Below are 72,089 nucleotides of genomic sequence, written 5' to 3'. Positions count from 1 at the left end.
CGCCGCCCTATGAAACTCCCATTCACGGCCGGTTGTGATACAGTCTGGAATCGAACCAGGGTCTGTAGTGATGCCTCTAGCCCTGAGATGCAGTTCCTTAGACTCCTACACCACTCAGGAGCCCTATATATATATCATAGCTTGGTTGAAAGTAACTGAAAAACATTGAAATAGATTTTTAGCAATTAAAGGCTGTCCCGTAAGGAATTGTGCCTCTCTCTCTCCTCCCTCTCTATGTGGTGAGGTACAGAGATGAGAGGAGTGGAGAGAGTTTGACAGAAGAAACAAGGGGATTTCCCCTTCAATCAACACTGGAATAAATGTGTGTTGTTATTAGAGGGCACCCCCTGGGTATGTCATGTTCCTGCTCTCAGCCAGGCAATGCGCACGTTCTTTAAAAAATGTAGGTATGTGTGTGTTTGTGTGTGTGTGCGTGTGTTTGTGTGCGTGTGTGGGTGTGCGTGTGTGTGTGTGGGTGGGTGGGTGTGTGCGTGGGTGTGCGTGGGTGGGTGTGTGCGTGGGTGTGCGTGGGTGTGTGCGTGCGTGAGCGTGTGTGTGCCTGTGTGTGTGTACGTGTGAATAGTTGTGTTTCTCTGTCTGCTCTAGGTTTGGGTTCCTGTTCTTAACCACAGCAGTGACAATGAAGATTCATTTAGCCTCTGATGCAAAGGGGGAAAAACATCACGACAAGTCAGCACACAACATATATATGTTTGGAACAGAGATGGAGTGTTCCAACAAGGTAAAGATTTGTCATTGGCTGTCTCAGTATTCACATTCCTTAGACTCCCTAGTAGGCTCACCTTTATGTGTATCAGGTTGTGTTTCTACAGTATATTTATCATTTTATTTCAAAAGAGATAGGAAATCACCTTTAAAGGTCAACTCACACACGCACAGATGCACACACACACACACAATAACTGATTAGAATTACCTTACGCTAACACAATCTTCCGCTAGAACGACCAACACACACACGTATGCACGCATGCAGCCACACACACACACACATTCACAAACACACACACACACACTCCTAAACACACACACACATGCACACAGACATTGTATACTAAAATGACTCCTATTGGCTAAGATCTAACTCGCCCACATACTGAAACCTGATAAGAAATTCCATGTGAAAGTGAAAGTTAAGAGGATTGTTCTGGAAAGGCTTTCTAGCTTCTGCTCCTTTTACTACCAGCAATGAAAAAATAACAAGCAGTACTTTTCATCAGACCAACTGGTAGAAATAGAGTCCATGTCATTGTCTGGCCAGCCGAAAGTACAAGAACCAGGACCATATTACACACAGTACCAGTCAAACGTCTGGACACACCTACTCATTCCAGGGGTTTTTCTTTATTTTAACTAGTTTCTACATTGTAGAATAATAGTGTCACAACGTCCACAGAAGGTGGCGCCTCTCCCCGGTCGGGCGGTGCTCGGCGGTCATTGTCGCCGGCCTACTAGCTGCCACCGATCCATGTTTCTGTGTCTTTTGGTTATGTCTGTTTAGTTCTGCACCTGTTCCTTGTTAGTCATTAGTGGGGGGTATTTAATTTGTCTGTTTCGTTTGGGGATTCGTGCGGGATTGTTGCTTGTCATGTTTTATGTGGTAGTCAGGATTTTCTTATGTTCTGCTACGCCGCGTATTTTGTTAGGCATTAGGGTTGCCGGGCTGCGCCCCGTCTGTTTGGATTTTGGAGCTGTCCTCCTGTCTATTTTGACTGTGCACCCTGCCTTGTTGCGGCATATTTCTCTGTGGATTCTTAAACGTCTGTTCAACGGACCTCAGTCTCCTGCGCTTGACTCTACCCCTTTCCTGCTATCTAAGGATATCGTGACAGAATCCCGCACCCGTACCAGATGGAGTCAGCAGGAGCAGAAACGCCGTCCATGGCGGAACAGGTGTCTCAACATGCCAGCCTCCTCCACCGCCTGGGCACGGCCATGGATCAGATGCTAGCCCGTTTGGAGAGCTGGGAGAGAGGTGCTCCCCCACCACATCAGCACCGGTTCACCACCTTGCGTCCCTACCGGCACCCACAGAACCCAGCTCGAGTGGGATCAGGATCACGCCTCCCAGGGAGTTCGATGGGGCGGCCGCTGGGTGCAAGGGGTTTCTACTCCAGTTAGATCTGTACCTGGCGACCGTCCGCCCCTCTCCCTCTGATGAGGAGAGGGTGAGCGTCCTCGTCTCGTGTCTCACGGGTAGAGCCCTAGAATGGGCCAACGCAGTCTGGGAGGGCCCAGACTCGGCTAGGGGCGACTACCCGGAGTTCACCCGCCGCTTCCAGGCGGTATTCGATCATCCCCCGGAGGGCAAGGCGGCGGGTGAGCGATTATTCCACCTGAGACAGGAGACGAGGAGCGCTCAGGACTTTGCCGTGGAATTCCGGACTCTCGCCGCAGGATCGGGGTGGAATGAGCGGGCCCTGATTGACCACTACAGATGTAGTCTTCGAGAGGACGTCCGCCGGGAGCTGGCTTGTCGGGACAATACCACCAACCTGGACCAGCTCATAGATTTGTCCATCAGGCTGGACAACCTGCTGGCTGCCCTGGTGCGTTCCAGTCGGGGCCTGTTTGTTCCACCTCCCAGCCCTCCTGCTCCAACCAACGCCCATGGAGATAGGAGGGACTGCAGCTAGGTGGACCGGAGGGGGGGGGCCTCTCCTGCACCCACTGTGGTCGTAGAGGACACACTGCGGACCGGTGCTGGAGAGGTCCACCCGGGAGTTCAGATGGCAGACAGAGCACCAGGTCGACCCCCCAGGTGAGTCAGCACCAGCCACACCCAGAGCCCCCTGTCGACCACATGTACACCTCAGTTTGTTTTCCTGAGTTTTCCCCTCACCTCCAGCATAAGGCACTAGTCGATTCAGGTGCAGCTGGGAGTTTTATGGACCGTTGGGTCACCAAAAGTTAGGGATTCCCCTGGTTCAGCTGGACCACCCCTTCCCCGTGCATGCCCTAGATAGTCGACCACTAGGATCCGGCCAAGTGAGGGAGGTCACAGTACCACTGGTCATGGTGACGCGGGGGGGGGGGGGGCATGAGGAACATATCAGCCTGTTCCTCATTGATTCCCTGGCGTTTCCTGTGGTACTGGGAATTCCCTGGCTAGCCACTCACAACCCTAAGATTTCGTGGAGGCAGAGGGCTCTTAAGGGGTGATCGAGGGAGTGCTCAGGCAGGTGTATAGGAGTTTCCATCAGTGCGACCACGGTGGAAAGTCCAGACCCGGTCTCCACCGTGCACATTCCCTCAGAATATGCCGATTTGGCTATCGCCTTCAGTAAAACGAAGGCGACTCAATTACCCCCTCATCGATGAGGGGATTGTGCGATAAACCTCCAGGCTGACGCGGCCCTTCCTAGGAGTCACGTGTATCCTCTGTCTCAGGAGGAGACAGCGGCTATGGAGACACACGTCACTGAGTCCTTGAGACAGGGATACATTCGGCCATCCAAGTCACCCGTCTCCTCGAGCTTCTTTTTTGTGAAGAAGAAGGAGGGAGGTCTGCGCTCGTGCATTGACTATAGAGGTCTAAATTCCATCACGGTGGGTTTCAGTTACCCGCTACCTCTCATCGCTACGGCAGTGGAGTCATTTCACGGGGCGCGCTTCTTCACAAAACTAGATCTCAGGAGCGCGTATAACCTGGTGCGTATCCGAGCTGGAGGTGAGTGGAAAACCGCATTTAGTACCACATCTGGCCATTATGAGTACCTCGTCATGCCGTATGGGTTAAGAATGCTCCCGCCGTCTTCCAATCCTTTGTGGACGAGGTTCTCAGAGACCTGCTCGGTCAGGGTGTGGTGGTGTACATCGATGACATTTTGATCTACTCCGCCACACGCACTGCGCATGTGTCTCTGGTGCGTAAAGTGCTTGGGCGGCTGCTGGAGCATGACCTGTACGTCAAGGCTGAGAAATATGAGTTCTCCAAACGAGCCGTCTCTTTTCTGGGGTATCGAATTTCCACCATAGGGATGGTGATGGAATGTGACCGCATTACGGCCGTGCGTAATTGGCCGACTCCAACCACGGTGAAGGAGGTGCAGCGGTTCTTGGGGTTTGCCAATTACTACAGGAGGTTTATCCGGGGCTTTGGTCAGGTGGCGGCTCCCATCACCTCACTGATGAAGGGGGGTCCGGTGCAGCTGCGGTGGTCGGCAGAAGCGGACAGAGCCTTTCGTCATCTGAAGGCTCTGTTTACCGACGCCCCGGTGCTGGCGCATCCGGATCCCTCTTTGCCATTCATAGTGGAGGTGGACACGTCCGAAGCTGGGGTAGGAGCGGTGCTGTCGCAGCGTTCGGGCGCACCTCCGAAGCTTCGCCCCGGTGCGTTCTTTTCTAAGAAGCTGAGTCCGGCAGAGCGCAACTATGATGTGGGGGACAGGGAGTTGTTAGCCGTGGTCAAGGCCCTGAAGGTGTGGAGACATTGGCTTGAGGGGGCACGACACCCTTTCCTCATCTGGACTGATCACCGTAACCTGGAGTACATCCAGGCAGCGAGGAGACTTAACCCTCGTCAAGCCAGGTGGGCCATGTTTTTTACGAGGTTTCAATTCACCCTGTCGTACATTCCAGGTTCCTGGAACCTGAAGGCCGACGCACTGTCGCGTCTCCACGACACCGAGGAGCGGACCATTGATCCTACTCCCATACTCCCTGCCTCCTGTCTGATGGCACCAGTGGTCTGGGAGGTGAATGCGGACATCGAGCGGGCGGGGCAGTCAGAACCCACTCCACCTCAGTGTCCCGCGGGTCAGAAGTACGTCCCGCTCGGTGTTCGCGATCGTCTGATCCGGTGGTCGCACACTCTACCCTCCTCGGGTCATCCTGGTGTGGAACGGACGGTGCTAGGCCTGAAGGGGAAGTACTGGTGGCCCACTTTGGTTAAGGATGTTAGGCGCTATGTCTCTTCCTGTTCGGTGTGCGCCCAGTGTAAGGCTCCTTGGCACCTGCCTCAAGGGAAACTACAGCCCCTCCCCGTTCCACAGCGACCGTGGTTCCACCTGTCGGTGGATTTCCTCACGGATCTCCCGCCGTCTCAGGGGAACACCACGATCCTGGTCATTGTGGATCGGTTCTCGAAGTCCTGCCGTCTACTCCCTTTGCCCGGTCTTCCGACAGCCATACAGACCGCGGAGGCCCTGTTTACGCATGTCTTCCGGCACTACGGGGTGCCTGAGGACATCGTCTCTGATCGAGGTCCCCAGTTCACGTCCAGGGTGTGGAGGTCGTTTATGGAGAGGCTGGGGTCTCGGTCAGTTTGACCTCGGGTTTTCACCCCGAGAGTAATGGGCAGGTGGAACGTATTAACCAGGATGTGGGCAGGTTTCTGCGGTCCTATTGCCAGGACCGGCCAGGGGAGTGGGCGAGGTTCGTGCCATGGGCAGAACTCTCTGCGCCACTCCTCTACTAACCTGTCGCCCTTCCAGGTGGTGTTAGGTTACCAGCCGGTCCTGGTGCCATGGCATCAGAGCCAGACGGAGGCTCCTGCGGTGGAGGAATGGGTACAGCGCTCGAAGGAGACCTGGAGTGCCGTCCAGGAGTGCTTTAAACGAGCAGTAGGACGGCACAAGGAGAGCGCTGACCGCCGCCGCACTGAGGCCCCCGTGTTTAACCCGGGGGACAAAGTCTGGCTCTCGACCCGGAACCTGTCCCTCCGCCTGCCCTGCCGGAAGCTGGGTCCGCGATTTGTGGGGCCGTTCAAAGTCCTGAGGAGAATAAACAAGGTGTATTATAGGTTACAACTTCCTTCATATTACCGTATTAACCCCTCGTTTCATGTGTCTCTCCTCAGGCCGGTGGTAGCTGGTCCGCTGCAGGACGCTGAGGTGCGGGAGGTCCCTCCGCCCCCCCTGGACATCGGGGGGGTTCCGGCGTTCACAGTCCGGTCCATCTTGGGCTCCCGACGTCGGGTGGGGGGCCTGCAGTACCTTGTGGACTGGGAGGCGTACGGCCTGGAGGAGAGGTGCTGGGTCCCAGTGGGGGACATTCTGGATCCAGCCCTGCTGCAGGAATTCCACAGCCTCCATCCGGATCGCCCTGCGCCACGCCCTCCGGGTCGTCCCCGAGGCCGGCAAGTTTCTTCAAGTGCAGTTGCAAAATAAAGGGCTCCCTATTGGCGTTGGGGTCTAAGGCACTTCATCTCAGTGCTTGAGGCTTCACTAAAGACACCCTGGTTCAAATCCAGGCTGTACCACAACCGGTCATGTTTGGGAGTCCCATAGGGCGGTGTGAAATTGGCCCAGCATCGTCTGGGTTTGGCCGATGTAGGCCGTCATTGTAAATAAGAATTTGTTCCTAACTGACTTGGCTAGTTAAATAAAGGTTCAATAAAAAAAAAAATATATGATGAAATTGACTCTCATGAGCACCGCCACAAGAAAGGAAGACCCAGAGTTACCTCTGCTGAAGAGGATAAGTTCATTAGAGTTGCACCTCAGATTGCAGCCCAAATAAATGCTTCACAGAGTTCAAGTAACAGACACATCTCAACCTCAACTGTTCAGAGGAGACTGCGTGAATTAGGTCTTCATGGTCGAATTGCTGCAAAGAAACTACTACTAAAGGACACCAATAAGAAAAAGAGACTTGCTTCGATCAAGAAACACAAGAAATTGACATTTGACCAGTGAAAATCTGTCCTTTGGTCTGATGAGTCCAAATTTGAGATTTTTGGTTCCAACCGCCATGTCTTTGTGAGACACAGAGTAGGTGAATGGATGATCTCTGCATAAGTAGTTCCCACCGTGAAGCCTGGAGGAGGAGTTGTGATGGTGCTTTGCTGGTGACACTGTCAGTGATTTATTTAGAATTCAAGGCACACTTAACCAGCATGGCTACCACAGCATTCTGCAGCGATACGCCATCTTATCTGGTTTGCACTCAGTGGGACTATCATTTGTTTTTCAAAGGACAATGACCCAAAACACACTTCCGGGCTGTGCAAGGGCTATTTGACCAAGAAGGAGAGTGATGGAGTGCTGCATCAGATGACCTGGCCACCACAATCACCCGACCTCAACCCAATTGAGATGGTTTGAGATGAGTTGGACCGCAGAGTGAAGGAAAAGGATCCAACAAGTGCTCAGCATATGTGGGAACTCCTTCAAGACTGTTCGAAAAGCATTCCTCGTGAAGCTGGTTCAGAGAATGCCAAGAGTGAGCAAAGTTGTCATCAAGGCATAGGGTGGCTACTTTGAAGAATCTCAAATATAAAATATATTTTGATTTGTTTAACACTTTTTTTGGTTACTACATGATTATTTTCCTCATGACTTGTTTTGATGTCTTCACTATTATTCTACAATGTAGAAAATAGTAAAAATCTGGAAAAATCCTTGAATGAGCAGGTGTGTCCAAACTTTTGACTGGTACTGCACATATACAGTTGAAGTTGGAAGTTTACATACACCTTAGCCAAATACATTTAAACTCAGTCAGTTAGGATTACCACTTTATTTTAAGAATGTGAAATAATAATAATAGTAGAGGGAAGGATTTATTTCAGCTTTATTTCTTTCATCACATTCCCAGTGGGTCAGAAGTTTATATACATTCAATTAGTATCTGGTAGCATTGCCTTTAAATTGTTTAACCTGGGTCAAACTTTTCGGGTAGCCTTCCACAAGCTTCCCACAATAAGTTGGGTGAATTTTGGCCAATTCCTCCTGACAGAGCTGCTGTAACTGAGTCAGGTTTGTAGGCCTCCTTGCTCGCACACGCTTTTTCAGTTCTGCCCACACATTTTCTATAGGATTGAGGTCAGGGCTTTGTGATGGCCACCACAATACCTTGACTTTGATGTCCTTAAGCCATTTTGCCACAACTTTGGAAGTATGCTTGGGGTCATTGTCCATTTGGAAGACCCATTTGCAACCAAGCTTTAACTTCCTGATTGATGTCTTGAGATGTTGCTTCAATATATCCACATAAATTTCCTTCCTCATGATGCCATCCATTTTGTGAAGTGCACCAGTCCCTCCACAGCAAAGCTCCCCCACAACATGATGCTGCCACCCCATGCTTCACGGTTGGGATGGTGTTCTTCGGCTTGCAAGCATCCCTTTTTTTCCTCCAAACATAACAATGGTCATTATGACCAAACAGTTCTATTTTTGTTTCATCAGACCAGAGGACATTTCTCCAAAAAGTACGATCTTTGTCCCCATGTGCAGTTGCAAACTGTAGTCTGGCTTTTTTATGGAGGTTTTGGAGCAGTAGCTTCTTCCTTGCTGAGCGGCCTTTCAGGTTATGTCGATATAGGACTCGTTTTTTTGTGGATATAGATACTTTTGTATCTGTTTCCTCCAGCATCTTCACAAGGTCCTTTGCTGTTGTTCTGGGATTGATTTGCACTTTTCGCACCAAAGTACGTTAATCTCTACGAGACAGAACGCATCTCCTTCCTGAGCAGTATGATGGCTGCGTGGTCCCATGGTGTTTATACTTGCGTACTATTGTTTGTACAGATGAACGTGGTACCTTCAGGCGTTTGGAAATTGCTCCCAAGCATGAACCAGACTTGTGGAGGTCTACAATTTGTCTTGGCTGACGTCTTGGCTGATTTCTTTTGATTTTCCCATGATGTCAAGCAAAGATGCACTGAGTTTGAAGGTAGGCCTCGAAAAACATCCACAGCTCACCTCCAATTGACTCAAATTATGTCAATTAGCCTATCAGAAGCTTCTAAAGCCATGACATCATTTGCTGGAATTTGCCAAGCTGTTTAAAGGCACAGTCAACTTAGTGTATGTAAACTTCTGACCCACTGGAATTGTGATACAGTGAATTATAAGTGAAATAATCTGTCTGTAAACATTTGTTGGAAAAATGACTTTTGTCATGCAGAAAGTAGATGTCCTAACCGACTTGCCAAAACTATAGTTTGTTAACAAGAAATAGGTGGAGTGGTTGAAAAACTAGTTTTAATGACTCCAACCTAAGTGTATGTGAACTTCCGACTTCAACTGTATATAGTGTAGTGGACACGTGTGGGCATGTGTCCACTACATTTACAGTACCAGTCAAAAGTTTGGACACCTACTCTATTCAAGGGTTTTTCTTGATTTTTACTATTTTCCAAACTATGAAATAACACATATGGAATCATGTAGTAACCCAAATAGTTTAAAAAAAATCTTCAACTGCATTCTCTGAGTGGTTTGGAGGGGGAAAGTGCATGTGTGTGTGTGTGTGTGTGTGTGTGTGTGTGTGTGTGTGTGTGTGTGTGTGTGTGTGTGTGTGTGTGTGTGTGTGTGTGTGTGTGTGTGTGTGTGTGTGTGTGTGTGTGTTGGGGTGTGTGTGTGTGTGTGTGTGTGTATGGGGTTGTCAAGTGTCAGTCTCTGGGGGAAGCAAATAAACAGAACTGTTCATTCTCTTCATCAGTGTGATGAGGTAATATTGGAGCCTGTGGGGACATATAACAACGTGACACCAGGAGGAAGTCAGAGGGAGAGGTGGTGATGGATGGGTGGGCCATAGATATCCCTCATTCATTACTATAGGGGGTTGGTGCTTGGCTGTATTGCTGGGGGTCAGGTCTGGAGGGTTGATGAGGGCTGAAGACAGGCAGTGTTTGGGGTCAAGTTTGGGGGCAGGGAGCAGGGGGGCAGTAGGGGAATAAAGCTTCTGGGTGCAGAGAATTGAGGGCCACATTACCACTCTATTGACCCCTGACACCTGTTGTCTGAGGAATGGGGCTGAAGTACACCAGAGCTGAAATGGAAATGGTCCATTTCATTTAGTCCTTTTCTCCAGGTTGCTACAGGTTACTACGTGTAAATATTTTGACCTAGTGGAGGCTGAAACACTGAAACACTGTCCTGTTCTCCAGCCTCTTGGTATGAAACCGTGTTGCCCACACACATACGCTGAGTTTAGGAAGTCTGCGGGTGGCGAGGAGCACTAATCCCAGCCAGGCCATGTAATAAACAGGATGGGGAGAGGAGAGAGGGACGAGGCATGCGGAAAGAGAAGAGGGGGAGATGAGATGAGAAAGGGGTGAAGAGTGAGAGAGGAGGGGAGATGGGAGGGAAGATAAGAAGTGGTAGAGGAGAGAGGGAAGTGGCAAGGGGAAAGAGGATAGAGGGAAGAGGAGAGAGGAAAGAGAAGAGAGGGGCAGGCCCGACTCCAGGATGACATTTTAAATCCATCCTGGGGCACAACTAGTATTGCTTTAGAGCCCTAATAAAACAAGGTAGATTGGTCCTACTACTATTTACAAATGTCTCTGATATGTAGCCGTACACATTAACAACCGTCGTTTTATCGAATAACACAAAAAAGATATGCACCTCAATACCACATACCACAAGTGTATCTGAAATGCAGCCGTAGTTGCCGTAGGCCTACACATTTGCACCTACTGTACCAACACGCACAGATTAGCTCGGCAGAATGAGCACCACTAGTCTATTAAAGATTCTTCATAGCTTAAACTTCAGTAATTACAACTATAGGCTACATTCCTGTCAAATATGTGACACTACGCAACGAGTGTAACCAAGACCGCTTCTACAGGTTTGAAATATTTCATGTTGGGGAGAGTTTCACACACACACACACACACACACACACACACACACACACACACACACACACACACACACACACACACACACACACACACACACACACACACACACACACACACACACACACACAATAGCAAGAGAGCAGGGAGGGGGTGTTTTCATAGTATTGACATCACTTTTACAGTAGCCTATCACACAACTAATGTGTAATGCAAATGAATGATACAGAGTGAATGTTTCTACTTCTTTTAGTAGGCTACACACGGTATTGGTCCTACTACTGCGACATACAAAATGTACTCAAATGTAGGCCTATCTGAAATGCATCCATATACAGAACAACTGTCATTTTGCAAACAAGAAAGCATGTTGAGGAGAAGCCCCATGAAGACTGGACCATGGACAGAAGGCTACCGCCAGTCAGCGCAATGAAAGGATAACGTTAGATGCGCTGCCATTTTCAGCACCACCAGAGTGGACAGCCAGGACACCGCGAGCACTGCACTAGGGCTCACAACCATTAGGCTACATTGGTCATTGTCCCTAAACCCATCAAATAACTCAAAGCTGTATATCTATCAAGAGCAAAAAGACCGGCAAAAAGAAGAAGCCTAATAGCATTAAGAATCATAGATACATCTAAAAGATGCATTGAAGTAAAATGGCCTAAACTATACATTCAAAAATGAGCCAAACAACCAGTAGGTTTACATGAGGGAAAACATGAGGGAAAACATAAGGGAAAACCAATGAATAAATCATTCTGGAACGGCAGCCAGGGCCATAAAGGTTGTAGATTACCGTTTAGAGGAGTTGCAGCCTCCTCCATGCTGTTGAACCTCATGAGACGTTTCTGATTCCAAAATGTACTTGTCAGGTCCCTCTCAAATGCCATCTGGACAAGCTGGGCTTTTCATTGATGTAACATACTCTGTGTTCAAAGTCTGTGTTCACTGAATAGGTTCTTCAGGGTTTTTTTTGCACATTGCAGTAGATGCCCCAAAAATGTTAATCATGTTTCAGTGCCAACAGCACAGTCGTCATTGCTAACAAAGGCCCGCCGTGTCTTTGAAGAACACAGATGGGGTACATTTGTTGCTGCTGGCTGTGATTGGGATTTTATTTTGCAAGAATGTGCGAGCCACAATCAACTCTGCTTCCACTGGTTCAGGTGGTCAGGTGCTAGTGGCTGGGGTAATGGAGGTGCAGGTGCTTGTTGTAATGTTACCCTGGTTCTGCTGGTGCTAGGCCCTCTTCTCGATCATGTTGGTCAGCAGGCGGCGTGGGGGATGGGCGGGTATTACATTTGATGCTAGGCTCCTCAACCTCGGTGGTCAGGCCTGCAGACTGCTCGGTGAGCTTGGCATCGCTCTCAAAATGGTGCCCAGCCATTTTCGGATATTCATGCTGATCAAAGCTTAGCCAACTAGCTATAATTATTCAGTGGTCCGCTACCAAAACATAACAAAGCTAGTAGCTAATAGCTAGCATGTTATTAGCTGTAGCTGTCTGCAAAAGTGAACAACATTTTCCCCTCTCTGTGAGAACCCGACCTGGGATCCAATGAGCTTCCTAAACAAGGTAATGAAGGTGGTACCTTATGACATTGCATGGCCAAGTGCCCAATCAGAATACATTTTGGGATTTTAACTACTAAATTGTACATTATTACATCCCCTCTCACTCACCCCTCCTCAGATCATGAGCGTAAACCCAGCATACAGCCTCTTTCCCGGTCTACATTGGCAAAACCGGGCAGGGTAATTCATACACCATTTGTTATGTTTATGGAGAAACAAAACTGGAAGGGCACAAATTCTATCTGGGGGGTTCATGCCACCCCGTAGAGCATGCAATGGAGAGGGGGGGAGGAGATGAGAGGGGGGTAGAGAGGGGGGAGGAGAGGGGGGAGAGGAGAGAAGAAAGAGAAGAGAGGGGTGAGGAAATGAGAGGGGAGAGGAGAGGGGGGAGAGGAGAGAGGAAAGAGAAGAGAGGGGAGAGCAGTGAGAGAGGTGAGGAAAGACGAGAAAGGGTAGAACGCAAAGAGGGGAAAGAAAAGAGGAGAGATGAGAGGAAAGTGTGCTGTTGGTTAGGGAAAAGAAACCCGACACCAGAAAGTCAGTGATGCTTCCTCCCATTTTATTGAACCAGTTCTGCAGTAAAACAAAGACTTTTGTAAGTTAATAAGATTTAGCGTTGGTAGAGAATACCAGCCTTCTCGCCTCTCAATAAATAGTCCTCTTAAATAGACAGACCATCCTAAAATGGCCTGGCACACAAGTACACATATCTATCTCTCTCAATCCCCCTTCTTTCTCTTACGTCTGTTTTTCTGAAACCCTCTGTATTATTGCTTCTCAATGACTTGTGTGACACGTTTTTAAGCCTAGCTTATAAACAGAGCTATATTAATGCAAATGTTGTCGTTTTTTCTGAAGAGAACTATCCACTTTTTTCTATATCTGAGTCAATACACTATGACATCAGAGTAACATTAAGACAATGTTTGGGATATGGAGAGGAAAGGGCAGAGTTGTTTCCCATGACAAGACTGTAATGATAGGTCCACACTGATGATAGATTTAACACTGTTACTCTGCAGGGCAAACAACTGAGCAAGCATGGTGTAAAACAGAGAGGGAGAGAACAAGAGATAGAAAGAGAGAGAGAGCGAGAGAGAGAGAGAGAGAGAGAGAGAGAGAGAGAGAGAGAGAGAGAGCGAGAGAGAGAGAGAGAGAGAGAGAGAGAGAGAGAGAGGAGAGAGAGAGAGAGAGAGAGAGAGAGAGAGAGAGAGAGCGGAAGAGCGAGAAAGAGAGAGAGAGAGGTGTGTTTGTACTATACTGTATGATGAGTGGGACGCAATGTAAAGAGTTGCATAACATACAGTACATGTAGACACTGGAGTACAGAGGAGAAACATTGAACCTACCCTTAACATTCCCAAGACCAGGAAATAAATACACTTCTCTTTGTTTGAAAAACTATTTACACAGTAATGTACATGAAGAGTCCATAGAGCATCCACACTTCCTAAAGCCTAGTCTTTCAGTCATAAAAAGCATACAAAAACAATATAGATCAAAAATATCTAGAAAAACACCTTTAACTACACAGAAAACATATTGACATGAACAAAATATTGTGGACTGTGTATTACTATACAATCACTGCTTATAATGTCTCACACACAGTAGAAAGCACAGAAAGTGTGTGTGTGTGTGTATGTGGGTGTTTGTGTTTGTGTGTGTTTTCCAGGTTGGACTCAATAATCATGATTGTCCGCCAGTGCTCATGTAGCTCCTATCCAGCAGCACGGCAAGGCACTCTAGGACATGTAGTTCATTCATGTGTCCATTCAAGTCTCTAGATGAAAGTGACGAGTGTTGAGGGATATTTAGAGGCAGGAATGTGTGTGTGTGTGTGTGTGTGTGTTCTGAGGGTTGAGAGGTTGGCTGGAGTCTAATGGCAGCCACAGGCTCTGACCACCATGTTGCGGTACTTCTTGAGGATGACATTGGAGCTGTCGTCAAAGTAGAGCACTGAGATGGCATGGAGCTGGGTGGGAGCACAGCAGGGCTTAGGAATAGTGTCTGGGTTTATTAGGTGGACCTGTACAGGGGGTGGGGGGGAGACAGGTGGGGATTGGAGTAAGGGAGACACTGAACTGATAAAATGTCAATGCAGTTGTCTTTGTGTTGACACTGTCTAGTATATTGACTGAATGAATGATACGAAAATATCATGTTTATTCTTGGGTACTCACTAGTGTCTGCACGATGGCGTGGTTAGTGGCATTCATGTAGGAGTTGAGAGGGAAGGCACACTCTCCCTCACAGTAATAAGCTGCATAGCCCTCTGGAGCTATGATCCAGTCCTGAGAGAGAGAGAGAGAGAGAGATAGAGAGAGAGAGAGAGAGAGAGAGAGAGAGAGAGAGAGAGAGAGAGAGAGAGAGAGAGAGAGAGAGAGAGAAGAGAGAGAGAGAGAGAGAGAGAGAGCGGGATAGAGAGAGGGTGGATAAAGAGAGAAAGAGAGTCACACTGTTATCCTTCATGTGATTGTGTGATCAGCATGTGATGCAAGCCACAGTAGTCACAGTAGCCTCAGTAGTAACAACAAGCTTCCCGGTTCTAAACTCAGAACTTGTTGTGAACTGTGGAGCCCTAGTAAGGCGATAAATCTGCCCCTTTCCTCCGCATATCCCACTGTTTACCCAGCTGTTGGAATGGATATCATGGACAACAGTGAGAACTGAAGATCACTTTGGATTTAGGTCTCTGCTAAGAAAAGGCATTAGGGAGGACAGGGAGGGAAACAGCGGGGACAGAGTGTAAAAGAGGGAGAACAGAGGTGTGGTGAGGAAGAGATAAGTGTGGGAGCGAGTGAGAAAAAGGGATAGATTTTAAGAGGGAGGGTAGATAAAAGAAAAGGAGAAGAGGAGAAAGAGGGAGAGATAGAGGAATGTGTGGGGTGCGTACCTGCCACCCCAGGTCTCTGAAGCTGACATAGAGCTCGTGTTTCTTGCATGCCTGCTTCTGATCAGCACTGCTGTTCTCTGAGAGAGAGATGGGGGAGAGAGAGAGAGAAAGAAAGAAAGAGAGAGAGAAAGAAAGAAAGAAAGAAAGAAAGAAAGAAAGAAAGAAAGAAAGAAAGAAAGAAAGAAAGAAAGAAAGAAAGAAAGAAAGAAAGAAAGAAAGAAAGAAAGAAATGGAGAGATAAAGAGGAGTGTAAAACATTACAATATTATAGCATGGAAACCTTGCTGAACATGATATCAGTCTATGTAGTACAGGCCTAAACCTTTTTGGGTAGTTCACTGTGCCCTCTGTATACTCTGAGTTGTGGGGCTAGCAGAGCATAGAGGACAGAGAGAGGACAAAGAGGCTTAACCCATCTCTTTCACCACTCCATTCTATTCCCTCTCTTTTTCTTTCTATTCCCTCACTCCCTCTGGTACCCGTACCCTCAGGGGTTCTGTGGAACATACATCTGTCCCAGTCATTGGGATTGGGAATGATCAGGAACAACTGGTTCTCATCAGCTCTGTCACACACACACACACACACACACACACACACACACACACACACACACACACACACACACACACACACACACACACACACACACACACACACACACACACACACACACACACACACACACACACACACACACACACACACACACACACACACACACACACACACACACACACACACACACACACACACACACACACACATACACACACACACACGTGATCTGCCCCAAACATAGGACCTGACTTTGCTCTATGCCGGGTTCTTGGCCCTGTCTGTCCACTCCGTGAGGCTCATGTATTTAAAGCCAATGAATTAAGGCATCAAGATTCACAGTTTTGGCAAGTCGGTTAGGACATCTACTTTGTGCATGACACAAGTAATTTTTCCAACAATTGTTTACAGACAGATTATTTCACTTATAATTCACTGTATCACAATTCCAGTGGGTCAGAAGGTTACATTCACTAAGTTGACTGTGCATTTAAACAGCTTTGCAAATTCCAGAAAATGATGTCATGGCTTTAGAAGTTTCTGATAGGCTAATTGACATCATTTGAGTCAATTGGAGGTGTACCTGTGGATGTATTTCAAGGCCTACCTTCAAACTCATTGCCTCTTTTCTTGACATCATGGGAAAATCTACAGAAATCAGCCAAATCAGACCTCCACAAGTCTGGTTCATCCTTGGGAGCAATTTCCAAACGTTCATCTGTACAAACAACAGTATGCAAGTATAAACACCATGGGACTACGCAGCCATCATACTGCTCAGGAAGGAGATGAACGTACTTTGGTGCGAAAAGTGCAAATCAACCCCAGAACAACAGCAAAGGACCTTGTGAAGATGCTGGAGGAAACAGGTACAAAAGTATCTATATCCACAGTAAAATGAGTCCTAAATCGACATAACCTGAAAGGACGCTTAGCAAGGAAGAAGCCACTGCTCAAAAACCACCATAAAAAAGCCAAACTACGGTTTGCAACTGCACATGGGGACAAAAATCATACTTTTTGGAGAAATGTCCTCTGGTCTGATGAAACAAAAATAGAACTGTTTGGCCATAATGTCCATCGTTATGTTTGGAGGAAAAAGGGGGATGCTTGCAAGCCGAAGAACACCTTCACAACCGTGAAGCACGGGGGTGGCAGCATCATGTTGTGGGGGTGCATTGCTGCAGGAGGGACTGGTGCACTTCACAAAATAGATGGCATGATGAGGAAGGAAAATTATGTGGATATATTGAAGCAACATCTCAAGACATCAGTCAGGAAGTTAAAACTTGGTGGCAAATGGATCTTCCAAATGGACAATGACCCTAAGCATACTTCCAAAGTTGTGGCAAAATGGCTTAGTGGCCATCACAAAGCTCTGATCTCAATCCCATAGAACATTTGTGGGCAGAACTGGAAAAAGCGTGTGTGAGCAAGGAGGCCTACAAACCTGACTCAGTTACATCAGCTCTGTCAGGAGGAATGGGACAAAATTCAGCCAACTTATTGTGGGAAGCTTGTGGAAGGCTACCCGAAACATTTGACCCAAGTTAAACAATTTAAAGGCAATGCTACCAAATACTAATTGAGTGTATGTAAAATTCGGACCCACTGGGAATGTGATGAAAAAAATAAAAGCTGAAATAAATAATTCTCTCTACTATTATTCTGACATTTCACATTCTTAAAATTAAGTCGTGATCCTAACTGACCTAAAACAGGGAATTGTTACTCTGATTAAATGTCAGGAATTGTGAAAAACTGAGTTTAAATGTACTTGGTTAAGGTGTATGTAAACTTCTGACTTCAACTGTATATATATTATAAAGCAGATAGACAGGCATCGAGGCATTCGGTTACTGTTCGATTGAACGTTAGATGGGCAAAACTTGTGGCCTAAGGGACTTTGAGCATGGTATGATCCAGCATCCTGGAGTCGCCTCTTGACTGTTGACGTTGAGACTAGTGTTTTGCGGGTACTATTTAATGAAGCTGCCAGTTGAGGACTTGTGAGGCGTCTGTTTCTTAAACTAGACAATCTAATGTACTTATCCTCTTGCTTAGTTGTGCACTGGGGCCTCCCACTCCTCTTTCTATTCTGGTTAAAGACAGTTTGCGCTGTTCTGTGAAGGGAGTAGTACACAGCGTTGTACGAGATCTTCCGTTTCTTGGCAATCTCTCACATGGAATAGCCTTCATTTCTCAGAACAAGAATAAACTGATGAGTTTCAGAAGAATGCTGATGCTCCAGATACTCAAGTTGTCTAAAGAAGGCCAGTTTTATTGCTTCTTTAATCAGAATGACAGTTTTCAGCTGTGCTAACAGAATTGCAAAAGGGTTTTCTAATGATCAATTAGCCTTTTAAAATCATAAACGTGGATTAGCAAACACAATGTGCCATTGGAACACAGGAGTGATGGTTGCTGATAATGGGCCTCTGTACGCCTATGTAGATATTCCATGAGAAATCTGCCGTTTCCAGCTACAATTATTATTTACAACATTAACAATGTCTACACTGTATTTCTTATCAATTTGATGTTATTTTAATGGACAAAAATGTGCTTTTCTTTCAAAAACAAGGACATTTCTAAGTGACCCCAAACTTTTGAATGGTGGTGTATGTAAAGACAAGATTAATTCAAGAATAGTGTGATGGGTGACAATATTAGCCTATCATTTGTAAATTATATATTATCACTTGTGAATAATGCCTAGCTTAAGGCAAACAGGACATGCTTTTTCCCCCAACGTTTTCAAATCCTTGTCGCTCACTTCATGTAGCCTAGCCCATAGGCCTTTATGTTTTCATAAAGTTTGTTTACTAACAACTAAAGTGGTCAAATAACTTCTTAAAATGAAGCACATTAATCCACTTTACAACAGGTGTAGATCCTAACTGGCATACATACACAGCGCGTGAGTTTCTCGTTTGGGGAAGATGATTTTCACCATAAAAATGCACCTTTATAATAAAAGCATTACATGCATAATCACATCTGTGGTCACTTTTGATAATGGTGTTTTCCTGCTAATGGAACATTTGTGCTTATAGCCTACTGCCGTGTGCGCATTGCTGCGCTCAGAATGTGAAGAAATAGCCCAAATGTTTGTCAACATTTTAAGCTAAATGTTCTCATCTGTTGCGTCAGGCTCATTGCTTAAAACAGGTTTTTTGATGCTAGTGGCTGTATTAATGTGGCATCTATCACATCCCACAACTGTCCCAGACTATGTTTGGAATATTTATTTCTCGCACAGAATAGAATAGGTGAACTTTTGTACTATGGGGGATAGTAGATTGACATAGGCTAGTGCTTTTGCTGTTCGTTAGGCCTACTCATCTTATTGGCTGATGAAAAGCTAATGTGGACAGTTCTTCCATATCTTCAATATGCGCCTCAGAATTGGATGAGGACGCACACAGTTGGGTCCCTGATGTGTCTGTCTTCACTTGTTGTAAGGATCTATGCTGGAGACGAGAAGCAAGTACAAGGAGTGAACATTTACTGGAAAACGGACATCAAACCAAAACAAGAACACCGTCTGAATAGGTTGAACATAACCACAATAATGCTGACATGGGGAATCAACTGAGGAACAGACAGATATAGAAGGGAAATCAACAAAGTAATGGAGTCCAGGTGAGTCCAATGAAGGGCAGCCTGGCACCCTCGAGCGCCAGAGGGGGAGCGGGAACATGCTTGACACTTGTAGCCTGTGAGAAAGAGGTGCTTCGGCACACAGCTGGGAGAAGGGAATTATAATTATTATATGCAGCCCAAGGGCACAACAGCCACTGGCCGCAAAAGGCATGCATTTGTTTTAGGGGGCATTATGGCCACAAAAAGGGGATGACGCCAAATCGAAACATTATCAATTGCTTGTCAAATTGTGAATGAGAGACTGATGAAGTGTGTGCTGCCTGCACAAGAAACAAAGCAGAGCTCATGCCTTTCATGCAACTTTTTTCAAATTAGAGTCTCATTAGAGTCTCATCATGCAGCCGTAGAATGTAGTAAAATCATAACATATAGCCCAACGTTTGTATCACAACTAAAGTTACATAAATAACTCTAAATTAAATATATATGAGTACCTCTTTCATTGTTAACTGTTCAACACAGAATAGCCGCATGTGCAAACTGTGAAAACGTGCAAACTGTAAACCACATATCCTGAGGCCGCATTTATTGTAGCTGGGGATTTTAACAAAGCAAATTTGAGGAAAACGCTTCCAAAGTTCTATCAACACATTGACTGTAGTACTCTCTTAGGAAAAACACTAGACCACTGCTACTCGCCTTTTCGAGATGCCTACAAGGCCCTCCCCCGCCCTCCCTTCGGCAAATCAGATCATGACTCCATTTTACTCCTCCCTTCCTATAGGCAGAAACTCAAACAGGAAGTACCAGTGCTAAGGTCTATTCAACACTGGTCTGACTAATCGCAATCCATGCTTCAAGATTGTTTTGATCATGCGGACTGGAATATGTTCCAGGTAGCCTCTGAGAATAACATTGACGTTTACACAGACATGGTGACTGAGTTCATCAGGAAGTGTATAGGGGATGTTGTTCCCACGTTGACTATTCAAATACAAAACAGTGTAGTTATTCCCTCCATAAGGCAATCAGTCAAAACATCAGTACAGAGACAAAGTGGAGTCGCAATTCAACAGCTCAGACACAAGACATATGTGGCAGGGTCTAAAGATAATCATGGATTACAAAGGGAAAACCTGCCACGTCACCCTCAGACAAGTTAAACATCTTCTTTGTCCGCTTTGAAGATAACACAGTGCACCGATGTGGCTCGCACCCAAGGACTGTGAGGTCTCGTTCTCTGTGGCCGACTTGAGTAAGACATTTAAGCGTGTTAATCTTCACAAGGCTGCCGGCCCAGACGGCATCCTTAGCCGCGTCCTCAGAGCATGCACAGACCAGCTGGCTGGAGTGTTTACGGACATATTTAATCTCTCCCTATCCCAGTCTGCTCTCCCCACTTGCTTCAAGATGTCCACCATTGTTCCTGTACCCAAGAAGGCAAAGGTAACTGAATTAAATGTTTATCGCCCCGTAGCAGTCACCTCTGTCATCATGAAGTGCTTTGAGAGGCTAGTTAAAGTTCATATCACCTCTACCTTAGCTGACACCCTAGACCCACTTCAATTTGCTTACTGCCCCAATAGATCCACAGACAATGCAATCACCATCACACTGCCCTATCCCATGTGGACAAGAGGAATGCCTACTTCAGAATGCTGTTCATTGACTATAGCTCAACCTTCAACACCATAGTACCCTCCAAGCTCATTATTAAGCTCGTGGCCCTGGGTCTGAATCCACCCTGTGCAACTGGGTCCTGGACTTCCTTACAGGCCGCCCCCAGGTGGTGAAGGTAGGAAACAACATCCTCAACACAGGGGCCCCAGAAGGGTGCGTACTGGGGCCGTACTTAGCACCCTCCTGAACTCCTTGTTCACCCATGACTGTGTGGCCACGCACGCCTCCAATTCAAACATCAAGTTTGCAGACGACACAACAGTAGTAGGCCTGATTACCAACAATGATGAGACAGCCTACAGGGAGGAGGTGAGGGCTCTGGCGGAGTGGTGCCAGGAAAATAACCTCTCCCTCAACGTCAAGAAAACAAAGGAGCTGATCGTGGACTTCAGGAAACAGCAGAGGGAGCACTGCCCTAACCACATTGACGGGACCACAGTGGAGAAGATGAAAAGCTTCAAGTTCCTTGGGCGTACACATAACTGATAATCTGAAATGGTCCACCCACACAGACAGTGTGGTGAAGAAGGCGCAACAGCGCCTCTTCAACCTCAAAAGGCTGAAGAAATTTGGATTGGCCCCTAAGACCTTCAGAAACATTTACAGATGCACAATTGAGAACATCCTGCCGGGCTGCATCACCACCTGGTACGGCAACTGCACTGCCCGCAACCGCAAGCCTCTCCAGAGGGTGGTGCCGTCTGCCCAACGCATCACTGGGGGCACACTGCCTGCCCTCCAGGACAGCTACACCAGCCGATGTCACAGGAAGGCCAAAAACATAATGAAGGACATAAACCACCCGAGCACGGCCTGTTCACACCACTAAGGTCAGTACAGGTGCATCAAAGCTGGGACCGAGAGACTGAAAAACAGCTTCTATCGCAAGGCCATCAGACTGTTAAATAGCCATCACTAGCCTGCTACCACCCGGTTACTCAACCCTGCATCTTAGAGGCTGCTGCCCTATATACATAGACATGGAATCACTGACCACTTTAATAATGGAACACTAGTCACTTTAATAATGTTTACATACTGCTTTACTCATTTCATATGTATGTACTGTATTCCATTCTACTGAATTTTAGTCAATGCCACTCTGACATTGCTCATCCTAATATTTATATATTCCTTAATTCCATTATCTTACTTTTAGATTTGTGTATATTGTTGTGAATTGTTAGATATTACAGCACTGTTGGAGCTAGGAACACAATCATTTCGCTACACCCGCAATAACATCTGCTAAATATGTGTATGTGATCAATAAAATTAGATTCCCTCAAATCGTTTGGTCAATATATGTTTTCTATTTTATTCAGCTATGTTAAACTGTATTCTTCATATTGTAAAATAATGGCACGGAATTCTAAGAAAATCTTGCTAAATGAACCAGTGTAACCCACAGCCATATGGCATAGCCAGATCAGGGCCTAACATAAGGACAACTCAGAATATGCTAGACTACATTTTCATCATATAATTTCTCCTTAGACCTGTCTAAAATAAATAATGGATTTATTGTGATGGTGTAGACTATATTACATGGATATATTAGACTTTTTAAAGTGTAGATGTTCCAAAGGTCTTCATCAGTGGCTTGTGGAAGCCAGGAGATGCTAAATGTGTTCATGTTAATTAACGGTCAATTACCGTGAGACCGGCAGTTATTTCATGACTACCACAGCGCGGGCGAAAACAGCTCGTTGATGAGAGGTCAAAGGAGAATGGCAAGAATCGTGCGTGCTAACTGGCGGGCCACATACAGGCAAATAACGGTGCAGTACACCAGTGATGTGCAGAACGGCATCTCGGAACACACAATTTGTCGGGATTTGTGACGGATGGGCTGTTGCAGCAGATGACCACACCAGGTTCCACTCCTATCACCTAAAAACAAGACGAAAAGCCTCCAGTGGGCACGTGATCACCAACACTGGACAATAAGGAGTGGAAGAACAGTGCCTGGTCTGATGAATCCTGATTCCTGTTGTGTCATGCTGATGGCAGAGTCAGGATTTGGAGTAAGCAGCATGAGTCCATGGCCCCATCCTGCCTGGTGTCAACGGTACAGGCTGGTTGGATTGGGGTAATGGTGTGGGGAATGTTTTCCTGGCACACGTTAGGTCCCTTGATACCAACTGAGCAACTTTTTCTTGCCCTGAATCATTTAGGCTGTTCTGGAGTCAAAGATACTAGATGGGTGAATCTAATAAAGTGGTGTATGTGATCGTATACAAATGTAAGCAAGGTTTGAAATTATGTTTTAGTCAAATATTATATCTGTTTGGGCTTCTTGCGGTCAATTTGCAGTCTGCAATCGGCCTGCAGCGGAATCTATTTGATGAACCCTGGCCTAGACTATTTTCCCATCCAGTCCCAATCCCACTGAAATCCAAAATCTGGACTCCTGTCTCGCATGAAAATTCCTAACTTTATTCTTTAATCCATAGGTTGAAGTATCAAAGTATGTTTCTCACCTATGCATGTCAAAATACCACTATAACATTTTGCCCGCTTACTGTACTTGCTGATCAGCGCTTCTGTAGAGAATGTGTGATCAACAAACAGTATGAGATATTTTTAAAACAGAGTTGGTCCCCATTAAGATACCCTGATATTTCAACTATTTCCACTCTTCATCTCCCTGTTACTCATGATCTGATCTGCTATCTGTATGATCATGAACTCGATTAAGACAAAAAATATATTCTGTCATTCGTTGAAGGAGGTTATCTAATCTAGCAAGCTTAGCAACTTTGGTCACTTGACTTTTGTTTGACTGCCATTACAAAGTTTGTATAATTGGTTTGGAGGGGGAAAGTGTGGTGTGTGTGTGTGTGTGTGTGTGTGTGTGTGTGTGTGTGTGTGTGTGTGTGTGTGTGTGTGTGTGTGTGTGTGTGTGTGTGTGTGTGTGTTGACCCTTGGAGATATGTGGAAAATTATTGTAAGGAGGCTGTAGTAGACAGTAGTAGCCCTGGCCTCCATCTGCCTCCCATTTCACCTGGAACCCACACCAGAGCCAGCCATCACTACACCAACATATCACTGTGCCATTTAAAAGGCCTTCCACAATTACACATACTGCTGTAAGGCACATTCTCTTAGCTTCCCTCTCCCCTCATCCCCCAGTCCTTACCTGCGATGTTGGTCACTCGAAGTGCCTCCTGGCCCTTGTTGGCCCCTTTGGAGCGGTTGGGGTTGCGTTGTTTGGTGCCCCCTGGTGCTGAGCGGATGCTGCGCAGGTGCACCTCTGTGGCTTTGAAGAAGGCCACCATGAAGGGCTGTTTATTCTGAGGACCACTGAGGCCGATCAGCCCTGCCATCCGCGGGTTCACACTCTCACCTGCAGGGGGAGACACAGAGGACAGCATGTCAGAGACATGTCTCTGTGAGTGTGGGTATGTAAAGTGTGTGTGGTCCACTCAGTCTCTAATGAGAACCATTTATTTAGTCTGTGTAATGCTGAAAATTGATGGTGACGGGACGGGATGTCTCACGAGCGTGCCAGCACACGCCCGTCCATACCCCTCCCAACACACACACACACAACACACACTGTCCCTAACATGAAAGAAACATGGATCATCCTTCTATCATCACTGAGGTAAACTCAGAAACACTGTCATACAGTACTACTGTTGATGCTGCTGTTGTGGTTATTGATTTCAAGTGGCTAACATCCTGCCATCCTGATAGCAATCTCTCCTCCGCTCTAAAGAGAAACTTGACTCAATAGAAATACATCTGCACTACATGTTGTTTGTTGAAATCTCTTCTGCATGGGTGATAGTGATGATGAGGGTATAGTGGATCGTGTTAAATAATGAGGGCTTGTATTATCCCTCTACCAGTGTGTTCTCCCTGTATTGTGTGCTGGTAGAGAATGTGCCATTGCTATGCACTGAGGTCATACTGCTTATGCTGTCTCCTGTTCTTACATGAATCCAGGCCAGGGCCCATATACATAATTTAGATCCTAATTAATAAGATTATATGGAAAGGGATGAGCTGGTCCTAGATCAGTACTCATACTCTAATAAGCTATATGGTTATGGGTCCTGGTTCTTATAGGGTTTGACCTCTCATATAGAAGTTCTGGTTTAGAGAGCTCCCTCTGGGTTCTAGACCTGGTTCAAAGGCCCTCTGCTTACCCGCGGTGCTCTCCAGAGCCAGCTGCAGGCCCAGGTTGCGTCCAGGATTCAGAACCCAGTGGTTACTGGTCAATGTCACATCAATCACCAGCCAGCCCTCCTCAGCCGCCCAGATGACCCGCGAGTCCAACAGAAACAGGTCCGACTCCCTGGAGGAGATACACACACACACACACACGTGCATGCATGAGTAAACATTCACACAAACACGGAGACAAACACACACACATACACAACCAGAACCACATGGGACCCAAACATGCAAACATACGCAAAGAAACACAGACACACACACACAGATACAAACAGATACAGACAAATACACACACACACACACAAGCCTGCATACTTAGATAATATGTGCAAAAAGTGTGGAGCTGAGGAGTAGAACAAGTAAGGGAGTGAGATCAGGGCAATAGAGAAAGAGAGGAAGGGAGGGAAGGCTCCAGATGGTGAGGTCCAGGGGAACACTTAATTTCCATAATTGACAATAATGACTTTATAAACGACTGTTCCATTCATACTGAACACACTGTCCATCACACACTGGAATTAAGGGAGTGAAACAGAGAAAGAGCCAGAGAGAGAGAGAGGTAGAGAAAGAAAGAAGGATACAGCAAGAGAGAGAGAGAGAGAGAGAGAGAGAGAGAGAGAGAGAGAAAGAAAGAAGGATACAGCAAGAGAGAGAGAGAGAGAGAGAGAGAGAAAGAAAGAAAGAAAGAAAGAAAGACAGAAAGAAAGAAAGAGAACAAAGGAGAGAGAAAGAAGCATAGAGAAAGAATCCTTGTCCAACTAAAAATCATTGTTCTAAAGTGGAATGTTTTTCTCTTTTCTCCTCTTTTCCTTTCTGATATTCTATCCCTTCTTCCTCCAGTGTCCATCATTCCTCCCAGGCAGAGGGATACGTGTTGTTCCCCCTAGAGCTGTGCAGGCAGCAGAAGACTTTAGGAGGGGTCAGAGACCTGGCCCTTTACACAGCATAGGTTATAAACACCTTCCACATGGCTGTGGGAAAGACTGGATATACTCACTGATCTTTGAAAACAATGGTGGGAGAATAGAAGTGAGGGAACACAACCTGTTGCTGTGTGACATAACAGAGGAAAACCCTAAAACATACTGACACACACACACACACTATCCCTCACCTGTCGTTGTGTTCCTTCAGCACCTGGTAGACACTGATGCGGAAGGTCTCATTCTCAAAGCGCTCGTGGATGAAGTCCTTATAGATGCGGAACTCTGCAGCGGTGACCGCTTCCCCATCGGGGATACGTGATAGGTCGAAACGAAACTCTCTGTGGTGCCGCCGGACCGAGAGAAACTCCTTATCGTGCTCCACTGGAACACAAAAACACACACAAAGGATCATCAGACAGAACACCACAAACACACGCATGCACATGCACACACACACAAACTCTCTCCTCCTCCCTGAACCACAGAGACTAGTCTCTCCTCTCCTCCTCTCTGAACCCCAGAAACTAGTCTCTCCTCTCATCCTCTCTGAACCCCAGAAACTCGTCACTCCTCTCATCCTCTCTGAACCACAGAGACTCGTCTCTCCTCTCATCCTCCCTGAACCACAGAAACTAGTCTCTCCTCTCATCCTCTCTGAACCACAGAGACTAGTCTCTCCTCTCATCCTCTCTGAACCCCAGAGACTAGTCTCTCCCCTCATCTCTGAACCCCAGAAACTAGTCTCTCCTCTCATCCTCTCTGAACCCCAGAAACTCGTCACTCCTCTCATCCTCTCTGAACCACAGAGACTAGTCTCTCCTCTCCTCCTCTCTGAACCCCAGAGACTAGTCTCTCCTCTCCTCTCTGAACCCCAGAGACTCGTCTCTCCTCTCATCCTCCCTGAACCACAGAGACTAGTCTCTCCCCTCCTCTCTGAACCCCAGAGACTCGTCTCTCCTCTCATCCTCCCTGAACCACAGAGACTAGTCTCTCCCCTCCTCTCTGAACCCCAGAGACTAGTCTCTCCTCTCCTCCTCTCTGAACCACAGAAACTCGTCACTCCTCTCCTCCTCCCTGAACCCCAGAGACTAGTCTCTCCTCTCCTCCTCTCTGAACCCCAGAGACTAGTCTCTCCTCTCATCCTCTCTGAACCCCAGAAACTAGTCTCTCCCCTCCTCCTCTCTGAACCCCAGAGACTCGTCTCTCCTCTCCTCCTCCCTGAACCACAGAGACTAGTCTCTCCCCTCCTCTCTGAACCCCAGAGACTCGTCTCTCCTCTCATCCTCCCTGAACCACAGAGACTAGTCTCTCCCCTCCTCTCTGAACCCCAGAGACTAGTCTCTCCTCTCATCCTCTCTGAACCCCAGAAACTCGTCACTCCTCTCATCCTCTCTGAACCACAGAGACTCGTCTCTCCTCTCATCCTCCCTGAACCACAGAAACTAGTCTCTCCTCTCATCCTCTCTGAACCACAGAGACTAGTCTCTCCTCTCATCCTCTCTGAACCCCAGAGACTAGTCTCTCCCCTCATCTCTGAACCCCAGAAACTAGTCTCTCCTCTCATCCTCTCTGAACCCCAGAAACTCGTCACTCCTCTCATCCTCTCTGAACCACAGAGACTAGTCTCTCCTCTCCTCCTCTCTGAACCCCAGAGACTAGTCTCTCCTCTCCTCTCTGAACCCCAGAGACTCGTCTCTCCTCTCATCCTCCCTGAACCACAGAGACTAGTCTCTCCCCTCCTCTCTGAACCCCAGAGACTCGTCTCTCCTCTCATCCTCCCTGAACCACAGAGACTAGTCTCTCCCCTCCTCTCTGAACCCCAGAGACTAGTCTCTCCTCTCCTCCTCTCTGAACCACAGAAACTCGTCACTCCTCTCCTCCTCCCTGAACCCCAGAGACTAGTCTCTCCTCTCCTCCTCTCTGAACCCCAGAGACTAGTCTCTCCTCTCATCCTCTCTGAACCCCAGAAACTAGTCTCTCCCCTCCTCCTCTCTGAACCCCAGAGACTCGTCTCTCCTCTCCTCCTCCCTGAACCACAGAGACTAGTCTCTCCCCTCCTCTCTGAACCCCAGAGACTCGTCTCTCCTCTCATCCTCCCTGAACCACAGAGACTAGTCTCTCCCCTCCTCTCTGAACCCCAGAGACTAGTCTCTCCTCTCCTCCTCTCTGAACCACAGAAACTCGTCACTCCTCTCCTCCTCCCTGAACCCAGAGACTAGTCTCTCCTCTCCTCCTCTCTGAACCCCAGAGACTAGTCTCTCCTCTCATCCTCTCTGAACCCCAGAAACTAGTCTCTCCCCTCCTCCTCTCTGAACCCCAGAGACTCGTCTCTCCTCTCCTCCTCCCTGAACCACAGAGACTAGTCTCTCTCCTCCTCTCTGAACCCAGAGACTAGTCTCTCTCCTCCTCTCTGAACCCCAGAGACTCGTCTCTCCTCTCATCCTCCCTGAACCACAGAGACTAGTCTCTCCAGAGACTAGTCTCTCCCCTCCTCTCTGAACCCCAGAGACTAGTCTATCCTCTCCCCCTCTCTGAACCCCAGAGACTCGTCTCTCCTCTCATCCTCCCTGAACCACAGAGACTAGTCTCTCCTCTCGTCCTCTCTGAACCCCAGAGACTAGTCTCTCCTCTCCTCCTCTCTGAACCCCAGAGACTAGTCTCTCCCCTCCTCTCTGAACCCCAGAGACTAGTCTATCCTCTCCTCCTCTCTGAACCCCAGAGACTAGTCTCTCCTCTCCTCTCTGAACCCCAGAGACTAGTCTCTCCTCTCATCCTCCCTGAACCACAGAGACTAGTCTCTCCCCTCCTCTCTGAACCCCAGAGACTAGTCTCTCCTCTCCTCCTCTCTGAACCCCAGAGACTAGTCTCTCCTCTCCTCCTCTCTGAACCCCAGAGACTAGTCTCTCCCCTCCTCTCTGAACCCCAGAGACTATTCTATCCTCTCCTCCTCTCTGAACCCCAGAGACTAGTCTCTCCTCTCCTCCTCTCTGAACCCCAGAGACTAGTCTCTCCTCTCCTCCTCTCTGAACCCCAGAGACTCGTCTCTCCTCTCATCCTCCCTGAACCACAGAGACTAGTCTCGCCTCTCCTCCTCTCTGAACCCCAGAGACTAGTCTCTCTCCTCCTCTCTGAACCCCAGAGAATAGTCTCTCTCCTCCTCTCTGAACCCCAGAGACTCGTCTCTCCTCTCATCCTCCCTGAACCACAGAGACTAGTCTCTCCTCTCCTCCTCTCTGAACCCCAGAGACTAGTCTCTCCCCTCCTCTCTGAAGCCCAGAGACTAGTCTCTCCTCTCATCCTCCCTGAACCACAGAGACTAGTCTCTCCCCTCCTCTCTGAACCCCAGAGACTAGTCTCTCCTCTCCTCCTCTCTGAACCACAGAAACTCGTCACTCCTCTCCTCCTCCCTGAACCCCAGAGACTAGTCTCTCCTCTCCTCCTCTCTGAACCCCAGAGACTAGTCTCTCCTCTCATCCTCTCTGAACCCCAGAAACTAGTCTCTCCCCTCCTCCTCTCTGAACCCCAGAGACTCGTCTCTCCTCTCCTCCTCCCTGAACCACAGAGACTAGTCTCTCTCCTCCTCTCTGAACCCCAGAGACTAGTCTCTCTCCTCCTCTCTGAACCCCAGAGACTCGTCTCTCCTCTCATCCTCCCTGAACCACAGAGACTAGTCTCTCCTCTCGTCCTCTCTGAACCCCAGAGACTAGTCTCTCCTCTCCTCCTCTCTGAACCCCAGAGACTAGTCTCTCCCCTCCTCTCTGAACCCCAGAGACTAGTCTATCCTCTCCTCCTCTCTGAACCCCAGAGACTAGTCTCTCCTCTCCTCTCTGAACCCCAGAGACTAGTCTCTCCTCTCATCCTCCCTGAACCACAGAGACTAGTCTCTCCCCTCCTCTCTGAACCCCAGAGACTAGTCTCTCCTCTCCTCCTCTCTGAACCCCAGAGACTAGTCTCTCCTCTCCTCCTCTCTGAACCCCAGAGACTAGTCTCTCCCCTCCTCTCTGAACCCCAGAGACTATTCTATCCTCTCCTCCTCTCTGAACCCCAGAGACTAGTCTCTCCTCTCCTCCTCTCTGAACCCCAGAGACTAGTCTCTCCTCTCCTCCTCTCTGAACCCCAGAGACTCGTCTCTCCTCTCATCCTCCCTGAACCACAGAGACTAGTCTCGCCTCTCCTCCTCTCTGAACCCCAGAGACTAGTCTCTCTCCTCCTCTCTGAACCCCAGAGACTAGTCTCTCTCCTCCTCTCTGAACCCCAGAGACTCGTCTCTCCTCTCATCCTCCCTGAACCACAGAGACTAGTCTCTCCTCTCCTCCTCTCTGAACCCCAGAGACTAGTCTCTCCCCTCCTCTCTGAAGCCCAGAGACTAGTCTCTCCTCTCATCCTCCCTGAACCACAGAGACTAGTCTCTCCCCTCCTCTCTGAACCCCAGAGACTAGTCTCTCCTCTCCTCCTCTCTGAACCCCAGAGACTAGTCTCTCCTCTCCTCCTCTCTGAACCCCAGAGACTAGTCTCTCCCCTCCTCTCTGAACCCCAGAGACTAGTCTATCCTCTCCTCCTCTCTGAACACCAGAGACTAGTCTCTCCTCTCCTCCTCTCTGAACCCCAGAGACTCGTCTCTCCTCTCCTCCTTTCTGAACCCCAGAGACTAGTCTCTCTCCTCCTCTCTGAACCCCAGAGACTAGTCTCTCTCCTCCTCTCTGAACGCCAGAGACTAGTCTCTCCTCTCATCCTCCCTGAACCCCAGAGACTAGTCTCTCCCCTCCTCTCTGAACCCCAGAGACTAGTCTCTCCTCTCATCCTCTCTGAACCCCAGAGACTAGTCTCTCTCCTCCTCTCTGAACCCCAGAGACTAGTCTCTCCCCTCCTCTCTGAACCCCAGAGACTAGTCTCTCTCCTCCTCTCTGAACCCCAGAGACTAGTCTCTCCCCTCCTCTCTGAACCCCAGAGACTAGTCTCTCCCCTCCTCTCTGAACCCCAGAGACTAGTCTCTCCTCTCCTCCTCTCTGAACCACAGAGACTAGTCTCTCCTCTCCTCCTCTCTGAATCCCAGAGACTCGTCTCTCCTCTCCTCCTCTCTGAACCCCAGAGACTAGTCTATCCTCTCCTCCTCTCTGAACCCCAGAGACTAGTCTCTCCCCTCCTCTCTGAACCCCAGAGACTAGTCTCTCCCCTCCTCTCTGAACCCCAGAGACTAGTCTCTCCTCTCCTCCTCTCTGAACCCCAGAGACTAGTCTCTCCTCTCCTCCTCTCTGAATCCCAGAGATTCGTCTCTCCTCTCCTCCTCTCTGAACCCCAGAGACTAGTCTCTCTCCTCCTCTCTGAACCCCAGAGACTAGTCTCTCTCCTCCTCTCTGAACGCCAGAGACTAGTCTCTCCTCTCATCCTCCCTGAACCCCAGAGACTAGTCTCTCCCCTCCTCTCTGAACCCCAGAGACTAGTCTCTCCTCTCATCCTCTCTGAACCCCAGAGACTAGTCTCTCTCCTCCTCTCTGAACCCCAGAGACTAGTCTCTCCCCTCCTCTCTGAACCCCAGAGACTAGTCTCTCTCCTCCTCTCTGAACCCCAGAGACTAGTCTCTCCCCTCCTCTCTGAACCCCAGAGACTAGTCTCTCCCCTCCTCTCTGAACCCCAGAGACTAGTCTCTCCTCTCCTCCTCTCTGAACCCCAGAGACTAGTCTCTCCTCTCCTCTCTGAACCCCAGAGACTAGTCTCTCCTATCCTTCTCTTTGAATCCCAGAGACTAGTCTCTCCTCTCCTCCTCTCTGAACCCCAGAGACTAGTCTCTCCTCTCCTCCTCTCTGAATCCCAGAGACTCGTCTCTCCTCTCCTCCTCTCTGAACCCCAGAGACTAGTCTCTCCTCTCCTCCTCTCTGAACCCCAGAGACTAGTCTCTCCCCTCCTCTCTGAACCCCAGAGACTAGTCTCTCCCCTCCTCTCTGAACCCCAGAGACTAGTCTCTCCCCTCCTCTCTGAACCCCAGAGACTAGTCTCTCCTCTCCTCCTCTCTGAATCCCAGAGACTCGTCTCTCCTCTCCTCCTCTCTGAACCCCAGAGACTAGTCTCTCCTCTCCTCCTCTCTGAACCCCAGAGACTAGTCTCTCCCCTCCTCTCTGAACCCCAGAGACTAGTCTCTCTCCTCCTCTCTGAACCCCAGAGACTAGTCTCTCCTCTCCTCCTCTCTGAACCCCAGAGACTAGTCTCTCCTCTCCTCCTCTCTGAATCCCAGAGATTCGTCTCTCCTCTCCTCCTCTCTGAACCCCAGAGACTAGTCTCTCCCCTCCTCTCTGAACCCCAGAGACTAGTCTCTCCTCTCCTCCTCTCTGAATCCCAGAGACTCATCTCTCCTCTCCTCCTCTCTGAACACCAAGAAACTCATCTCTCCTCTCCTCCTCTCTGAACCCAAGATATTTGTCTCTCCTCTCCTCCTCCCTGAACCCAAGAGACTTGTCTCTCCTCTCCTCACATTTACATTTACATTTTAGTCATTTAGCAGATGCTCTTATCCAGAGCGACTTACAGTAGTGAATGCATACATTTCATACATTTTTTTCCCCGTACTGGTCCCCCGTGGGACACTTGTCTCTCCTCCTCTCTGGATCTCATGAGGTGGCGCACACACACACACACACACACACACACACACACACACACACACACACACACACACACACACACACACACACACACACACACACACACACACACACACACACACACACAGTAACCGAAGGTTGCTAGTTTGAATCCCCGAGCAGACAAGGTTACAAAATCTGTCGATCTGCCCTTGAGAAAGGCACTTAACCCTAATTGCTCCAGGTTTGCCGTCAATAATGGCTGATCCCTGGCTGTGACCCCACTCTCCGAGGGTGTCTCAGGGGGAGTTGGCATATGCAAAAAAATATATATTTCACACCTCACACTTGTACAGGTTGTGACACAAGACAAATATAAGCACCTCCTGTTTGACTGTTGGAGTGTGCGCATAGATACGCACTCACGTACTAAAGATGGTGCTGTATGGCTGCTGTCTTGCTCTGACCCAATGTATCCATTTTGTGATTATTTTGGCGTTTATCTTAATTTTTCTTTGCACTAAATGTAACTGCTTTCATTTCCTATGATCGACAAAAACTTCTGAACATCAGATCGGCAGTTACTAACCTCAATTCCGGCTTCAACTTCGACTCATCTGCCCTGGGCTCTTTGTGTACCTCCGTGCCAATTTTCAGGCAACATCTGTCTTATCTCCATGTTTCCGGTTTGTAATACTCGTTACTTTCAACAAATGTACTATCACCAATAATTTCATGTTGATGTCAACTTGAAAAAGAATTAATGCTATTGGTTCGACATTTATGAAAATGAACCATGCGTCAACATTGCAATGTTGCACAACCACAATATTTTGTCTTACAATATTAATCAGACTAAAATGGATCACATAATAGTTATATAAACCATCATTTTCTCATTTCACTTTAATGGGAATGTTTCACTATTTTTAATGACTAGTCATGCTTATCTCTACAAATCAGGTTCACTCCAGCTGTCCTTGTCATGCGCGCTCCTCATGTCTTGATAGAATAAATGTCTTTATTCTCTTCCAAAACGGAAAACTCATCATGCTTATCATATTTCCATGGCTTGAGATAATGTAATTGACCCCCAGAATCATAAAGTTAGATTTTTTTTAACCACTAACCTGTCGACAAAAGCTTATGTGAGAAGCTCATCCATACAAATCATTAAAATCCAGACAGAAAATATTTACACAAGAAGCAACCTATTACCACAATTGATTAAGGCATAATTCTAATGAATATAATTTTCAAACATTCAGTTACTTGTTGATATTTTGCTAATTTTATAAAAGCAATATGAACTAGAGGAGACAATGGCCTGTGCTTAAACGTTTTTCTATTTTATTCCAGATCATCAGTTTACATTATGTTACTTTCGTCCCATATGTCTCTCCTTTAACTTCTCCCAGGCTAACCCCCAAGACTAGCTAGCACGATACTTGAAACTTATGCTGTCATTTAGGCACTGGATGGGTTAAGAAAATTATATATGTTTGGAACCTTAATGACTTGGAGAAGATCTGCAAAGAGGAGTGGGACAAAATCCCTACTGAGATGTGTGCAAACCTGGTGGCCAACTACAAGAAACGTCTGACCTCTGTGATTGCCAACAAGGGTTTTGCCACCAAGTACTAAGTCATGTTTTGCAGAGGGGTCGAATACTTATTTCCCTCATTAAAATGCAAATCATTTTATAACATTTTTGACGAGTTATTCTGGATTTTTTCCAATAAACCTACCATTAAAATTATAGACCGATAATTTCTTTGTCAGTGGGCAAACGTACAAAATCAGCAGGGGATCAAATACTTTTTTCCCTCACTGTAAGACTGTATCATCTGCATATAAATAGATGAGAGAGCTTCCTACTGCCTGAGCTATGTTGCTGATGTAAATTGAGAAGAGCGTGGGGCCTAGGATTGAGCCTTGGGATACTCCCTTGGTAACAGGTAGTGGCTAAGACAGCAGCTTTTCTGACTTTATACACTGCACTCTTTGATAGAGGTAGTTAGAAAACCAGGCCAAAGACCCCTCAGAGACACCAATACTCCTTAGCCGGCACACAAGAATGGAATGGTCCGGTATCAAAAGCTTTGGCCAAGTCAATAAAAATAGCTGCACAACATTGCTTAGAATCAATGGCAATGTTGACATCATTGAGGACCTTAAAGGTTGCAGTGACACATCCATAACCTGAGTGGAAACCAGATTTCATACCAGAGACAATACTATAGACATCAAGAAAGCCAGTCAGTTGATTATTGACAAGTTTTTCCAACACTTTTGATAAACAGGGCCTATAGGCCTATAACAGTTAGGATCAGCTTATCTCCATGTTTAAATAAAGGACGGACCGTGGCTGCCTTCCAAGCAATGGGAACCGCCCCAGAAAGGAGAAACAGGTTAAAAAGGTCGGAGATAGGCTTGGCGATGATAGGGGCAGCAACCTTAAAGAAGAAAGGGTCTAAACCATCTGACCCAGATGTTTTTTGGGGTTCAAGTTTCAGGAGCTCCTTTAGCACCTCAGACTCAGTGACTGCCTGTCGGACGGGCAAGATGGCATGGCTGAGTCGAATAGGAATCCTGACTTAATGAAGTGGTGATTAAAGGGCTCAGCCATCTGCTTCTTGTCAGTAACAACCACATCATCAACTTTAAGGGACATTAAGTACTTCTTGGGGTTAGACCCCCAGAGAGAGAACTGCTCCTTAAAGAAACTAACTTTGGCCTTCCGGATAGCCTGAGTGCACTTATTTCTCATTTGCCTGAACGAGAGCTAGTCAGCGTGAGTATTCGTGTGCCGAGCCATTCGCCAAATGCAATTCTTGTGGTGGAGAAACTCTGTGAGATTACAGTCTCATTTTCTTTATGGGGGCTTGTTTGTTAACAATACCAATGAAAATATCAAAAAAGAAGGTCCAAGCGTCTTCGAAAAGCTGTTTCTATACCATTTTACAGAGGCCAGTTCATGAAGGAAGGCTTTGTAACGGGTGTCGTGTGTGGAGGACCAAGACGCAACAGGGAAGTGTATACTCATCTTCTTTTTAATATTGAAGAAGGTGAAACAAAATGAAACACGTATACAATTACGAAAACGACACTAACAGTTCTGTCAGGTGAAAAACACAAAACAGAATACAACTACCCACAATCCACAATACAAACAAACCCCTAATTATAGGACCTTCAATCAGAAGCAATGATAAACAGCTGCCTCCAATTGAAGGCCCCAATCCCAAAACAAACATAGAAACAGAGTGACTAGAATAAACATAGAAAATGCCCTAACATAAAACATATACCAAAACTCTGGACCACTCTAAACAAACAAGCCTTGTCTATACACATAGACTAACCATCCCCGAAACATATAAACAAAATACCCCCCTGCCACGTCCTGACCATACTAAACACTAACAAATAACACCTATACAGGTCAGAACTTAACAGGCTTGCTCATTAAAGTTTTTTAGCAAGCGTCTATGACAAATCAGGACAGGTCGTTTCACTGAGCAGCCATTACGAACACAGGCTGTAAAACAGTGATCACTAAGGTCATTACAGAAAACACCAGACTGATACCCGGACACTAATAAGAAATCCTGCTATGCCCTCAGTCGGACCATCAAACAGGCAAAACGTCAATACAGGACTAAGATTGAATCGTCCTACACCGGCTCGCACAGCTGTGAGCCTACCAAACAAGCTAAATTACTTCTATGCTCGCTTTGAGGCAAGCAACACTGAAGCATGCATGAGAGCATCAGCTGTTCCGGACCACTGTGTGATCACGCTCTCCGTAGCCGATGTGAGTAAGACCTTTAAACAGGTCAACATTCACAAGCCCGCGGGGCCAGACTGATTACCAGGACGTGTACTCCGAGCATGCGCTCACCAACTGGCAAGTGTCTTCACTGACATTTTCAACATGTCCTTGACTGAGTCTGTAATACCAACATGTTTCAAGCAGACCACCATAGTCCCTGTGCCCAATAACACTAAGGTAACCTGCCTAAATGACTACCGACCCATAGCACTCATGTCTGTAGCCATGAAGGGCTTTGAAAGGCTGGTCATGGCTCACATCAACATCATTATCCCAGAAACCCTAGACCCACTCCAATTTGCATACCGCCCCAACAGACCCACAGATGATGCAATCTCTATTGCACTCCACACTGCCCTTTCCCACCTGGACAAAAGAAACACCTACGTGAGAATGCTATTCATTGACTACAGCTCAGCATTCACACCATAGTGCCCTCAAAGCTCATCACTAAGCTAAGGACCCTGGGACTAAACATCTCCCTCTGCAACTGGATCCTGGACTTCCTGACGGGCTGCCCCCAGTGGGTAAGAGTAGGTAACAACACATCTGCCACACTGATCCTCAACACGGGGGCCCCTCAGGGGTGCGTGCTCAGTCCCCTCCTGTACTCCTTGTTCACCCATGACTGCATGGCCAGGCATGACTCCAACAACATCATTAAGTTTGCCGACGAAACAATAGTGGTAGGCCTGATCACCAACCACGATGAGACAGCCTATAGGTAGGAGGTCAGAGACTTGGCCATGTGGTGCCAGGATAACATCCTCTCCCTCAACGTGATCAAGATAAAGGATTTGATTGTGGACTACAGGAAAAGGAGGACCGAGGTTTAGAGCTTCAAGTTCCTTTGTGTTCACATCACCAACAAACTATCATGGTACAAACACACCAAGACAGTCGTGAAGAGGGCATGCAAAGCCTATTCTCCCCAGGAGACTGAAAAGATTTGGCATGGGTCCTAATATTCTCAAACATTTCTACAGCTGCACCATCGAGCGCATCCTGACTGGTTGCATCACTGCCTGGTATGGCAACTGCTCAGACTCCGACCGCAGGACACTACAGAGGGTAGTGCGAACAGCCCAGTACATCACTGGGGCCAAGCTTCCTGCCATCCAGGACCTCTATACCAGGCGGTGTCAGAGGAAAGCCCTAAAAATTGTCAAAGACTCCAGCCACCCTAGTCATAGACTGTTCTCTCTACTAATCAAATGGCTACCCAGCCTATTTGCATCCCCTCTATTTTATGCTGCTGCTACTCTCTGGTTATTAGCACTTTAACTCAACCTACATATTACCTCAATTACCTTGACTAACTGGTGCCCTCGCTACTGTTATTTTACTGCTGCTCTTTAACTATTTGTTATTTTTAGTCAATGATTTATTTAAATCTATTTTTCACTTCACAATAATTGTATCTTAAAACTGCATTGTTGGATAAGGGCTTGTAAGTAAGCATTTCACTGTAAAGTCTACACCTGTTATTCGTCGCATGCGACAAATACAATTAGATTTGATTTGATTTTGTCCCCCTGAAGGCAAATCAGATCTTGACTCTACACTGAAAAAAACGGTGCTTTCTAGAACCTAAAAGGGTTCTTCAGCTGTCCTCATAGGAGAACTCTTTGAAGAACCCGTTTTAGTTCCAGATAGAACCCTTTTGGCTCCAGGTAAAACCCTTATGGGTTCCATGTAGAACCCTTTCCACAAAGGGTTCTACATGGAACTCAAAAGGGTTATACCTGGAAACAAAAAGGGTTCTACCTGGAAACAAAAATGGTGCTGCTGTGGGATCAGCCAAGAACCCTTTCGGAACCCTTTTTTCTAAGAGTGTATAATCCTGCTTCCAAAATTCAAACAGGATGTACCCGTGACACGTTCCATAGAAAAATAGTCTACCGAAGCAAAGGCTATGCTGCAGGACTGGCTTGCTAGCGCTGACTGGAATATTCTCCGGGACTCTGCTGATAGCATCGACGAGCTAACCACATCTGTCACCGGTTTCATAAGGAAATGCATCACCGACGTCGTCCCCACAGTAAAGGTTCGCTACTTCCCCAATCGAAAGCCCTGGATTAACACAGGGCTACAGCTCACAGGGCTATCGCAGCCAACCCCGAGGCTACGTCTGAGGACACGAATGCGTACATGAAGTCCCGCCACAACCTCCACAGAGCCATCAATCAAAGGTGGAATCCTATTATACTATACCGGCTCCAACGCTCAACGCATGCGGCAGGGGCTACAGTTCATTATGGACTACAAAGGAAGCCCTAGCCTTCATCTGCTCAATGACGTCTCTCTACAAGACGAACTCAATGCCTTTTATGCACACTTCGACAAAAACAAAATAGAACACTGCATAAAGGCCCCTGCTGATCCGGAGGACAGGGTCATGTCTCTCGCCGAGACTGATGTGAGTACGTTTTTTAAACAGTTTAACACTCGTAAGGCAGCAGAGTCTATAGGGAGTCACTTGTCTCTTAGTTGGATTAGAGCACTCCAGTTTGATCTAATTTACCCCCTCCCTCCCTCCCTCCCCTCCCCTCCCCCTCCCTCCCCCTCCCTCCCCCTCCCTCCCTCCCTCCCTCCCTCCACAATCCCAATCCTCTATCCCTCCCTCCCTCTCTTCCTCTCCCCTTTTCAGTTGTGATCAGGGCCTGGTGACCCAAGACCCCCCCCACCCACAGCAGCTCCCCACCCCCTCTCTAGCCCCCCCATCACCGTGCTCCCACTCAACAGCTCTTTATCAGACAGACCGCCTCTGATCTCTGAGCAGCTTTGACTGCGTTGCCAGTGACGCATCTCTGCCAAGGCCTCCAGTCCACACAGACAGAGCGAAAACATACACACGCACACATGCACACACACACGCACGCACACACATGCACACTCTGAATCACACTCATACACCACAGACATACACACTCATAGAGCGAAAAACGCACACTCACATAGTCAGACACACACATACCAGTTCCACACCCTGAGATGTGAAATTCCGTTGTCCTTGTACTGCACCAGCTGCTATGGATGGATGTGAATGAGGGAGCAAAGATGATCGACTGAGGAGAACACATTTCCCATTGATGAGTGTTTGGATTCCATTCAGTCTCTCCTGCCTCTTACTATGTCTCTGCAATACATCTACAGTATATCACATTGCTCCACTTTTCATTTAATCTCTTTCTCTTCATCTTCTTTTTACTGTTGCTACTTTCATTCACCATTATCATATCGAACACACTATAACACAGACAGGAACAGTGTGGGTGCATGTGTGTCTTACAAAGACAGCACTGTCTGACTGGGCAGCGAGTGCAGGGTAAAGGCATGGATCTAATTACTGTCCAATGGGGGAAAGTTCTCTCCCTTTCTCTCTTTCCCTCTATCTCTCTCTCTCTCTCTCTCTTTCTCTCTCTCTCTCATTCTCTTTCTGACTCTTTCTCTCTCGCTCTCTATCTTTCTCTCTCTCTCTCTATCTCCCTAAATTCAATTCAAATGGGCTTTTTTGGCATGGGAAACACATGTTTATATTGCCAAATCAAGTGAAATAAAAAGAAACAAATTGAACAACATCAGCAGAAAACTGTTAGAAATGAATAGTAAGGATTGCACCTAAAAAGGTTTCAAAAAGATAAAGACATGTCAAGTGTTACATTATTAGCCATGTACAGTGTTAGCAATGTGCAAATAGTTGTAGTACGAATAGTGGGGGAAGATAAATAAACAGATACATATTGGTGGTATTTACAATGTTGTTTGTGCTCCACTGCTAGCCCTTTTCTTATGGAAACGGGCCACAAATATTGCTACTGTGATGGCACATTGTGGTATTTCGCTTAACAGATATGGCAGTTTATCAATCTTAGATTTATTTTCAAATTCTTTGTGGGTCTGTGTACTCTGTGGGAAATATAAGGCTCTAATGTGGTCATACATTTAGCAGGAGGTTAGGAAGTGTAGCTCAGTTTCCACCTAATTTTGTTGACAGTGGGCACAAGTCCTGTCTTCTCTTAAGAGCCCGGTCTGCCTATGGCAACTTTTCTCAATAGCAAGGCTATGCTCACTGAGTCTGTACATAGTCAAGGATTTTTTTACATTTTGGGTTAGTCACAGTGGTCAGGTATTCTGCCACTGTGTACTCTCTGTTTAGGGCCAGATGGAAAGTGGAAAGTGTGGGCATCTCCTCCTTTTAGGTGGTTGTAGAATTGAACAGATCTTTTCTGGATTCTGATAACTAGCGGGTCTACTCCTCATTCTGTCTCATTGGGGGTTTGTCCCATTTTGTGAATTATTGGTTGGTGATTGGACCCCAGACCTCACAACCATAAGGGGCAATGGTTTTATAACAGATCGTTTTTTGCCAGATCCTAATTGGGATGTCGAATTTTATGTTCCTTTTGATGGCATACAAGGCCCTTCTTTCCTTGTCTCTTAGATCATTCACAGCCTTGTGGAAGTTGCTTGTGGTGTTGATGTTTAGACCGAGGTAGGTATAATTCTTTGTGTGCTCTAGGGCAACAGCGTGTCACACCCTGATCTGTTTCACCTGTCCTTGTGATTGTCTCCACCCCCTCTAAGGTGTCACTTGTTTTCCCCAGTGTATTTATCCCTGTGTTTCCTGTCTCTCTGTACCAGTTCGTCTTGTATGTTTCCAAGTCAACCAGCGGTTTTTCGTTCTCCTGCTTTTTGCATTCTCCTTTTTCTAGTCCTCCCGGTTTTGACCCTTGCCTGTTTCTGGACTTTGTACCCACCTGCCTGACCATTCTGCCTGCCTTGACCACGAGCCTGTCTGCCACTCTGTACCTCCTGGACTCTGATCTGGTTTTGACCTTTTTGCCTGTCCACAACCATTCTCTTGCCTACCCCTTTGGATGAATAAACATTATAAGACTTGTGCCTTGATACAGTGTCTAGATATAATTTGTATTTGTTTCCCTGGCAACTGGACCTTTTTTGGAACACCATTATTTTTGTCTTACTGAGACTCACTGTCAGGGCCAAGGTCTGACAGAATATGTGCAGAAGATCAGGTGCTGCTGTAGGGGTTCCTTGGTTGGGGACAAAAGCACTAGATCAACAGCAAACAGTAGACGTCAGATTCTAGTAGGGTGAGGCCGGGTGCTGCAGACTTTTCTAGTGCCCTCGCCAATTCATTGACATGGTGTATAATAAAGAGGGTGGGGTTCAGTCTGCATCTGTCTCACCCCATTGTCCTGAGGAAAGAAATCTGTGTGTTTATTGCCAATTTTAACTGCACACTTGTTGTGTACATTGCTTTTATAATGTCATAGGTTTTTCCCCCAACACTGCTTTCCAGCAATTTGTCTAGCAGACCCTTATGCCAAATTGAGTACATTTAAACAAAAAAAATAAAACCTTGAGGGTGTCTCAACGTCAACAGTGAAGAGGCGACTCCGGGAAGCTGGCCTTTTAGGCAGAGTTCCTCTGTCCAGGGTCTGTGTTATTTTGCCCATCTTAATCTTTTCTTGTTATTGTCCAGTCTGAGATATGGCTTTTTCTTTGCAACTCTGCCTAGAAGGCCAGCATCCCGGAGTCGCCTCTTCACTGTTGATGTTGAGACTGGTGTTTTGCGGGTACTATTTAATGAAGCTGCCAGTTAAGGACTTGTGAGGCGTCTGTTTCTAAAATTAGACACTCTAATGTACTTGTCCTCTTGCTCAGTTGTACACCGGGACCTCCCACTCTTTTTATTCTGATTAGGGCCAGTTTGCGCTGTTCTGTGAAGGGAGTAGTACACAGCGTTGTACGAGATCTTCAGTTTCTTGGCAATTTCTTGCATGGAATAGCCTTCATTTCTCAGAACAAGAATAGACTCACAAGTTTCAGAAGAAAGTTATTTGTTTTCTGGTCATTTTGATCCTGTAATCGAACCCACAAATGCTGATGCTCCAGATACTCAAATAGTCTAAAGTAGGTGAGTTTTATTACTTCTTTAATCAGCACAACAGTTTTCAGCTGTGCCAACATAACTGCAAAAGGGTTTTCTAATGCTCAATTAGCCTTTTAAAATGATAAACTTGGATTAGCTAACACAACGTGCCATTGGAACACAGGAGTGATGGTTGCTGATAATGGGCCTCTGTACGCCTATGTAGATATTCCATAAAAAACCTGCCGTTTCCAGCTACAATAGTCATTTACAACATTAACTATGTCTACACTGTGTTTCGGATCAATTTTAAGTTATTTTAATGTACAAAAAATGTGCTTTTCTTTCAAAAACAAGGAAATGTCTCAGTGACCCCAAACTTTTGAACAGTAGTGTACAGTGTACTGTACTACTATAACTAACTAGAGCCCAGGGGAGCTATCAGGAACACCCTCAGAGCTGCCAACACATGCTCTGCTCCTCCCTTCCCCTCTCCACTTTCTCCTCTCCCGCTTCTTTCTCCTCTCCTCTCTATCCTCTCCTCTCTATCTTCTCCTCTCTATCCTCTCCTCTCTATCCCCTCCTCTTTCTCCTCTCCTCTTTCTCCTCTCCTCTTTCTCCTCTCCTCTTTATCCTCTCCTCTCTATCCTCTCCTCTCTATCCTCTCCTCTATCCTCTCCTCTTTCTCCCCTCCTCTTTCTCCTCTCCTCTTTCATCATCTCCTCTCTATCCTCTCCTCTCTATCCTCTCCTCTCTATCCACTCCTCTTTCTCCTCTCCTCTTTCTCCTCTCCTCTTTATACTCTCCTCTCTATCCTCTCCTCTCTATCCCCTCCTCTTTCTCCTCTCCTCTTTCTCCTCTCTATCCCCTCCTCTTTATCCTCTCCTCTTTCTCCTCTCTATCCTCTCCTCTCTATCCTCTCCTCTCTATCCTCTCCTCTCTATCCTCTCCTCTCTCTCCTCTCCTCTCTCTCCTCCCCTCTTTCACCTCTCCTCTTTCACCTCTCCTCTTTCACCTCTCCTCTTTCTCCTCTCCATCCTCTCCACTTTTTCCTATCCTCCCTTCTTTCTCCTCTCCTCTTTCTCCTCTCTATCCTCTCCTCTTTCTCCTCTCCTCTCGATCCTCTTTCTCCTCTCCTCTCTATCCTCTCCTCTTTCTCCTCTCCTCTCTATCCTCTCCTCTCTATCCTCTCCTCTTTCTCCTCTCTATTCTCTCCTCTCCTCTTTATCATCTCCTCTCTATCCTCTCCTCTCTATCCTCTCCTCTCTATCCTCTCCTCTCTATCCTCTCTTTCTCCTCTCCTCTTTCTCCTCTCCTCTCTATCCTCTCCTCTCCTCTCTATCCTCTCCTCTTCCTCCTCTCCTCTCTATCCTCTTTCTCCTCTCCTCTCTATCCTCTCCTCTTTCTCCTCTCTATTCTCTCCTCTTTCTCCTCTCCTCTCTATCCTCTCCTCTTTCTCCTCTCCTCTCCATACTCTCATCTTTCTCCTCTCTATCCTCTCCTCTTTCTCCTCTCCTCTTTCTCCTCTCTATTCTCTCCTCTTTCTCCTCTCCTCTCTATCCTCTCCTCTTTCTCCTCTCTATTCTCTCCTCTTTCTCCTCTCCTCTCTATCCTCTCCTCTTTCTCCTCTCTATCCTCTCCTCTTTCTCCTCTCCTCTCCATACTCTCCTCTTTCTCCTCTCCATCCTCTCCTCTTTCTCCTCTACTCTTTCTCCTCTCCATAGTCTCCTCTTTGTCCTTTCCTATCCTGTCCTCTTTCTCCTCTCCTCTCCTCCACAGTCTTCTCCTCTCTTAGAGTCACACTGACTATAGCAGGACGTTTTCAGAGTCAAAGCAGACAGAGCAGCAGCAGTATGAGTGTTTCCACTCCTCTTTCTCCTCTCTATCCTCTCCTCTTTCTCCTCTCCTCTTTCTCCTCTCTATCCTCTCCTCTTTCTCCTCTCCTCTCTATCCTCTTTCTCCTCTCCTCTCTATCCTCTCCTCTTTCTCCTCTCCTCTCCATACTCTCCTCTTTCTTCTCTCTATCCCCTCCTCTTTCTCCTCTCTATCCTCTCCTCTTTCTCCTCTCCTCTTTCTCCTCTCTATTCTCTCCTCTTTCTCCTCTCCTCTCTATCCTCTCCTCTTTCTCCTCTCCTCTCCATACTCTCATCTTTCTCCTCTCTATCCTCTCCTCTTTCTCCTCTCCTCTTTCTCCTCTCTATTCTCTCCTCTTTCTCCTCTCCTCTTTCTCCTCTCCTCTCTATCCTCTCCTCTTTCTCCTCTCTATCCTCTCCTCTTTCTCCTCTCCTCTCCATACTCTCCTCTTTCTCCTCTCCATCCTCTCCTCTTTCTCCTCTCCTCTTTCTCCTCTCCTCTTTCTCCTCTCCTCTCCATACTCTCCTCTTTCTCCTCTCCATCCTCTCCTCTTTCTCCTCTACTCTTTCTCCTCTCCATAGTCTCCTCTTTGTCCTTTCCTATCCTGTCCTCTTTCTCCTCTCCTCTCCTCCACAGTCTTCTCCTCTCTTAGAGTCACACTGACTATAGCAGGACGTTTTCAGAGTCAAAGCAGACAGAGCAGCAGCAGTATGAGAGTGTTTCCACCTCAGTGAGATAGTGCTGAAGACAGTGGATGACATCCTCCACTCTATGACTTTTACTACAGCGGAATGTGTAAACACATAGGCACTGCAAACCTCTGCCCCTGTTAGTCTATGAGATTGGACCATCAAGGAATTACGTGTTGATCTAATGCTAACATTACTTTTTGGTAATATTAGTGTGGTTTTCTTTTTCCCTTCTAACCTGCCAATAGTGATATAAATAGACAGTGACATTGACTCAGCGCACAGTGAGTCAGTGTGTTTAGGCTATACACTGAGTATACAAAACATTAAGAACACCTGCTCTTTCCATGGCATAGACTGCCCAGATGACTTGAGGTGAAAGCTATGATCCCTTATTGATGTCATTTGTTAAATCGGACTTCAAATCAGAGTAGATGAAGGGGAGGAGACAGGTTAAAGAAGGATTTATAAGCCTTGAGACAATTGAGACATGGATTGTGTCTTGCAAGACAAAAGATTTAAGTGCCTTTGAACGAGGTATGGTAGTTGGTGCCAGGCTCACCAGTTTGTGTCAAGAACTGCAACGCTGCTGTGTTTTTCACGCTCAAAAGTTATCAAGAATGGTCCACCAACCAAAGGAAATTCAGCCAACTTGACACAACTGTGAGAAGCATTGGAGTCAACATGGGCCAGCATCCCTAAGGAACGCTTTTAACATCTTGTAGAGTACATGCCCCCTAAACTTGAAGCTGTTCTGAGGGCAAAAAAGAGGGGTGCAACTCAATATTAGGAAGGTGTTCCTAATGTTTGGTATACTCAATGTATATGTGTGTGTGATTGTGCGACCTCACACAAATGCACACTCAATGAGGCCACAAGAATGCCAAGCCACGAGGGCTGACCTAAGAGAGCTCAGCTGTGCTCAAACACACACACACACACACACACACACACACACACACACACACACACACACACACACACACACACACACACACACACACACACACACACACACACACACACACACACACACACACACAGCTGAGATGACTCTGGTTCCCTCCTTTCTCCTGCTGTGCGATTTTACTATCGTCCATAAACAACAGCTAAGAATCAAAAGAGCCAAGGCAGCGATGACATGGGGATGACCCCATCTCACCACTTCCCCCTAAAAACACCAATGTATTCTCACCCCCACCCCCTCGCCACCCAATTGCACCACCACCACACCAAAATACTCCCCCACCCCTCTCAGAAACCCCTTGCTTTCTCTTCCCTACCCCCTCGTCTCCACCCTTCTCCCCTACACCCACCCCCCTCCTGAGAGCCCCGCTAAACCCCAGTCAATAAGTCAGGCCCTACTCAGCTCCAGGGCTTAGTCCTCCACCTAGGGCCCTCTTTCTCCTCCCACGGCCCGCGCAGGTGCAATCCCTCTGGGAAGAAAGCCAGACCTGTTCCCTTGTCCTGGAGAGCAGCCGCCTGCCCCTCCACTGTAAAAGCTGTTTATCTGGGTGCAGCTGCATGTGAAAGTCGTTCTGGTCCCCCCAGTAGTATGGTAGTCATTAGAAGCAGGGCACAGCAGTGAAAGCCAAGCGGGCGCGTTTATGACTTCCTCTAGGAGGACGTGACTGGCGGTTCGCAACGCTCGCCCTCACTGTGTATATGTGTTTGTGTTTAGCTGTGTATGTGTGTGTTGGTGTGAGTCACTTGTCTCCTCTATGAACCCATCATGCTGAACAGTGGTGCTCCAGGCCTACTGTACTCTACAGTGGAGGAACACAAATACACTTCTACTTCAACACACACACACACTAGGGTTTGGCGGTATTCAGATGTCCATACCGTCATACCGTTTCTGTACCATACCGGGGTTAACTTTCACTACTATGCGGATGACACACGGCTGTACATTTCAATGAAACATGGTGAAGCCCCAAAATTGCCCTCGCTGGAAGCCTGTGTTTCAGACATAAGGAAGTGGATGGCTGCAAACTTTCAACTTTTAAACTCGGACAAAACAGAGATGTTTGTTCTAGGTCCCAAGAAACAAAGAGATCTTCTGTTGAATCTGACAATTAATCTTGATGGTTGTACAGTCGTCTCAAATAAAACTGTGAAGGACCTCGGCGTTAATCTGGACCCTGATTTCTCTTTTGACGAACATATCAAGATTGTTTCAAGGACAGCTTTTTTCCATCTGCGTAACATTGCAAAAATCTGAAATTTTCTGTCCAAAATTGACGCAGAAAAATGTATCCATGCTTTTGGTACTTCTAGGTTAGGCTACTGCAATGCTCTACTTTCCGGCTACCCAGATAAAGCACTAAATAAACTTCAGTTAGTGCTAAATATGGCTGCTAGAATCCTGACTAGAACCCCAAAATTTGATCATATTACTCCAGTGCTAGCCTCCCTACACTGGCTTCCTGTAAAGGCAAGGGCTGATTTCAAGGTTTAACTGCTAACCTACAAAGCATTATATGGGCTTGCTCCTATCTATCTTTCCGATTTGGTCCTGCCGTACATACCTACATGTACGCTACGATCACAAGACGCAGGCCTCCTAATAGTCCCTAGAATTTCTAAGCAAACAGCTGGAGGCAGGGCTTTCTCCTATAGAGCTACATTTTTATGGAATGGTCTGCCTACCCATGTGAGAAACGCAGACTCGGTCTCAACCTTTAAGTCTTTACTGAAGACTCATCTCTTCAGTAGGTCCTATGATTGAGTGTAGTCTGGCCCAGGAGTGTTAAGGTGAACGGAAAGGCACTGGAGCAACGAACCGCCCTTGCTGTCTCTGCCTAGCCGGTTCCCCTCTCTCCACTGGGATTCTCTGCCTCTAACCCTATTACAGGGGCCGAGTCACTGGCTTACTGGTGCTCTTCCATACCGTCCCTAGGAGGGGTGCGTCACTTGAGTGGGTTGAGTCACTGACGTGGTCTTCCTGTCTGGGTTGGCGCCACCCCCCCTTTGGGTTGTGCCGTGGCGGAGAGCTTTGTGGGCTATACTCGGCCTTGTCTCAGGATGGTAAGTTGGTGGTTGAAGTTATCCCTCTAGTGGTGTGGGGGCTGTGCTTTGGCAAAGTGGGTGGGGTTATATCCTGCCTGTTTGGCCCTGTCCGGGGGTATCATCGGATGGGGCCACAGTGTCTCCTGACCCCTCCTGTCTCAGCCTCCAGTATTTATGCTGCAGTAGTTTATGTGTCGGGGGGGCTAGGGTCAGTCTGTTATATCTGGAGTATTTCTCCAGTGTCCTGTATGAATTTAAGTATGCTCTCTCTAATTCTCTCTTTCTTTCTTTCTCTCTCTCGGGGGACCTGAGCCCTAGGAACCATGCCTCAGGACTACCTGGCACGATGACTTCTTGCTGTCCCCAGTTCACCTGGCCATACTGCTGCTCCAGTTTCAACTGTTCTGCCTGCGGCTTTGGAACCCTGACCTGTTCACCGGAGGTGCTACCTGTCCAAGACCTGCTGTTTTCAACTCTCTAGAGACAGCAGGAGCGGTAGAGATACTCTCAATGATCGGCTATGAAAAGCCAACTGACATTTACTCCTGAGGTGCTGACCTGTTGCACCCTTGACAACTACTGTGATTATTATTATTTGACCATGCTGGTCATTTATGAACATTTGAACATCTTGGCCATGTTCTGTTATAATCTCCACCTGGCACAGCCAGAAGAGGACTGGCCACCCCTCATAGTCTGGTTCCTCTCTAGGTTTATTCCTAGGTTTTGGCCTTTTTAGGGAGTTTTTCCTAGCCACCGTGCTTCTACACCTGCATTGCTTGCTGTTTGGAGTTTTAGGCTGGGTTTCTGTACAGCACTTTGAGATATCAGCTGATGTAAGAAGGGCTATATAAATAAATTTGATTTGATATTAGCGGAAGTGCACACAAGGCGCATTATTTCAACAACTATATATATATATACTGCTCAAAAAAATAAAGGGAACACTTAAACAACACAATGTAACTCCAAGTCAATCACACTTCTGTGAAATCAAACTGTCCAGTTAGGAAGCAACACTGATTGACAATAAATTTCACATGCTGTTGTGCAAATGGTGACAACAGGTGGAAATTATAGGCAATTAGCAAGACACCCCCAATAAAGGAGTGGTTCTGCAGGTGGGGACCACAGACCACTTCTCAGTTCCTATGCTTCCTGGCTGATGTTTTGGTCACTTTTGAATGCTGGTGGTGCTTTCACTCTAGTGGTAGAATGAGACGGAGTCTACAACCCACACAAGTGGCTCAGGTAGTGCAGCTCATCCAGGATGGCACATCAATGCGAGCTGTGGCAAGAAGGTTTGCTGTGTCTGTCAGCGTAGTGTCCAGAGCATGGAGGCGCTACCAGGAGACAGGCCAGTAAATCAGGAGACGTGGAGGAGGCCGTAGGAGGGCAACAACCCAGCAGCAGGACCGCTACCTCCACCTTTGTGCAAGGAGGAGCAGGAGGAGCACTGCCAGAGCCCTGCAAAATGACCTCCAGCAGGCCACAAATGTGCATGTGTCTGCTCAAACAGTCAGAAACAGACTCCATGAGGGTGGTATGAGGGCCCGACGTCCACAGGTGGGGGTTGTGCCTACAGCCCAACACCGAGCAGGACGTTTGGCATTTGCCAGAGAACACCAAGATTGGCAAATTCGCCACTGGCGCCCTGTGCTCTTCACAGATGAAAGCAGGTTCGCACTGAGCACGTGACAGACGTGACAGAGTCTGGAGACGCCGTGGAGAACGTTCTGCTGCCTGCAACATCCTCCAGCATGACCGGTTTGGCGGTGGGTCAGTCATGGTGTGGGGTGGCATTTCTTTGGGGGGCCGCACAGCCCTCCATGTGCTCGCCAGAGGTAGCCTGACTGCCATTAGGTACCGAGATGAGATCCTCAGACCCCTTGTGAGACCATATGCTGGTGTGGTTGGCCCTGGGTTCCTCCTAATGCAAGACAATGCTAGACCTCATGTGGCTGGAGTGTGTCAGCAGTTCCTGCAAGAGGAAGGCATTGATGCTACGGACTGGCTACGGACCCGTTCCCCAGACCTGAATTCAATTGAGCACATCTGGGACATCTTGTCTCGCTCCATCCACCAACGCCACGTTGCACCACAGACTGTCCAGGAGTTGGCGGATGCTTTAGTCCAGGTCTGGGAGGAGATCCCTCAGGATCCGCCACCTCATCAGGAGCATGCCCAGGCGTTGTAGGGAGGTCATACAGGCACGTGGAGGCCACACACACTACTGAGCCTCATTTTGACTTGTTTTAAGGACATTACATCAAAGTTGGATCAGCCTGTAGTGTGGTTTTCCACTTTAATTTTGAGTGTGACTCCAAATCCAGACCTCCATGGGTTGATAAATTGGATTTCCATTGATTATTTTTGTGTGATTTTGTTGTCAGCACATTCAAATATGTAAAGAAAAAAGTATTTAATAAGATTATTTATTTCATTCAGATCTAGGATGTGTTGTTTAAGTGTTCCCTTTATTTTTTTGAGCAGTGTATATATGTATATGTATAGATTTTTTGGACGCACAAAACAATTTAGTCAACAGGGATCTTGATCCAGGAGGGATTTGAACTTCTCTGCTGTAACCAAGAAGCTTGATCTAGACATCTAGCCACTTAGCTAGCAAGTTAGCAAACCAAATGCATAGCTGGTGTCCTGAGCTTTGATATAATTTATTTGACACATTTTAGATTTCTTCTAGTTATATTTAACTTATAGTTATAAGCAGTGGCTTAGCACGCAACCCCGCAGCCCCCACAAGGCGGGGATGCCCCCAACCCCCCCAAAAATATAAATACATTAAAAAAATATATATGTATATATATCTTTTTTTTTTACGGTATTGAAAATAATACCATCAATAATACCATCGCTTCATTTTTCATACTCCCATTTGTTTTGTCTTTGTCACGGTTGTCGTAGGAAGGAGCGGACCAAAGTGCAGCGTGTGTGTCGTTCCACATTTTATTTTCACTGTGAAACTATGCAATACATACAAAATAAACTGACTGAACAAAAACAACAAACCGTGACGAAGAGTTAACATACACGTACTCCAAATCAATCTCCCACAAACCCAGGTGGGAAAAACACCTACTTAAGTATGATCTCCAATTAGAGACAGTGATGACCAACTGCCTCTAATTGGAGATTATCCCAAACAAAACCCAACATAGAAATACAAAACTAGAACATAACAACATAGAAAAAATAAACTAGAAACCCCCCCCTGTCACGCCCTGATCTACTCTACCATAGAAAATAACAGCTTTCTATGGTCAGGATGTGACAGTCTTGTTCCATTCACACCTGGTTTTCATTCCCTAATCACACTGAATGTATTTAGTCCTCTGTTCCCCTCCATGTCTTTGTGTGAAATTGTTTTGATGTTATGTGTGTATTGTTACGCGCCAGACTTTTGTTTATTGTTCCATGTTTTGGGCACGTTGTATGTACTTCTGTGCTTTCGTTTGGACCGGAATTAAAAGTGCGCCTGTTAACTGCACTCTACTCTCCTGCACCTGACTTTGCCTCCAGTACACACCTGTAACACACACTGGATGTGTAAACAGCCTTCATGTCATGTGTGTCAATGCAAAATAATGATGGACGTCTCTGATCCATAATTAGTTATACACACATGCCTATGCAAAGACACTAACACACAACACCACACAGAAGCATGACTTTAAATAACTTTAATGGAACGTGAACACATGAACGCTTCAGTCACTAGCCAACTCCCATTCTGTTAGCAAATTTGGGAATGAAACAATCCTGCTATCTCAACACAGATGTATGCCTTTTAACAAGATGCTGGATGTGGTTATGATCTGGTTATGGTGTGGATGGGGAGATCAAAACCACATTGTTTGTCCCTAGATTGAAGCCCCACACATGGACAGACCACAACAGAGCTACAATGATGAGGTCCCTTCCAAAAACATTCAGTACTGCACACACCTGGCATGCAGAAGAAGGTTACCATCAATACATTCTCAATAAAGAGTGAACCCATTTCTGGAACACTGCCCAATGTGGTCATGCGCTCCAGCTTCAATGCTCTCTCATAGAGACCGTGCCTAAAATAAATCTGTGTATATCCTATATCAAGGCCCAGACTATCCCAGCTCCTCTCCTCTTCTCTTCATGAGGGAAAGAGCTGCATTACCCACCCCCAACCATGGACAAAATATCTCTCAACAACAGCCATCGGTGCAGGCTGAAATCCTGCTGTTCTCTTTCAAAACTCACATAATCAATGCAAGAATGTTTTCTTTTCTCTCTCCCTCTCTATCTCAACCTATTCTCTCTCTCCCCACAGCTGTTGCTCCCCCAATCTCCTCTTCCCCCTCCACTCTTGCCTCTCCTCCCCCTCTCCCTCTGGGCCACTGGACCCCAGACACTTCCCCCGACACCTCTCTCTCCGGAGCAACAGGAGACAGAACTGACAGGTCACATTAGCTCAAGTGTCTGTTCAGCACCCTCACACCAGTCAATCCTGCACCGCTCACTTCCACTAGACAACGGGGGGCAGCTCACCCCTTACTCCTCAACCCCCCCCCGCCACCTCACCCTTTTACCCCTCTCCCTAACAGAGATGTCCCACCACCATCACCTCTCCCCCCCACCTCCGCCTATTATAGTGCCTGACAACCTCAACCAGGACACACACGGAAGCACGGAAGCACACACGCATGCGCACACACACACACACAGGCACAGGTGTTGGAAGGTGGGGAGATGTAGAGAGGGTGAGGTGGAAGTCAGTCCATTCAGGTTACAGTCAGAACCCTCACATGGTTCATAAAGGGATTATAATGCTTTGTAGGGTCAGCCTTAATCTCCTTATCACACACTCTAACCTGGGAAGGACTGACTGGAGCACTGCAATTACCTCAGCCCACCTCCCTCTATCTCTCTCTTTCGTTCACTTTTTCGCTCTGAGTCTCTCTCTCTCTCTCTCTCTCTCTCTCTCTTTCTTTCACTTTTTCTGTCTGAGTCTCTCTCTCTCTCTCTTTCTTTCTTTATTTCACCTTTTCTCTCTGAGTCTCTCTCTCTCTCTCTCTCTCTCTCTCATCCTCCTGCAGAAGATGTTGATGCAGACCCTCCACCAATGTTTTCAAATGTGGTACAAAAAAACTAAAACGTGTCACATTTTCCATAACCTACAGAGAGAGGGAGGGGAAGAGAGAGATAAAGAGAGGAAGAGGATGTGTGTGTGTGTGTGTGTGTGTGTGTGTGTGTGTGTGTGCGTGCGAGAAAGACAGAGAGAGGGACAGAGAGAGAGAGAGAGAGACAGAGTGAGAAAGGGAGAGAGAGAGATAGAGGGAATGAGAGCGAGGGGGGAGAAGGAGGGAGAGGGAAAGAGAAAGAGAGGGGGAATGAGAGAGAGGAGGGAGAGAGAAAGGGGGAGTTTGCTCAACATGTTGATCCTATAAAGAGGAGAAAAGGTTTGATCTCCCGGGTAACGGGTGACTGCCCACAGCAGAGTGATTACCGCGTTAGGAAACATCCTGCCCACTGGCGACTACTGATGACATCAGCGCTCTGCGATGTATTTATACTGCTGTAACCCCTGACAGCGCTGGCTGTCTGGGAAATGGCCACTCTTAAGACCCATTCAACACTGGATGCTGTGTGTGTGTGTGCGTTTGCGCTTATGTGTGTTTCCGCCTGTGCATGTGAATGTATGTGTGTTTGCGCCTTTGTGCAGCAATTGAGTGATTCCTGGAACAAGGTGGTAGAAGAGGGTTAATGCATTTGCACTGGTAGAACATATAGCCCTGAGAGAGCTCTGTGCCTGGGCAGTTGGTTGTGACCTCTCTCCTTCTTATTGTAACACACAGAAAGGAAGAGAGCCGTGGTAGAATCACTCTGCGTCCATAAACATGAGAGCTGGGTTTCCCCTCACGCTCCACTGTCTGTTATGGAGGTGCACTTCCCCCCTGAACCTCAGAGATTTACAATACCACCACAGACCCACTGTAGGGATGGGGCTCCAACTACCTGGACTCATCTCCTGGACAAAATATTAACATCAACAAGAGATGTTTAACACATCTGCCGTAAGGTGACAATACATCAGAATGCCACATATTAGAGTTGCATTTCTAGACAAGCTGTACTTGAAGCTGTCTTCCAGTGGGTTGTTCTGTGGTGTGTCTCAACACATGTTGAGGGAGTTGGATAAAGGAGTGTACACTGTAACCAGCTATACTTCCTCTTGGTATCACCACTCTGAGAGACAGAACCACAGACATCCAGTTTTTCCTCTCTTTTCTCATCTTCCCCCCCTTTTTAACGTTCTTTCATTTAGAGGCCGCAGCCACCACACCCTTCTCAACCAGCCAAAACGCCTCTTATTATAGACCTCAGGAGATTTTACAAGCACACGTGCACAGCGCACACACACATACACACATGCACACACGCACGTCCATACACACACACACACACACACACACACACACACACACACACACACACACACACACACACACACACACACACACACACACACACACACACACACACACACACACACACACACACACACACCACACACACACACACACACACACACACACACACACACACACACACACACTTACAGATAGACACACATGAACACAGACACAGACAAATTTCCCCCCAAAACCCAGGGCGGCATCCCCTGCATACATGACAGGCACATTGGCACCCTCATTTAAAGAGCTTGTTGTTTGTTTAGTTTAATTATAACCATTCCCTTTCCAAATAAATGAAATAGTTAAGAGAGGGAAATGGTCCAACGTAAGGCCAACAGCTGCCACCTTCCCAAATAAACACAAAACTGACATCAAATTCATATTTCACACTATACATTATATTTCGGCACTTATAAAAGCAGTTGCTTACTGTTGTTGCTTGGCTTTTACAAGCTTTGATTTGGCTGTTTGTGCCTGTTGGAGAATCTGTTAAGCCCTGTTTATACCTGCCTTTAACTTGCATACCTGCCTTTGTCCTGATCTTGTCCACATTCTGATTGTGCCCACACTTTTAGACACGCGTAGACAATCAAAAGACACATTGTGATTTGATTGTGATCAGATCATCCTGCCCACATCTGAAGGTAGTCAGACATGCATTGTCTGGATAACTTACAAGTGTAGACAGATCTGGACAGGGAAACCATTTAAATCATCATTATTCCAGTCTCTAAAATCACTGACAGTTGGCAACGTTGACTGATTTCATCAATATGTGTCTTAAATCATTTGCATAAAGGAAATTACCAGGAAATCTGGTCACAATGCAGACACAGTGGACAGATAATAGACACATTTTAATACTACGTATAGACACATTTCTGGAAAGATGGCGCCTACAGAGAGGGTTGCCTCGCTTCTTGTCCTTAGGAAACTTTGCAGTATTTTGTTTTTTTATGTATTATTTCCTACATTGCTAGCCCAGAAAATCTTCAATGTTATTACGTACAGCCGGGAAGAACTATATCAGTGACGTCAACTTACCAGCACTACGACCAGGAATGCAACTTTCCTGAAGCGGATCCTTTGTCCGAACCACCCAGGGCATTTGAACTGATTCCAGAGACTGACCCAAAACAACGCCGCCGGAGAAGAGGTAGACGGAGTGGTCTTCTGGTCAGACTTCGGAGGCGTACACATCACCCACTGCTTCCGAGTATATTACTCGCAAATGTCCAGTCTCTAGATAACAACGTAGACAAAATTAGGACAAGGGTGCTTTCCAGAGAGACATCAGGGATTGTAACATACTCTGTTTCACGGAAACATGGCTCTCTCGGGATATGCTGTCGGAGTTGATACAGCCACCTGGATTCTTTGTGCATCACGCCGACAGGAATAAACATCTCTCTGGGAAGAAGAAGGGCGGGGGTGTATGTTTCATGATTAACAACTCATGGTGTAATTGTAACAACATACAGGAACTCAAGTCCTTTTGTTTACCTGTCCTAGAATTCCTTCCAATCAAATGCCCACCGTGTTATCTCCCAAGGGAATTCTCCTCGGTTATTGTCACAGCCGTGAATATCCCCCCTCGAGCCGATACCATGACAGCCCTCAAGGATCTTCACTGGACTTTATGCAACCTGGAAACCATATATCCTAAGGCTGCATTTATTGTTGCTAGGGATTTTAACAAAGCAAATTTGAGAACAAGACTACCTAAATTCTACCAGGATATTGACTGTAGCACTCGCACTGGTAAAACACTGGATCAATGCTACTCTAACTTCCGCGATGCAAACAAGGCCCTCCCCCGCCCTCCTTTCGGCAAATCGGACCACGACTCCATTTTGCTCCTCCCTTCCTATAGACAGAAACTCAAGCAGGATGTACCCGTGCTAAGGACTGTTCAACGCTGGTCTGACCAATCAGAGTCCACGCTTCAAAATTGTTTTGATCACGCGGAATGGGACATGTTCCAGGTAGACTCAGAGAATAATATTGACGTATACGCTAATTCGGTGAGTGAGTTTATAAGGAAGTGCATAGGAGATGTTGTACCTACTGTGACTATTAAAACCTACCCTAACCAGAAATCGTGGATAGATGGGGGCATTCACACAAAACTGAAAGCGCGAACCAGCACATTTAACCATGGAAAGGTGACTGGGAATATGTCCGAATACAAACAGTGTAGTTATTCCCTCCGCAAGGCAATCAACCAAGCGAAATGCCAGTACAGAGACATTCAACAGCTCAGACATGAGACGTATGTGGCAGGGTCTACAGACAATCATGGACTACAAAAGGAAAACCAGCCACGTCAAGGACACCGACGTCTTGCTTCCAGACAAACTAAACACCTTCTTTACCCGCTTTGAGGATAATACAATGCCACCGACACAGCCCGCTACCAAGGACTGTGGGCTCACCTTCTCCGTGGCTGACGTGATCAAGACATTTAAATGTGTTAACCCTCGCATGGCTACCGGCCCAGGCGGCATCCCTAGCCGCGTCCTCAGAGCATGCGCAGACCGGCGGGTGTGTTTTAAGGACATATTCAATCTCTCCCTATGCCAGTCTGCTGTCCCCACATGCTTCAAGATGGCCACCATTGTTCCTGTACCCAAGAAAGCAAAGGTAACTGAACTAAATGACCATCACACTGCACACTGCCCTACCCCATCTGACAAGAGGAATACCTATGTAAGAATGCTGTTTATTGACTATAGCTCAGCATTCAACACCATAGTACCCTCCAAGCTCATCATTAAGCTTGAGGCCCTGGGTCTCAACCTTACCCTGTGCAATTGGGTCCTGGACTTCCTGACGGGCCGTCCCCTGGGGGTGAAGGTAGGAAACAACATCGCCACTTCGCTGATCCTCAACACTAGGGCCCACAAAGGTGCGTGCTCAGGCCCCTCCTGTACTCCCTGTTCACCCATGACTGCGTAGCCATGCACGCCTCCAACTCAATCATCAAGTTTGCGGACTACACAACAGTAGTAGGCTTGATTACCAACAACGATGAGACAGGCTACAGGGAGAAGGTGAGGGCACGCGGAGTGTGGTGTCAGGACACAACCTCTCACTCAACGTCAACAAAACAAAGTAGATGATTGTGGACTTCAGGAAACAGCAGAGGGAGCACCCCCCTACCCACATCGACGGGACAGCAGTGGAGAATGTGGAAGGTTTTAAGTTCCTCGGTGTACACATCATGTACAAACTGAAATGGTCCACCCCCACAGAAAATGTGGCTTGCCACCTAAAACACTCACAATTTTTACAAGCATTTCGCAACACTCGCAATAACATCTGCTAACCATGTGTATGTGACCAATAAAATTTCATTTGATTTGAATCAGAATGTAGACAAGATCAGGACAAAGGACACATGTTAGCACCAGGTATAAACAGGGCTTTAGACATTACAGATTAGAATTAATTTAGGCTAACAAAATCTTCCGCTAGAACAACCAACACACTCTCCATCAGTGCTCCAGTATGGGCCATAGAGCAGAGTTCTGAGCCTTGTATTCATTTGTTTTCCCAGCAGTGTGGTTTGTCACTGGGTCCTTGGCTTTGTTCTGGCCCACATCTGGACTCTCGCTCTGGGGTAAACTCCACTCAATGCTGCCCTCCGCAGAAGACAAGGGCACTGGGCTCTATCTGACTTCCATTCACTAAAACTCACTCTGCTTGGGGGGCTATTAAGGCAGAACACTTGATGTGCCCGTTGTAGGGCACAGTTATCCAGTGCAAGAGTAGCTGATGTGAAGGGTGTATACATCACAGGAGGTTGGTGCCACCTTAATTGGGGAGGACGGACTTGTGTCAATGGTTGGAGCGGAATAGGTGGAATGGTATCAAATACATGATTTCCATGTGTTTCATGCCATTACATTTGCTCCATTCCAGACGTTATTATGAGCCGTCCTCCCCTCCACTGGTATACATACCTATAGAGCCCCACAGTGGAGGTGTCATAATAGCCATAAAACCTAGCAATCAAACAGGGAAATGGCTCCAATTGTTTTTCCACCATTCATTTTCCCCATAGGGGATTTTAGAAACACTTAAAATAAGGACTGTGTTTAGACCGACCCTGGCATGACGTTTTGATAACCGTGTAAATCTCTCTCGGACAAGGTGACATTTATCAATATTATTGGCTCTATTTACTCTCAGATTCGAAAATGCTAATCAAAGTAGACATCATGCAAAACTACAAAACCCTGCACATCATCTCTAGCTGACACCTTTGCTAACAGGTATTGTGTCAATTTAAAACTTGCACAAAACAGTTCACAGAATTGTCCATTTAAAGAAATGTTGCCAATTTATTAACTACTACATTTAGCTCACATTAGATAGTTAATCCAGAAATTCTTACCTTTGCCTCGATTCGGCAGTCTCATCCAGATCATCATGAGCTTTTTTATAGTACTTTATGATAGCCACATTAGCAGAAAATTAGCATTTCATTTTTAGGGGAGGTAAATACAGGAGAATATACTGATAAAAGTCACCTTGTCCTAGAGAGATTTACACAGTTATCAAAATGTCACGCCAGGGTAAGCCTTCACAAAACACAGCCCTTATTGGAAGTGTTTCTAAAATCCCCTAAGGTAAAAATGAAGGGTGGAAAAACGATTGGAACCATTTGACTGCTAGGTTTTATGGGTATTATGACTCATACTGTTGTACTCTATTATCATCACAATCCTATCATTTTCTCCAAGTCTGTCGCTGAAATTCAGGGATACTTTTCATTCTTTATCTTCTGCCCCCCTTCTCTCTCTCTCTCTAACCCCATTCTGATGTGTTTATGAGCAACCTCAGGGGTCAATTATGTCAGCAGCATACTCCTACAGTGAAAATTACCCATGCTCAGCCTCAGAGAGAGAGAGAGAGAGAGACATGACTTAGAAAGCGTAGTGTTGTTGGCTGAAACATTCCTGGCCTTGAACGCACGTTGTCCGTCATTTCAGCCGAGCGAGAACACTCGCTACTCTGTACATCTGGGTCTTTTGACAACTCGCCACATTGTCAAGTCCCACCCGCAGGCTGTTTCATCACAACTCACAGCAAGTGTCTGGGACAGTCCAAGAGTGAGGAGATGCTGTGCATATCCAGATGTCAGTTTGTTTGGAGATCTACAGGTGAACATACAGTTCCAGGAGTTAAATAGAAAGGGAATGGAAGGATTTGACCTTGATAAATAATCCATGTGTTATGTGGTAGCCTAGCAGAAACTGTGTGTGAGTGTGTGGGGGGGCATTATTTTGCCTCTCTGTGGTATGTTAAGTGCTTTAACTCTGCATGAAGCATTGAAAAAAGTGGAAAAGAGGACAGCAGTCATGACCTGAAGACAACAGTAACTACCTGAACCAACTATCACATGATTCTATCCCAGTTAGTTCGCTCCTCTCCAATGGGGGGCATAAAACATGCAATCTCTGACACAAATCAGCTCCAAAATGTATTGTAAACACTCTGTATGTGTGTGTGTGTCCACCAAGTAGTGACCACATAAATCAATGGGGAGGGAGGAAGAATAACACCTCCCAGTGTCAAAGCCAGGCCAGTAGGAGAACAGAGTTGATTGGACCTCAACAGAAAGACCATCCAACAGGCTTCAGCTCCAATCTACTGTTCCTAACCTGGCAGACAGAGAGAACTATCTCACACCCCAGAGAGCTTATAAAAGTCAGAGATGGATGGCTTCTGGGGCTGGTGTGTGTGTGTGTGTGTGTGTGTGTGTGTGTGTGTGTGTGTGTGTGTGTGTGTGTGTGTGTGTGTGTGTGTGTGTGTGTGTGTGTGTGTGTGTGTGTGGTGTGTGTGTGAGAAAGTGTTGACATGTTTTGTGTCTCGCAGGTGGGAAGGTTTGATTCCCTAGAGTTAAGGGGCAGAGTTGGGGGTTGGAGAGAGGACACTAGGGAACACTGTTGGTGTAAGCTATGAAAGTTAGGAGGCGGTCAGTGTATTTTGGTAGGTTTAAGTGTGTGTGTGTGTGTGCGTGCGTGCATGTGTGTGTACATGCGTTTGTGTGTTTTGGTATAGGGTGGTGCAAGGTGGGGAGGGAGGGTCAGACATTGCTGTGGTTGATATGAGAGGGACAGAGCTGGGGGACAGAGGGATGTAGGGAAGGGGTCTGTTGAATTGCGAGGAGATAGAGTTTCTGTGCACATCTGCTTTGGACTGCAGACGTAGAGAAACATCTGTATTAACCTCAGTCCCAAGGGCAGCCCACTGAGCATAGGCCTGCAAGGAGGCCAGGGAGAGAAGGAGCAAGAAGGGATGTGTGTGTGGGTGTGTGTGTGTGTGTGTGTGTGTGTGTGTGTGTGTGTGTGGTGTGTGTGTGTGTGTGTGTGTGTGTGTGTGTGTGTGTGTGTGTGTGTGTGTGTGTCTGCCTACAGTACATACCATTTCAATCCTATTCCAACATCATCACTTCAGCACCCACACCATATACCCACCCCCACCTACTCACCAACTATTTCCCTGCTGCCACATCTACCTAGCATATACCATGTTCCATATTCCTTACAGCACCATGTTCCATATTCCTTACAGCACCATATTCCATATTCCTTACAGCACCATGTTCCATATTCCTTACAGCACCATATTCCTTACAGCACCATGTTCCATACTCCTTACAGCACCATCTTCCATATTGCTTACAGCACCATGTCCATATTCCTTACAGCACCATCTTCCATATTCCTTACAGCACCATGTTCCATATTTCATACAGCACCATGTTCCATATTCCTTACAGCACCATGTTCCATATTCCTTACAGCACCATGTTCCATATTCCTTACAGCACCATGTCCATATTCCTTACAGCACCATGTCCATATTCCTTACAGCACCATCTTCCATATTCCTTACAGCACCATCTTCCATATTCCTTACAGCACCATGTTCCATATCCTTACAGCACCATGTTCCATATTCCTGACAGCACCATGTTCCATATTCCTTACAGCACCATGTTCCATATTCCTTACAGCACCATGTTCCATATTCCTTACAGCACCATGTCCATATTCCTTATAGCACCATGTCCATATTCCTTACAGCACCATCTTCCATATTCCTTACAGCACCATCTTCCATATTCCTTACAGCACCATGTTCCATATTCCTTACAGCACCATGTTCCATATTCCTTACAGCACCATGTTCCATATTCCTTACAGGACCATGTCCATATTCCTTACAGCACCATGTTCCATACTCCTTACAGCACCATCTTCCATATTCCTTACAGCACCATGTCCAAATTCCTTACAGCACCATCTTCCATATTCCTTACAGCACCATGTTCCATATTCCTTACAGCACCATGTTCCATATTCCTTACAGTACCATGTCCATATTCCTTACAGCACCATGTCCATATTCCTTACAGCACCATCTTCCATATTCCTTACAGCACCATCTTCCATATTCCTTACAGCACCATGTTCCATATTCCTTACAGCACCATGTTCCATATTCCTTACAGCACCATGTTCCATATTCCTTACAGGACCATGTCCATATTCCGTACAGCACCATGTTCCATATTCCTTACAGCACCATCTTCCATATTCCTTACAGCACCATGTTCCATATTCCTTACAGCACCATCTTCCATATTCCTTACAGCACCATCTTCCATATTCCTTACAGCACCATGTTCCATATTCCTTACAGCACCATGTTCCATATTCCTTAAAGCAACATGTTCCATATTTCATACAGCACCATCTTCCATATTCCTTACAGCACCATGTTCCATATTCCTTACAGCAACATGTCCATATTCCTTACAGCACCATGTTCCATATTCCTTACAGCAACATGTTCCATATTCCTTACAGCACCATGTTCCATATTCCTTACAGCACCATGTTCCATATTCCTTACAGCACCATGTTCCATATTCCTTACAGCACCATGTTCCATACATCAACACCAGTAAGTTAATGCTATGACTTCTAGGGATTTAGATGTATGACTCCAACATGACTGTAACTCCAACATAACTGTGAAGTGACAGCAAGCGTTTCCAAGCATGCAGGCATGAGTGTGTGTGATAATGTGCGCAAGTGTGTGCATGCATGTGTAAATGTATGTATGTGTAAATGTATGTATGTGTGTGTGTGTGTGTGTGTGTGTGTGTGTGTGTGTGTGTGTGTGTGTGTGTGTGTGTGTGTGTACAGCAGTGGAGTAACACAATGCTGTCTCAATGCAAAACCCTCTAATAAATCCAAACTTCCAAACATGCCAATTCAAGCCTCTTTTTTGACCTGCCTGCTAATACACACCATTAAACCTAAACGGGCTGCCGACTCTGTGCCACCGCCCAGGGGGTGGTGAGGGGGTGAGGGGGGTGGCAGGGGGGCAGGTGGTGCCCTGTGGTTTCACCATGGTAACAGATGGAATCCTTCTCTCATCAAGACACATCCACACACAGGACAAATATGAATCTAACTGAATCAAACAAATCCTTTTCTCTCAATAAAATAATATGTTATAACCCTTCAGACTTGTATCTAAATGTTTCAAACATGCTCTAGATTTCTTATGTTATGGGTTAGGAAAGGATGTATTTCAAATGCATCTATAAACAGTACAAAATGTATACTTATACTGCAAGTAAATATTGAATGCTTATGTACATATTGGCCCCAGGTCTATTGTTGCTAGGCCGACGTTAGAGCCAGCAGAGAGCAAGGACACAAAAGAACTCACATCATTGTTTGTTTTTGAATTTAGTCAAATGTTTCACACATCTGGTGCGGATTAATAGCAGCAGAGCATTTGGACAATGAAAACGCACTGCAGCTGTACACCTTTTTTTAAATAATCTGAACTTTGCTCACATGTGTGTTCGCATTGTAGCCAAACTCAATGCTTTATTTTACGACGGCCCTCCTCTGAGTGTGTAGTCAGAGCAGCTGACTTCCAGCAGGACTATTAGACACCCAGGGACCGATCAGCATGGCTCTGGGGACCTATCAGCATGGCTCTGGGGACCTATCAGCATGGCTCTGGGGACCTATCAGCATGGATCTGGGGACCTAACAGCATGGCTCTGGGGACCTATCAGCATGGCTCTGGGGACCTATCAGCATAGCTCTGGGGACCTATCAGCATGGCTCTGGGGACCTATCAGCATGGCTCTGGGGACCTATCAGCATGGCTCTGGGGACCTATCAGCATGGCTCTGGGGACCTATCAGCATAGCTCTGGTTACTGGAATGCCAGAGAGCAAACAAGCACTGTTTCATTTTTCTTTATACACACACATGGATACACGCGAGTTTGTAAGCGCATACAAACACACACGCATACTCGACGCGGGCAGGCATGCACGCAGACAGACACACACGCACACACACTTTCTCACCGCCTCAGGCTACGGTAATCCTTGCATGATTGCATGACTCCAGCAGGGCATAGCAGGAAGCCATGACTAAACACACCTGATAACACATTACTGTAAGACATTAAAACCCAGAGCTGGAAAACAGACCATAAATACCCCACGCCAATGATGCCACTATTCACTGACCTGTGAGATGCACATAGTAGACATGGAAGTCACCCTGCTGCCCTGTGGTGTGTGAGACCGAGTGGGCATCCGTGTGTGGAAAACGGGTTTGTTTGTGTGTGTGTGTGTGTGTGTGTGTGTGTGTGTGTGTGTGTGTGTGTGTGTGTGTGTGTGTGTGTGTGTGTGTGTGTGTGTGTGTGTGTGTGAAGTGTGTGTGTGTGTGTGTGTGTGTGTGTGTGTGTGTGTGTGTGTGTGTGTGTGTGTGTGTGTGTGTGTGTGTGTGTGTGTGTGAAGTGTGTGTGAGCATGCACTAGTATATGTGTGTGTGTGTGTGTGTGTGTGTGTGTGTGTGTGTGTGTGTGTGTGTGTGTGTGTGTGTGTGTCTGTAAGTGCTTGACTTCCCTTTGCCATGCCATGCCAGCTCAGCCCAGCCAAGCAGCCCAGAGCTCTGGAAGCTGTGGTTTGTTGAAGGGGAAATTACTTAATTCACTGTGGCTGAGGGCTAATGCACTGGGGACTGCTGGGACCATATCAAATAATTACCCAAAGGGAGGTGTGTGTGTGTGTGTGTGTGTGTGTGTGTGTGTGTGTGTGTGTGTGTGTGTGTGTGTGTGTGTGTGTGTGTGTGTGTGTGTGTGTGTGTGTGTGTGTGTGTGTGTGTGTGTGTGTGTGTGTGTGTGTGTGTGTGTGTGTGAAATGGTATGTGTGCTTGGGCAAAGCGTCAATCATTCCAGCTGAAAGGACTACACATTGGGAGAACAAGAAAGACAGAAAGAGAGAGAAAGACAGAGAAAGACAGAGAAAGAAAGAGAGAGAAAGCGAGAGAACATTGCCACATACAGTATAACTCCTATAGACTGTCTCGTCAATATAACTCCTATATGCTGTGTAATAGGTTCATATCCCAAGCTAATGCTACAGAAAAAAAACATACAATTTCACACAGTGAGAGTGTTAGTTAGTGAGTTAGCGTGTAAGAGTTGGATGTTGAGCAGCACACACCCTGTGCCAAGGCGACCCATGTTGCGTGTAGATGTGTACATTCTGCATGTACACCGTAAGCCATTTACACAGCGGGCCTTTTAACTGAGGTGACTCAGATGGAGGAGAGGAGAGGAGAAGAGGGGAGAGGAGAGGACATCTCTGGCCCTGGGGTCTTTCCCAAAGCAACACACCCATCCTGGGCCTGCCCTGGAAACCAACCTCAGAGCAGCTCAGATACACACTGACAACAGATCAGCTATCAGCAGGCCTGAGAACAGCTCAGATACACACTGACAACAGATCAGCTATCAGCAGGCCTGAGAACAGCTCAGATACACACTGACAACAGATCAGCTATCAGCAGGCCTGAGAACAGCTCAGATACACACTGACAACAGATCAGCTAGAGGCAGGCCTGAGAACAGCTCAGATACACACTGACAACACAATTAGCTATAGGCAGGCCTGAGAACAGCTCAGATACACACTGACAAAACATCAGCTATAGGCAGGCCTGAGAACAGCTCAGATACACACTGACAACACAATTAGCTATAAGCAGGCCTGAGAACAGCTCAGATACACACTGACAAAACATCAGCTATAGGCAGGCCTGAGAACAGCTCAGATACACACTGACAACACAATTAGCTATAAGCAGGCCTGAGAACAGCTCAGATACACACTGACAAAACATCAGCTATAGGCAGGCCTGAGAACAGCTCAGATACACACTGACAACACAATTAGCTATAAGCAGGCCTGAGAACAGCTCAGATACACACTGACAAAACATCAGCTATAGGCAGGACTGAGAACAGCTCAGATACACACTGACAACACAATTAGCTGTAGGCAGGCCTGAGAACAGCTCAGATACACACTGACAACACAAGCATGTTGCTCTCTCATTTCCCCCTGCATAGGTCTTGAGTTAAGGCAAGAAAATAAGATCACTCACTCACACACTCTCTCACACACTCTCTCACACACTCTCTCACGTTCTCATATAAAGGCGTATGAATCAGCATTTCGATCTGGGGCTTGGATCAAGCCTGGCTCATATCTGATGGCATCACATAAGACTCAGGAAGAAGAGCACTGACTAAGAGGCCCATTCACGGACGAGACCCATGATGACATCAACAAGACACACATCCACTTTATCCAAATGAGTGACACAGACCATTCGATATATGGTAAGAGGAACCCAATATGGCATCAGGGGAATCCAACCGTCCCTGCAGAGAGGAGAAAGGGCTTCTGTGCTGCTCAGTAACCATATTACCAGGCCTCAACCAATAACAGTCACTGTGAGTTGAGTGGAAGTGACTCTGGACAAACACTCCAAGATTAATTGTATTAGGGCTTTGTTCACAAGCCGCAAGTCACAGAACAAGCATAGAAATCTCTAGGCGAGAAAGGGTCTTGATTACACAAGATGGGTTCAGCTATAATATTATTTATTTTGTTTGCCCCAAATCAAAAAATGCTCTCTTGTTGATGTGAAACATCTTTGTTATGATTGAATGTCTTATTTATGGATCACAGACTAAGAAAATAAGGCCCATAGTAATATCAGAGTGCTCATTTCTCCTATGTTAGGAACTGTTTCTGCTCTTCTCTCTGCCTCTCACAGGCTCTCTACTTGCCCCATTGAAGTCTTCTGTTGCCTTCAAAATGGCACCCCATTCCCTACATAGTGTACTACATTTGACCAGGGCCCTAGAGCCATATGTGGGCCTAGGTCAAAAGCAATGCACTATATAGGGATTTGGAATATTGTGCCTTTTCAGATGCAGCCTCAGTCTGGGAGTGTTAGGAAAAGAGAGAGTCCCTTGACTTTGCAAGGTTCTGCACTCACATCAATCTGTGTCAAAATGCAGCAGGTCCCTCTTTAATGATATAGTGCAGCAGAGGAAGCACTGTCACCTCCCACTTCGTTGCCAAAACCCTCCAACAATCATCCCTTCATCGCTCCAGGATTCATCACAAACTCCAGCTCCATTGAGCAATGATATTTCTTCTTGTTTTCTTTGTTAATATTTGCCTTTTAACTTTCCTATAACCACACAAGTAGTACACTGAATATGTACTCTAGCCAGATCCCATGCTGCAGTGTGGTTTCCCTCTTCCAATTAATCACCAATACTCATCTTGACCCTCATTCATAAATGCAGTTGCTGTGATTGCATAATTTGTTGGCCAAATTGAATTATGATGGTGTGTTTATCTTTTCATAAATCCCCTGGCGTTGCCTGCTAATATTGTGATGATGGGCAGGCAGTAAAGCCTGGCTGGCTGTTGCTGCTGACAGTAATGGTAATCAGTAATGGAGCAGAATCTCAGGGGGATTTCACTAAGACGCACTAATTAGATAAGGAACGTGATTATGAAACATGGCCAAAAAATCCAGAGTCAACAACTGAGAGAAAACGTATATTCTAAGAGGGAAAGAGCATAGGCTATCCGAGACATGGCCCTTTTTCACGTGTTGAGATACAACAGATCATGCCCAACTCTGGAGATAGAATACAAACTGTTGAGGATGTTATTTTGTCGGGAATGCAAAACCTAAAGAGACCTAAGGAGACCAAGATGCACCTTGAACCTATTCTGTTGTTGACACTTGCTCATACTCCAGATAACAACAGTGGACTGAGTGACTGCAGGTTACATCATCTGTAGGGTTGAGCACCTGAACATTAGCTCAACGGACAGCTGTTTGACAGAGACAGACAAGACACTGGAATGTGACACTCTGGGATTCCTCAACTGGACCATTAACTCAATCGCAACACACTGTAAAGATGGACTACCTATTCTACAACTTGTATCTACACTGGATGGCTTTTCTTGTGCAGTGTGTGTGCTGTAGCCTTATAAAGTGCTTCTGCAGGACAAAGACCCAACATCCCCATGTGCAGACGAAAAAGCATGGTTGGTTCAATAGGAAATACATCTAACTTTCATTCTCCTGATATGTGAAAATCCCAGTTGTCTTTTAAGGCCTATAAATCAGGAGGGCGATAAGTCTTAAGGACCCAGTGTAACTTACTTTAAAGTCATTAGATATTGCCTAAACATGGAACAGGGAACCTAAACAATGTCACTTGGTCTGTAAATCAATATTACGAAGGTTAACAGTTATATCATTTGCAAATCGCCTTAACTCCAGTTTCACTCATGTTATTACATATTGGTGTATATGTAATAAGATATGTGCAAATTGTTACATACATTTAAGGCATGGCGCTTAGATATCTGCCGTGCAAAACCTCAGACGGTTAAGATGGAAAATCGAATACTGCATGGGCACATCATAATATGCACAAATGGCAAGGGGTGACATACCTAAATTGACAAAGCTCATAACCATGTCTGCGTCGTTTAGCAAGTTGTTGTCCTGTAGAGTTGCTATCGGCGGCCCCTGGGTGGTGAAGACGGGTTTGTATGGATAGGAGTACGCGTCCTCTTCCCCCTCCGTGGACATGGCATTGTACAGGTCCATCATGAACATTGGGGCCGCGTTGTGCTTCCCGTGGAGATGCGGTCGCGGCCGGTGTGGGAGCCCGAGTATCGAGAGGATTTCCCGCTGCATCTCCCTGCGCTCCTGGCTTTTCAGCCGCCGGTGGATGAAACTCGAGTGTACCTCATTGTCCAGGGTAAAGTTATAAAATACTGTGTCCGCCAGGACGCAGTAGCCCCATACAAGGAACAAAGCAGGGGCACGTCTATCCAAAAATGAAACCATTTTGATGCCGTGCGTAATTGCGCTGAGTGCTCTAACCCAATACTTAAAATAAGGATATTGAACTTCGCAACATGTTTGTTCAATACCCGAATCATTGACGGCCCCTCATGTTGAGGGAAGAGTTCCCGATTGGAACATCAATTTCACTTAAACGTCCACTCTTATTGGATTGCCTTAAAATCCACTGATCTGTACAATTTTGAATTTCGATTATTTTGCCTTTACATCCAGCTACTCCGACCTCTCACTAGCCTGTCACTGTCTCTCTGGGTCACGCGTAAACTGCAAGGTTGACAAGACGTGTTGCAGCGAGTGCGATGAGCCGAGCTCAGCAATCAGACTTTGAGGAGGTGCTTTGTGCGCTGGGAGGAGTAGAGTGAGAGAGCGCTACAATTGCTGAAGCCCAGTATAGCACTGTGTGTGTGTGCGTGTGTGTGTCCGTGCTTGCATGATTACCCTCCCAAAAGAAGCACAATGTGACAAAAGGCCAACATACCATAGCTACATCTATATTGCTTTGAAAAAGACCTGTCATCAGTATCATGTTCTCTTGCATGTGTTCCCTGGAAATGGTTAATACACAGTTTACCTATGACAGGCGCCTGAACTCTTTTCTCTGTTTTATGGAGGAGGAATTATTTGCTCCTAAGGAAACTGTGTCGGCAATGTTGGCAAAAGTGTTCTCCGTGTTGCCTAATACAGAAGGAGAGATCGTAACATACCATACAATGTGTTCATATTGCAGGTGCACTACTCTACTAGAATAAGAACGATGACTAGATTATTACAACTTTACCATCACAACATTTCGTCGGTCAAATTTACCGTCACAATATTCAGTCAGACAACTTTACCATCACAACATTCCCTCAGACAACTTTACCATCACAATATCCAGTCAGACAACTTTACATTCACAACATTCAGTCAGACAACATTAGCATGACAATATTCAATCAGACAACTTTACCATCACAACATTCAGTCAGGCAACTTTATCATCACAACACTCAGTCAGAAAACTTTACCTTCACAACATTCCATCAGACAACAGTATCATCACAATATTCAGTGAGACTTCTTTACCATCACAACCTTCAGGAAGACAACTTTATCATCACAACATTCAGTCAGACAACTTTAATATCAAAACATTTCGTCAGACAAATTTACCGTCACAATATTAAGTCAGACAACTTTACCATCACAACCTTCACTAAGACAACTTTACCATCACAACATTCAGTCAGGCAACTTTATCATCACAACACTCAGTCAGAAAACTTTAGCGTCACAACATTCCATCAGACAACAGTATCATCACAATATTCAGTGAGACTTCTTTACCATCACAACCTTCAGTAAGACTTCTTTACCATCACAACCTTCAGTCAGACAACTTTATCGTCACAATTTTCAGTCAGACAACATTACCATCACATTATTCAGTCAGAAAACTTTACGATCACAATATTCAGTCAGAAAACTTTACCATCACAATATTAAGTCAGACAACTTTACCATCAAATATTCAGTGAGACTTCTTTACCATCACAACCTTCAGTAAGATAACTTTACCATCACAACATTCAATCAGAAAACTTTAGCATCACAACATTCCATCAGACAACAGTATCATCACAATATTCAGTGAGACTTCGTTATCATCACAACCTTAAGTAAGACAACTTTAGCATCACAACATTCAATCAGACAACTTTAGCATCACAACATTCCATCAGACAACAGTAACATCACAATATTAAGTCAGACAACTTTATCATCACAACATTCAGTCATGCAACTTTACCATGACAATATTCAGTCAGACAATATTACCGTCACATTATTCTGTCAGACAACAGTACCATCACAATATTCAGTCAGACTACTTTATCATCACAACATTCAGTCAGACAACATTACCATCACAACATTCAGTCAGACAACTTTAACATCACAACATTCCATCAGACAACAGTACCATAACAATATTCAGTCAGACTACTTTATCATCACAACATTCAGTCATACAAATTTACCATGACAATATTCAGTCAGACAACATTACCATCACAACATTTATTCAGAAAACTTTACCTTCACAATATTCAGTCATACAACTTTACCGAGACAACATTCAGTCAGACAACATTACCATCACAACATTCAGTCAGACAACTTTAACATCACAACATTCCATCAGACAACAGTACCATAACAATATTCAGTCAGACTACTTTATCATCACAACATTCAGTCATACAAATTTACCATGACAATATTCAGTCAGACAACATTACCATCACAACATTTATTCAGAAAACTTTACCTTCACAATATTCAGTCATACAACTTTACCGAGACAACATTCAGTCAGACAACATTACCATCGCAACATTTAGTTAGAAATCTTTACCATCACAACATTCCATCAGACAACTTTACTATCACAACATTCAGTCAGACAACTTTACCATCACAACATTCTGTCAGACAACTTTACCATCACAATGTTCAGTCAGAAAACTTTACCATCGCAACATATTCAGTCAGACAACATTACCATCACAACATTTATTCAGAAAACTTTACCTTCACAATATTCAGTCATACAACTTTACCGAGACAACATTCAGTCAGACAACATTACCATCACAACATTCAGTCAGACAACTTTAACATCACAACATTCCATCAGACAACAGTACCATAACAATATTCAGTCAGACTACTTTATCATCACAACATTCAGTCATACAAATTTACCATGACAATATTCAGTCAGACAACATTACCATCACAACATTTATTCAGAAAACTTTACCTTCACAATATTCAGTCATACAACTTTACCGAGACAACATTCAGTCAGACAACATTACCATCGCAACATTTAGTTAGAAATCTTTACCATCACAACATTCCATCAGACAACTTTACTATCACAACATTCAGTCAGACAACTTTACCATCACAACATTCTGTCAGACAACTTTACCATCACAATGTTCAGTCAGAAAACTTTACCATCGCAACATTTAGTCAGAAAACTTTACTATCACCATATTACGTCAGACAAATTTACGATGAAAATATTCAGTGAGAATTCGTTACCATCACAACCTTCAGTAAGACAACTTTACCATCACAACATTCAATCAGACAACTTTACCATCACAACAATCAGTCAGACAACATTACCATCACAACATTCAGTCAGACAACAGTATCATCACAATATTCAGTCAGATTACTTTATCATCACAACATTCAGTCATACACCTTTACCGTCACAATATTAAATCAGAAAACTTTACCATCACAACATTCAGACACACAACTTTACCATCACAATATTCAGTCAGATAACTTTACCATCACAACATTCAGTCAGACAACTTTACCATCAAAATATTCAGTGAGACTTCTTAACCATCACAACCTTCAGTAAGATAA

At 46.2% G+C, this 72,089-nt stretch overlaps 1 protein-coding gene across 1 annotated transcript; it reads right to left on the bottom strand.

Annotated features, from left to right (window-relative positions):
• Positions 1-13,322: 13,322 nt before the first annotated feature.
• On the bottom strand, positions 13,323-68,980 carry LOC106566746 (bone morphogenetic protein 7). The gene is made up of 7 exons (XM_014135097.3): positions 68,231-68,980; positions 26,185-26,377; positions 25,037-25,185; positions 24,022-24,228; positions 15,036-15,112; positions 14,323-14,433; positions 13,323-14,168 (listed from the first exon to the last, which is right to left on the bottom strand). Exons 1-7 carry the CDS (start codon positions 68,628-68,630, stop codon positions 14,019-14,021), a joined length of 1,287 nt encoding a protein of 428 aa, XP_013990572.2. The 5' UTR covers positions 68,631-68,980; the 3' UTR covers positions 13,323-14,018.
• Positions 68,981-72,089: the final 3,109 nt, after the last annotated feature.

This window comes from Salmo salar, chromosome 13 (genome assembly GCF_965601325.2).
Source record: "Salmo salar chromosome 13, fSalSal1, whole genome shotgun sequence".
NCBI classification, from domain to species: domain Eukaryota; kingdom Metazoa; phylum Chordata; class Actinopteri; order Salmoniformes; family Salmonidae; genus Salmo; species Salmo salar.
The sequence above is the reverse complement of the archived record's forward strand: the minus strand, read 5'-3'. Positions and strand labels throughout refer to the sequence as shown.

Excerpts from the sequence above, each read along its gene's own strand:
- LOC106566746 (XM_014135097.3), bottom strand. The coding sequence starts at position 68,630 with ATGGTTTCATTTTTGGATAGACGTGCCCCTGCTTTGTTCCTTGTATGG. Across the intron at positions 25,186-26,184 it reads CTGAAGGAACACAACGACAG|GGAGTCGGACCTGTTTCTGT; the intron begins GTGAGGGATAGT and ends TATCTCCTCCAG. Across the intron at positions 15,113-24,021 it reads TCGAGTGACCAACATCGCAG|AGAACAGCAGTGCTGATCAG; the intron begins GTAAGGACTGGG and ends TCTCTCTCTCAG.